The 72,089-nt window shown below is 41.3% G+C and overlaps 1 protein-coding gene across 2 annotated transcripts; it reads right to left on the bottom strand.

Moving 5' to 3' along the window:
* Positions 1-18,675: 18,675 nt before the first annotated feature.
* tsc22d3 (TSC22 domain family, member 3) lies at positions 18,676-52,332 on the bottom strand. 2 transcript variants are annotated; one of them, XM_061725449.1, is made up of 3 exons: positions 51,518-52,332; positions 21,185-21,236; positions 18,676-20,319 (listed from the first exon to the last, which is right to left on the bottom strand). In XM_061725449.1, the coding sequence occupies exons 1-3, from the start codon at positions 51,862-51,864 to the stop codon at positions 20,044-20,046; spliced, it is 675 nt and encodes a 224-aa protein (XP_061581433.1). In that variant the 5' UTR covers positions 51,865-52,332; the 3' UTR covers positions 18,676-20,043. The 2 variants fall into 2 exon arrangements, with proteins under 2 accessions (XP_061581433.1, XP_061581434.1); XM_061725450.1 differs by lacking the exon at positions 51,518-52,332 and adding an exon at positions 22,198-22,525.
* Positions 52,333-72,089: the final 19,757 nt, after the last annotated feature.

Here is a 72,089-nt window from a genome sequence, read left to right as displayed (position 1 = left end):
TTTGTGGGAACTGATTGTACAGACAAGATATACTGTGATAGTTTAGTCTCTCCCTTACCTTTGGACAGCTGTCCTGTCTGACCTGCACTTTTTCTACGTTAATCTAAGATCACCACGTGTTGACTCTTGCGTCATGTCACTTACGGAAAATGAAAATAAAGAGGTATGTGTGAAATAGTTGATATTATTTAACTCTGAGATATTGATTTGACTCCCTTCTTACATAATCAGAATTCCTTTGCAAGATTTTCAAGTGACACTCAATGGAGTAAAATAATGGGGGCGGGTGGATACACAACCCATGATCCGATAGTGCATGAAAAAAAAATCCCCAGTATTTTAGGTATTTGAAAGCATTTTGCTTCAGAATATAAGTAAATGTGAAAAAGACATACAGAATCAAAACAAAAACACACTGTCATGTTCAGAAGTTCGTACACCTCCTTATTTTTTTTTCTTTTCAGTATAATAACATATAACGTGTTCACCTTAGTATTAATAATGTGACAAAAATGAAGAAAAAAAGAATCTTGTTGGCAGTACTAAGTACCCCTATGATTCATGATTTTGTAGATTCAGCTTCATCAGCAGTAGTCACTGAAGTATTCATTCCCTGTATGAACATCGTTACGGATTACTGTCAGGTTGCATGAGCCAGTTTGATTCTTGATTCTTGAAGAATCTGCTAAACATCTGAGCTGTGCTTGACAGAGACTGAATGGTGACCAGCTCCTGTAGCTGCAAAACAACCCCTACTTATCACCCCTCCACCACCATGCCTGACATGAGGTGCATTTCTATTACACTTTTGAACAAAGTGTAATGGGGGAGGGGGGACTAAAAAAATAGGAGGAATTTCCAATGAGAGTGAATATTTTTACATTGCTCTGTATTTTCTAAAGAGAAATGATGGAGTCAGAGTTTTCACCTTCATCAGATGCAGCAAACAGATGTCCCAGTCAAACATCATCAGGGAGCTACACTCTTCAGTGATCTAGTTGTGCTTTGACAGCTGAGAGGAAATGGAGATCCTTCCTGTCCAAGTTTCAGGAACAGAAGTCTTTGTGGCCACAGAAGAGAAAGGGAGCATGTTAGTCTTGTCTGTGAGCCAGAGTACAGCCTTCCCTCAGGAAACTCCTTGAAAACGCAAAGTCAGAGCGAGAGAGCTGTGCGAGTCCCACTCCAGGGTTGACACAGCAGCAGGAAAAGCTTGAAGGTTTTCAACTCAGTTTATTTTCATCTTTGTGACATTCTGAGAAGCTATTGTTAATAGACAGCTCAGAGAGCAGGAAATGACAGCGATATGGAGCAGCTGAAACCTGATCACCATGATCACTGATGTCTCAGCCCTGAGGTGGATGCATGCTACAAACCTTACTTGTCTGCATTTACAATACATCACAATACATTTAGTAATGGCGTTAGGTATTATAAACTGATTACTCATTTACATCTTTAAATGAATTTGTTTTTTTCCCTTGTACCAGACTAGTGGGCCATTGGGACAAAGACATGTGGGCCCTGATAAATCCTTGACCCCGTTAACCTTGTCTGACTCAGCCATATAAAACTTGCTCCTCAGGGACCCGCCATTGTATTTTTCCATATGTTGTTTTCGCTACGCAGGAAAGTGCTTCCTGTGTTTTTACTGTCAAACCTGACTTTGTCTTGGCCTACTTTTTTTATTTATTTATTTTTTACATTTAACTGAAAGCCGGTAAGACTACAAAGACAAAGAGTATGCAGAAGTTTATCCTGGATTCCAGGCACACTTTCACAAGAGAAAATCTCTCTGGTGACGCCTCTATGAATGTCTTACCATGTCACATACTGAGACATGAGAAGGTATTGTTAATGTGATATAACTGAGACATTGATTTGAATACCTCCTCGCATCCTCAGAGAATATTAATGACCATAACATCACAATTTTCAGTAAAACTTTGAAATGATTTAAATATGAAAAGTGTGTTTTCATAAAGTGAAACTGTTGAATCTTTAGTTCTCCTTCACAATTTAGCAACACGGAACAAGCTCACGCCCTGTTCCAGGTTTCACTTATTCAGTTCATTTCCTTTAGGTCTTTAGCTCAGTTGCAACATGTTACAACGCGCCACGCCCATTCACCCTATCACAGCATGCACGGAAAATAAACAGACATCCTGAATGACTCTATTCCTGGAAATGTATCTTCATAGTGAGGATAATCATTATATTTGTAAAAATGACTTTAGATGTAATTTTGACAGTAGTTCTGGAAAATATAAACACAACCTTAAAAGTTTATTATTAAATGGAGAAAAGTTGACCACTGAACTCCATTTATGATATATGACCATGTTCTGAGTGTGACATTTTTAAATTTTTCTTTTGGTGTCATTAATCTCAGTGAGGTCAAGCTCAAGTTTCAAAAGTGGACATCGTTCATGTTTTTTTAAGCTGTTATTTTTCTGGCATTACACTTTTTGCACTATTACAGTCTTAAAAGAGATTCCTGCTTAAGGTTAAAAATATACATATATATCAAAGTTATATTAAACTTGGTGCTGGTGTATTTTGTGGGCCTAAGCAAAATAAACAAGACCTATGCGCACAATAGTGGTCATGCAGCCAAGCCTCCCAGTTGGGGAGTGTTGCGTGTGAAGACTGTTGAGTCTGTAAAACTAGGCCGTCTCTCCTCTGTCTGTCTGTCTGTCTCAGAGTTACGCAACACAGACAAGCTCACTTCTGATTGGCTGCGTGGGACTGTCTGATTTGAATACCCTGCCCCTGAAAGGGTTTCTCTCTGGTTAATCTGATTGAGCAGGCCTGCTTTGAATGACTGCTTTTTGTTTGTCCGAATACCCACGGGGCAAAATAGGACAGAGATTGGTAAAAGAAAGTGTTTCTGAATGCATATTTTTTTCCTTTTTGGCAGGAGAACACAAGAGGGAAAGTTCTAACGCAAAGGGAAATACTTTTGGGTGGAGGGACGCGACTGGGACATACTGAAAGAAGAAAAAAGGAGCCGAAACTTGAAGCTCCATCAACAAATCTGCTATGCACTCCCAAAGTGGGACATGTCAAAAATGGAAAGATGTCTTACATAAAAATCTGAATTCCCCATTAAACTGCAAAGAAGTGCATGAAAGAAAATACCTCCAATATTTGACCCTTTGATTCAACACGAGATATAGAATGGCTTGTGCTAAGCCTAACTGAGCCTTTAACGATATACCCATAAAAAAACAACATAATCTCTCTGATCTGAGTTTATACAAACAGGATTAGACTCGCACAGATGCAAACTTTGCACTGAAATTTCAAGCTCCATTTCCCTTTATGGTTGTAAACATGAAGCTCATCTCTTTCTCGATTGTTTTTTTAGGGCCCGAGCACTTATTATGGGCATGCCAAGTAGTGGCATGACCATATTGCAATCGTCCAGAATGGCCCAAAGGGCAATGCTGCTAGCATGCTAAAGTCGCAAAAGTCCCACTGCGCACCAGCGGGTGTACAGCATGACCCCGCACTGATGTGGAAAAAAAAAATCCCCAAAAAGTAAAACACGGCCGAAAAAATGAGGAAAAACATGAAAATGAAGGCGTAAATTAGTACCCAGAAAAGGTTTCCCTTTTCTTATTTTTATTATTATTATTATTATTATTCTTATTCCGCACTTTTTTTCGTCCGTTAATACGGCCCGAACCGCAACGTGCACCCATGCATGGCATACATCGTTGGATGCGTCTCCATCGTGATTCGATGGGCATTACTTTTCTCCGTAATAGGGGTTACCGTGGCAACGCTAGTTGCCAAAAAGCAAAAAAAAAGGCGAAAATTCCCACGCTTATTGCTCGGCCGAACTTTATCGTAGAGACATCGTTCAAACTTTCAAACACTCGGCCCGATAGTCACTAAAGGACCATAAAACTTCATCATGCTACTCATCACGGTTTTTGCGATATTTAACTTTCAATTTAAAAAAAAAATCTATTTTATTTTGGACGCTTGTTGCTAGGCAACGGTTTATCGTACAGACATCATTACAACATTGACAAACCCGGGACGCTTTGTACAGCAACATATTTTAGTCTCGTCATGCTTGCTATTACGGTTTTTGAGATATTCCACATTGTTCATTTTGATGCTAACGGAACTTCGGATGCTTGTTGCGCGGCAACGCGGTATCGCAGAGACTTTGTTCCAACGTTAAAAGACTCAGGTTGATGTGGACTACAACATACTGAGGTCTCATTACGCTCTCGTTTACAGCTTTTGAGATATTAAAGCCAAATTGTCCCATTCTATCCTATGGGGCTTGTTACCATGGCAACAAAAACCTATGCATTTGTATGGGAGAGCATGTGAATAAACAATCTGTTAATACTGCTCGGACCGCCATGTGCACCCATGCATGGCATATATCGTTGGATGCGTCTCCATCGTGCCTCGATGGGCATTACTTTTTTCAGTCAAAAGTGCTACCGTGGCAACGCTAGATGCCAAAAAGCCAAAAAAAAGGCGAAAATTCAGACGCTTATTGCTCGGCCGGACTTTATCGTAGAGACATAGTTCAAACTTTCAAACACTCGGCCCGATTGGCACTAACGGAGCCTAGAACCTCATTATGCCATTCTTTAAAGTTTTTGTGATATTGACCTTTCATTTTTTTTTTAATTTCCGTTTGACTTTGGACGCTTGTTGCTAGGCAACAGATTATCGTAGAGACATCATACAAATGTTCCCTGACTCGGCACGCTGTGACCTTCAACGTATTAAAATTTCATGAAGCTGTGATTTAAGGAAAGTTTAATGTAAAATCCATGCCAAATGGCCCCATTCATTCGGATGGGTTTTTTTAAACCATGGTGGAAAAAAAACCTATCCGTTAACGTAGCCTGAACCGGAACGTGCACCCATGCATGGCATACATCGTTGGATGCGTCTCCATCGTGCCTCGATGGGCATTGCTTTTCTCAGTCAAAAGCGTTACCGTGGGGTTGCTAGACGGCAAAAAGCGCGCCCCATTAATAGCTATTGGGAGCACAGGAATGAATGAAATACAACCGTAAACACCTCAAACTGACATAAAACCGCCCCGAACACAAACACTGCAGCCCCAAACCAGAGCAGCGAGAGGGCTCGAATGGGCGGTAGGGCATGCCCATATCAAAATTTCCAGAAATTTTCTAGTTTTTCTTATAATGGTTAATGTGGTATCAAGTAATGACAGAGAGACGAGGAATCAATAGAAATCCCTGTGACTCCCTCTGTCTCCCTGGTCCAGAGGTGAATTTCCATCTCAGATAAGTCTCAGGACTGGTCATGTGGGCATCTTCTTCATCTAAATACAGCCGTACCTGATAAAGTCTGAGGGCAGCGACCTGAAAGGAATCACTCTTTGCTCAAGCTGTTGGTGCAAATGAGGTTGTGCACAGATACCACCGTACATTACAGTATTTTCTTCATGCTGGGGGCCTAGGGGCTCACCTTGTGAGGTTTTCGTAACCATTACACTCATAATCTTTTTGGATCACAAGTCTGTCTTGTGATATCTTGTTATAGATCATGCGTCATAAATTCTTAGGGAATGCTGTGGTATTAATAGCATATAGGATACATGTTAATCACTTATTTTATTGGTAAAGTGGTGCATTGTTTTTAAATGAATGATATGATATAATAGCTTTAGGTATAGGTTATGCATTACAAAAAAAAAACAAGTAATAATAGTCTAATTTTGTCAGATCCACGGGTGCAAGAAAAGTGCTCTTAGCCCATCTGAGGTTGTCACTTAAAATAAAGTATAAACTTGATCATTTTGGTAGTTGTTTGTGTGCATTACTGTTGAAATTACTTTAATCGTTTCATCCACATGCTGAAATGGGACTTTTCAGCTCCATCAAGGTTAAGTAAAACTTCTGGTCTTAAAAGACTAAGCAATCATGCAGAAAAACAAACACGCGGGTTGACTGCACACAGACATCTAGAGCCAACGTGTTCCCTGCAAACAGGGGGTTCTCTCAGCCGGCAAAGATTGTATAACATTAAATGGTATATCAGCAGTCTCTCTGCGGAGGTTTTATGAGGTTACAGCTTTTCATGCAAATGCATTGATGTGTACTTGTTACAACAAAGTTAAACACCCCTGAGAAAAGCTATACATGATTTTGAGTGTTCTTATTCTTATACTTATGATTTTGAAGCATCAGATTTATATATGTTTTAAAAAACAAGCATCCTCAAACTCACTTGAATGACAATTCAGAATGACCAACTGACCCACAATGCATGTTCTTGGATTGTTGGAGCAAGCTGGAGAAAAAATACAAAAATGAAAATGGAAAACATGCAAAGGGAAAGACACCAGTTGAGATTTAAATCAGGAACTTTCTTGTTTTGAGGCAACTGGCTAACCACCAAACCCTGGTGCTGCCCACTCTATTCACTTTAATTCAGTTCTCCTTATTAGCACAAATAAATCACAGCAAAAGTCGTCTCGGGGCACTTTAAAAAGTAAACAAGTTTGGATAAAAGTCACATCAAATACTGTCTAATTCAGTCCAGTTCGGTACAATTAGACTCTGACTCTATCCAAATAAAATCAGTGTTGGTATAATCTAGTTGAAAACCAATTCATTCCAACCTAACTGAATTAAGTTCACGTTGTTACTCCATATTTGTTTTCTTATGAAGCCAGTTCTTAAAAATGAGCCTGGCTGAAGAAGCCAGCACATTCAGTCAGATCTACCATCAACTTACCTCTCACCCATCTCCTCCTCCTCTTCCCCTCCTGCTCTCAGCATCTGGGTTTTGACAGCTCCAAATATTAAGATAAAAGAAGAAGCTTTGTTTCCTGCATTATGACAATCTGTACAAGGCATTATGTAAAATCATCAGTCTGTATAATTCATTTGAACAGTTCTTTCCTGATGTTTTCCACTTTTAAAAAGGAAACTCATAAATATACATCACCATGTTCACGTCTCTCAGACCCTAAATTATCAGAGTTCCTTGTCAGTAAACGACATAAAAAAATACAATGGCAAGAAGGATTTAATGACAAAGGAGCAAAGCAATAGTAAATCCATTAGACAGATTTTAACTTGCCATGAACTATTAAATGATAAGATTTTAATCATAGAGGGGAAAAACTAGATATGCAATCAGATGGCAAGTTTAAAACTGTATGAAACTTTTTCCAGTAAAAGACTGTTTAACCAAAGCAAACTTGCAAAGACTGCAAAGATCAAACGATCCAAAACGGAACCTTTCTTTATCCTTTGAAGATGTAGATAAAGTTGGTTTTCAGCCCCTGGATAGTATACAGTGTACCATAAAGCAGTTAATGGTCATGTTTTACGTTAAAAAGAAAATAAAAACGTACAATCTAAAAGTAGGTCCACAGCATTACCGATTTCCATTCAGGGATTATTAAAGCATTACTGAATTGATTTGAGTTGAATCAAATTGAACTGAATCAAATAAAATTGACCTGAATTACCATGTGTGGTACTGCCGCTTGAGCAGAATCTGCACGCTATTTAAAAACAGTTCAGCCCATCCACAGGCTGGACGCACCACTCAGATCAAAAATATGCCAAATGCACACAGTTTACAATGCACCATTAAATATAAAACTTCAAAACTCTTTGGACCTGTTGTGCAGACAGAGCACTGATTAGCTGCACCATCACACCAGGAAACTCACCTGTTGAGATGCCACAGTTAGCCCGTGGATGCTAGGACAGTTTGCACAAACAAGCACAGCAAGAACAGAAAGGATAATGACCAATCTCAAGTGTTTCAGCACACCAGGATAATGCAACTGGAAGTTGGGTTAATCTTCCAGGTGTATGTGTGCAACTGGACTGAAACTGGTCTGTGCACGCCCTAGTTCATATGGTGGGAAAAAGAACACGGTCCTGTTGTAGACCTGTGGCCGTAGATTGGCTCAATGTCTACACTAGACCTCAGCTAAACATTTCAAATGACACATGGATTAGTGCGTGACACTGCTGTATATCAAATTAAATGCAGCATTTATGGAAACATCTTTTTATTTATGTAGAAGGTTAATGTCAGGGTCTTTCTCAAAGGAGACATGTAATGGTTAATACAGTTTTTTGAGGACACAGTGATATAGACCTGTGGCACACTTTAGTAAAAGAATATCACAGAACACAATTCATCTAAACAGTCTTGGTGGCAGGAAACACAAACTCCAGGTTGAAGTTAAGTTTCCCTGCAAATGCTTTTGTTTTTCTTCTTCTATTCATTGTTTTAACAACTGTTTGAGACGAGATCTAAAGACACCTGAGAAAATCTGTTGTGACTGAGGGTTTCACACAGTGACATTATGACACATTCACACGTGCAGCATTGACACATAATCTAAATCAGCTCGTCATGGTAACCATCTTCCTGTTATCTAAAGCTGTGAAAACTGTGCTGACAGAACGCTTGCACACAACGCTTGCTTTAAGATTGATGTTAGTTCTTAAAGAGAAAGCGTAAACCTCATCATACCGTGCGTATCCCACAAGCCACCAGCTTATCTTCAGTCCACCCATCCTTCTCTCAGGGTGTCAGTCAGGCAGCTGGGAATGTTTGTTGTTGATGTTTATCCCCTCTGCAAATAGACGGCCTCAATCTTGGAAGCTCAGTGTCACTTTATGACAAAAGATTTACAGATTTGTACAAGCTATACATTTGCACTTGTTTATGACACCTAAATTGTGCTAACAGCAGGTTTTGGGATGTAAAGTTATATGTATCTTTTGGACTGATGAAGAGTAACGTAATATCAAGTAGACAGAGGTGTGCAGTTGTTCCAGTTTTCCTTCATGTCTCGCATTGTGCATTTTTACTTTCTCTGAATTCATAGGTTGCCTTAACGGCATTACGCATTATCTACAATGGATTGTATCCAGAGCATTTCATTTAGCCATTTATTAATAGATCGACATAATCATGCTCATTCATTTCCTTTTATATTCAGGAATTAAATATGGTTCTCCCTGTAGAATGAAACAGCAATCATGAGACTGAATGTTACACGGTAGAACATGATGAGTGTAAGGGTTTCTGCTTGTCAGTCATCGTCTGGGGAGGCAGCTGTCCAAATGGTTAGCTCCCGTGATTAGTTTGAAGCGACACTTAACATAATGTGTATGAATAGCCGTTTAATATGCTCTGGGTCTTGTCTGGTATGGTAAATCCATGTTTCTATTGCTCGGGGCCTGTTCAGAGCCTCAGAGCTGTCTTTCAGACCAGGATTTTCCTGCACCTGGTTGGATTTCTCAATATCGACTGCCCCTTTGATCTGATCCATCGTGCAGGGGCTTCTCCATCCACAACGGTTCCTCCTTGTTATCCTTTTTGACACTGGCTTTCCTCTGTCTTAGATATTAACTTATCAGTTCACCTCTGAGGCATGAGTCCCACAGGGCCCCGACCTACAGTGCCGGGGTTTTGAAAAGGTTTTGCAGCAGTTGTAGTCAGTCCCCTGTTTTACGTGGAGAGTATTAAAAGCGCTGCCTCCTGGGCTGGATCCGTGAGATTACGAGTTTACCTGAAGACTTTGAGATCACATCAGTATTGCACAGTACTCTGCTTGTGTGAAGATATATATCCCACCATGTCTTTGTCTGTCTAGAATTATATATATATAAAGGATGAGTGGTAACGAATAGAATGTGCTCTGCGGCTTCAAAAATGAACCTCTCCTCATACGTGGTTGAAATGTCTTCTAAATCCTTCTGGATTGCTTACCCATGGCCTCCACGGGTTAAAGTTAACGTAACAATCATGAGTCGCAGCCTGTTCATAGGGTTTTTTTTTTTTTAAATCAAACAGATTTGTTATAATATTTTTGTGTCTGAGTTCCTGTCAGTGCAATCTGCTCTAAGACTCAACTGGTTGAGGAAGTGTCCCATGTACAGATACGTATGTCCTAATTAGGGCCCGAGCACTGACAGTGCGAAGGCCCTATTGTATCTGTAGGAATTTTTCTCGTTTTTGTTGTTTTTTTTCCGACAAAATGAGGACCTTTTTGCCCCCCTAAATGTGCCCCAAAAGTCACCAAATTTTGCATGCAAGTCAGGCCTGGCGAAAAATGTGATATTTCATGGTTTGCATTAATGGGCGTGGCCTAATGGTTCAACAGCGCCCCCTAGAAAACTTTGTGCTTCAAGCCCCACAATACGGTTTGACGTACATGCACAAAAATCGGTAGACACCTGTATCCTGTCACAACTTAAAGAAAAGTCTCTTGGCGCCATGGCCGAAACCGAACAGGAAGTTGGCCATTTTGAATTAATCGTGTAATTTTGGCGCAATTTATGCCATTTCTTCGGCCGCTTCTTCGCCCAAACCATAACGTGCACCCAGGTGTATTATACATTAAAATGTGCGTCTCCATCCTGCGACGATGTGCATTACTTTTCTCAGTCAAAAGCATTACCGTGGCGATGATAGACGCCAAAAAGCGCGCCCCCCCCTTCATCTGATCGGTCCGTTTTTGAAAGTTCCTACTTTCTGCCATAACTTTTGAATGGTTTGACGTAAAGACTCGTGGGTAGTGTCATCGGACTCGGTTTTGAGTCCTTGAACATAATTGGTGCAAATTAGCCCCGCCCCTTCATCTGATTGGTCGATATCTGATAGTTCCTACTTTCTGCCATAACTTTTGAATGGTTTGGTATAGATCAGTGGTCCTCACTCCTGGTCCTCGAGAGCCGCTGTCCTGCATGTTTTTGATGTTTCCCTGCTCCAGTAAACCCTGATACAGATGACTGTGTCACCAACAGAACTGTGCAGACCTGGAGGAAAGATTGGTGATGACCACTAATTAAAATCAGGTGTGTTGATGCAGGGAAACAAAAAACATGCAGGACAGCGGCTCTCGAGGACCAGAAGTGAGGACCACTGATATAGAGTCGTGGCTGGTGTGATCCACTAAATGTCCAGGCCTGAAGAATCTACGTGCAAGTCATACAAGCGCTTCCACTGCAGCACGCCTGAACGTGCACAAGGGTGCGAGGGCCCGTTCATCGCTGCTTGCAGCTTTAATTGTAGTTGATCCTGGATTGAGTCTCTGATTGAGTCTGGGTCCTTTGCCATCTGTCATCCCAGGGGTTTGGGTGTGAAGCTCAAGTCCTACAGGGTGTGGAATTCCTGTGAAATGGGGCCATTGTAGTGATGGGAGTGCTCTCAGAGAAGGTGCTATGGAGCAGTTCATAAGTGTCCCAGAAGCGACCGTCCACACTACTCCACTAAAGTCTATTGATTCTTGAAGTCAGAAATGAGAATGGTTTCGATAATCCAGTGAATTTCCAAAATAAAACACCACTATTGGGCTCTGACTCATAAAACAATGGTACATTAACATGTGGAGGATGTAAGTAAACTATTTAGAGGGTTTTAGAAGCAATTTGAACCATAAATGAGGAGATTTTCATATTAGAAATCAAACATCAAGTTTTATTTTACATCATTCATCCAATCCAGGTTCAGTGTAGGACGCAGCCCTTGGAAAAACTCCTGGTGAGATCTGAGACCTGAAAATCACTGCAAAACTGCTGCAGAACTAGGCCATTCCCATCAGGACTGAAGCTCCAGATGCTGCTTGAAATCCTCCATGGCTTGTGTGGAGATTACTGGCCTTGACATCAGTAATAAAGATAAAGTAGATGAAGAAAATAGGATCTTCAGCGTATGATTTCATATGTCAGGCTTTAAACGGTTATGGGTAAATGTTCTTTTTATGTTATAGAAGGCTTAAAACAAAAGCAAATTTTAACCGTGTTAGATAATGTTTTCTATCTAACATGTAATTCTTGACTCCTGCTGTTTCACAGCTGCTATTGGGATCAACTCGACTTTTTTTTTCTTTTTTAATCCACAGATCCTTTGAAGTTCTCAACTGTGAAGTGCAAAACTTAAAGGTAATAAGCATGAAATGTTTGGTCTTGTCAAGCAAGTAAATGTTTTAATTTTATCGTTTGTAAACATGTTACATAAGGCCAAGTCTGAAACTCATATTTGTTGGGAGCAAGAACGAGCCTGACGCGGCACAGAGTGAGACATGCAAGCTTAAGGGTGGCCTGACGTGTAATTAAAGAAAAACATAGGCCTGCAGTGTAGCTTCCAATACGGGAACATAAAGATTTGGCTCACAAACAATCCTTTCTGATCTGCAATAGCTCCCCAGCCCTGGGAACAGGTTAAACGGCTGTTAAGCAATCCTCATAAAGTTCACAACCCCAGAAAAACCGCAGGAAGGCAATAAAATATGAGAAAACATGCTGTTCTGCCATCCAACATTCGCTCACAGTAGGCAACTTCCCAACACCGAAACAAGTCAGGTGTGCTCGTACGGACGTCTCATACATCATATCCACACTTGTGCAACTTAATTCATTGTGCATGTTCTCCATCCTCTCAGGGAGGTCAGGACTGGACTGACTTTTAAAAAATATTTAGTTTTTTTAACAACAAATATTACTAGAATGATTACTAGAATAATTTCTAAGTATGTCTTCTGTTTAAAGGAAACACTAACAACTGCAGTCACACTGAATTATATCTTTGAAACACACGCACTGGGAACAGCACAAGCTGTCACCACTTAGGCACAACAGACCGACCGGATGAACATGGAAGTTTGATTTATTCCAGAATTGTTTGTGAGGAGCTGTCGGATTCAACACTGTCCACAATTCTGGCAACCCCAAGCGAGTTGCCTCCTGTTTGGTTTGGGAATACCGGCTTGCTATCGACTAATAAAAGACGTCAGCACAGAGACTGAAATGCAGCAAGTGACGTGTATTGTGCTCGACGTTGACATCCACACAGTAGCCCAGACTGATTTAGAGCCAAGATGACTTCAAGTGAGTCAGCTTGTTCTTTTTTCTGCACGTCCCTGGGGAATCACCAAGAACTTGGTCTGGAAACTGACGGGACACTTGAAGACTCAGTTATGCGAAGAGGAAAACAAAAAAAAGAAGGCAGTTACAGTTTGCATGACAGCACATATCCCATTTTATTTCCTTCATATGGTTGTTTTTATAACAAAGAAAATGTAAGACTCTGCCACAACAGTGACTTTCTCAAGCTGAACAATGGCTTATTGTGTTTCTTGGAGGCACAGACATTTATCTAAACATTAAGCAAATGTTCTCGAGACAGAACATATTATCCATTATGTATAAATTCTGTTATACCCCACCTCACTTGGCTAATGGGCGGGAATCCTGTTCAAGGCAAGGATGCTGTTTATTTCTTACAGATCAGAACAATGCCTGACTGATTTATTATTTTTTTGGCACCTCAACCATCCTCCTCCCCAGGCCTTCCCATCGTTTCCGCAGGCGACATTACACTTATTGTGGCAGTTAAAGAAGAACAGCTTTTAACAGCTAATAACATGTTACACTTATGTAACACTGTTACCCAACTGTGCCGTCTATATAACCCCGACACTTAATGGATCAAAGTCGTCATCCGTCATGCCTTTCCTGCCTTGACAAGTCAAAATGGTTATAATTCGTCTGCCCTGTCAAGAGAAGCATCTCAATGGAATGACTTACCATTAACAACCTTTATGAGCAGTTGTGTAAGCTCTGAAATGATTGAATTCAATGTCGGCTTTAAGATCCAGGTGTCTTACTTGTTCACGGTTGCGCTACTATAACATAGATGCTAATTTTTATTTTACTTATTTCGTTTTTCAATAGAAAAAGAGTTTGTTTTAATGTCATCATGCAAACATGAGCTTTTTACACAATTGGACATAACATAATATTGGACATCGTTCCAATGTGTTTCGTTCCCTTGATTCTGTTGTTTTCTATAAAACAGACTGATTAGTTTTTAATTGTACCTGACAGCTCGCTGACAGCTTTACAAACTCTCAGGAAGACACCGTGTTTCCCATATAAAGGGAGCATTTTGTACAGTACAGTCGGGACAGGAGAGTGACGTGACCCTGTTACGTAAAGATTTATGTCAGAATGGAGTATGCACATGAAACATGCTGAAACTCTGCTCTTTAAACCGCCCCCTCGTCTTCATAAGCTCAGGTCTTTTTCCTTGTTTTTTAAACGGTGTCACCCTGTCTATCCAATCAGTTGAGCAGATCAAGGATGAAAGTTGAATTTTTTTACTCACTAAACAAAAATTTTGCTCAGTTTTATTTGATTTAAGCGTTATTATTTATTTTTCACGAGAGTCAGTCAATTAGGTAACTTGGGCTCGCACTCAAAATGTTCCACACTACTCCATCAACGTGTTTTTAGGTTACACAACCCTCGCCTACATGTGCCACGTATTAGAGCCGTCTGGTGTCTGTGGGGGCTTTGAATTATGTGACTCTTCATCTCCCGTCCGCGTGAATACAAGCTTCTGACCAGGCAGCTTCTCCAAAAAGTCCCTCTGATCAGTACAAATACACGCCATGCTCCTGAAGACCTAAAATCCCTCCATCTGAACAGCAGTCCCAACAGACTCAGTGGGAAAATGTTTTCTAAGTTGACATGCCCAGTATTGTACAACAACAACAAATGATTCTGTTAGATGTTTAAAGGCAAAAGGAAAACGGGGTGAATGACTTTTAACATACAATAACATAAAATCAATTAAAATCAAGTGAATGTTATTATATCAACTTTATTGCAGACACAGGTCCATATAAAACATAATACAATATAAAACGTATAAAAAAATAAATACAAAAATATTAAATATGCATCGATAATACATACAAGCTATTGCTTGTAAAATATTCAATTTATAAAACATACAAGCTATTGCAGCTTCAATTATGTGGTTCTCTGATTTGTCCAATCGACACATAAAACCAAACATCAACTGTCTTAAGAGTGCCTCACAAGTTGGCACTCTGTTGGACACAAACAATTGACTGGCACTATGCCACCTAGGAACACGCAGCAGCAACCTAAGTGCATCATTGTATGCTACCTTGAGCCTCTGCATGCTCTTTTTCTTAAAGTTAGACCACAAGTGAGCAATTGTTGTATTATTGTACGCTTCTAAAATCAGAACATGTATGAACCAGGGGGAAGAGAGGGCAGATGATGGTTTGGATGTTTGCTGGCAGATCTCCGGAGAGTGTTTGGTGCAGGACAGAAGCAGAAGCAGCAGAAGCAGCACAAGTGCTTCCCTTTGGTCCCCCCGGAGAGTCCTCAGACTGAAGTCTCCGCCGTGTCGTCTTCATTACTGCTGTGGGGTTGTGATATTCGGGGCGGTCGTGGCTCTGTGGGAAGAGTTGATCATCTTCCAATCAGAAGGTGGGTGGACTGATCCACAGCCCTGCCGTGTACCAACGTGTCCTTGGGTAGGACACTGAACCCTCCGCTGCCTGCTGCGCTGGCTGGACGTGAACGGGTGAATAAGAAACATATTGTAAAATGATTTGTAGAAGCTCGGAAAGGCTGAAAAGGCCTGTAGACCATTAACGATTTGTTAGTGCTCCAGGTCGGGCTGTCCTCAAAGTCCTGTCCAGAAACCTGAAAGGCTGATATCAGATTCATTTCCACCAAAAGGTCCTCCACTTGCCCAAACAGACACGCACGCACACACACACACACGCACGCACGCACGCACGCACGCACGCACGCACGCACGCACGCACGCACGCACAAATAAATCATAGCCTAATGTGGGGTACTTTAGCATCATACTTTTACATGATGTACTTAATTCCATCTTTTCCTTTTGCATGTGTGTGTTACTGTACGTGCACTTTGCACTGATTTTGTTTCTATTTCTACTTGACATTTTGCTTCATTACTTTGCATTATTATTATTATATTATAATACTTTGCTTTATTTATAAAAACTGCAGCCTTTCTCTTTCAGTCTGTAGTAACACTATATCTACCTTTATTAACTTCTTTTGATTTTCACTTCAGTATCTTGTGCTTTTTGCTTGGAGTATGATTTATGTGCGTGTGTATAGTTTGAGTAGATATACCTTGTGATTCTTGACTCTTTGGACCTCTGGGTCGGTGCCAGGTAGATCTGCACCAGATGAACTGCTGAACACCTGTGCTTGATTAAAACATGCTTGGGCTCATCGCCACCATCATGCCTCAAGATCTCCATCACTTGTAACCTTTCAATCAAATGTCATGTGTGTAGCGTAAGAGGACATACGCAGCTGAGCCAAGGGTTAATCAGATCACTCATGGTTCCGGGCAGCGACCCTGTCTGTCTGCTAATCTGTCTGCTGGTGCGTCTGTCTGCGGTTACGTGCCTCGTTTGCATGTGTGACCGAAGATATTACTTTTAAATAGGTTAACTGGAAAGGAGCGTCATTCCCAGACGGCAAAAGAAACACCGCCTATGCCAACACAAACTTAAAATGCAGAACTAAAATGCAAAAACTATTTTTTTTTATTTTTTTTTTTACAGGAAACACTAGAAATTAGCCCCGAGTTAACAGGTGTAGGGTTTGTTTTCTCTCTGATGTCTGCATGACATCCACTTTGAAATAAGTTCCCAGAACCCAATCCGCGTTTGTGCCGCAGCAGAAGATATTACTGAAGTCATATTTTTAGATTATGTAACTTGTTGTGTCCTTGGAGCTAGTAAACAGTTTTCTCGTGTGGGAAGTTGCAGACTCATACTGCAAGACCATCTTTGACTAATCGCTGATGTTTTTGCTTGATCTATCTGGAAAAACCAGAACTTCACATTGCGTGAAATGTGCGTGACACTGCATAACGTTGTGACATGAGGGAGATTTGATCCATTTTTCTCGACTTCAATGTTGACATGTTGAATACGCCGACATTCAGAAAGCACGCAAGCTGTGTACGTCTGTATAAATAAACATCTGACCAAATTGTTCCCCGGCATGCAAACCCGACCGCAGAGTTTATCCCAAACATCATCCCAACATTTCCATCTGAAACAGATGTCTTCATTTGTGACTACATAACAAGACTAATCAAAAACTCCTTGCATGGTTGCCTGGTTTCAGGCCGTCTAAAGATTAATTCCACACCAAAGGTTGCTCACAGGCTTTTAATTTTTAACTGTACTTTTCAGGAGGTGATATAGAAGTAGCTTTGCTTTGACTCAGATTTTCTATTTTTTTTTTTTCGTTTCAAAATCACAGCGGAAGCTCAAATAAGGAAGTGAGCCTTTTCGCCATTAACAAATGAATGGAAAAGTGAGATGTGCTCCCCTCATATTCTTCTCATACATCCACACGAATCCACGTTGAAACAAGGGAAGCTAATTATGTGCGTTAACTCTTCGGTTAAATAAATTTGCAAGGAACTGGAATGTATTGTTGGACAGGAAATTAAATCATAGTAAAGAGACATATTTGTCTTCAGCTCTGTTTTCTTGAGTTATCGCTCTCATGAACCAACCCCTGGAAACTATTCATCTATCCGTTTCAAATAAAAAAGCCAACCAAGTGCTTCTGGAACATATTGTCTCTAAACCAGTCTGAAAATAGAACGACAGAGCAAGCAAAGTTGTAAATGAAGCCAAAGTCCTAATTGTCTTCAGGCTCTCTGTGTGCCTCTGCATTCTTTGGCCTGCTTGCTCTGCCGCTGGATCGACTTTTTTCCTTTGCGGCTGAAGCTGCATTATCCATCAGCCCCGGTGTGATTAAACCGCAGCTCCAACGCTCTGCTGTTGCTAACGCTGGAGCCTCTCTCCATTGACATGCAAAACGTGTTCTGGTATCAGGCTGGACAGGCCGACTATCTTGTGCAGAGAAGCCAATAAACACCTGTCCACTTCCTCTTTGCTACAATAAATAAATGTCCCCCTTGCTGTTAGTAGACTTCAAGGCAGCTATTGATCCAAACCATTAGAATAAGTTATTTTGACACAGACCAGCTAAAGGATGCAGACTTTGATCCCCGGGGGTGATTCTAAACCCGAGTCGCCTTGTTTTCATCCACTGATGAGGAGAAGCCACACATCGTATCTTGTTGCGAACAATCTGCACTGACTGGCGGCCAATTCGTCTGGAGGAACAAGCTCCCAGCTACAAAGTGTTTTTCCCTCTCTTTTTTTTCCCTCCTTCTTTCCATTCCCACAGCATTTAATCCCTCAGGCAACCCGGCTATTATTACCTCACTCTTACCCAACTCACATAAGTGGTTGTGCCGTTTTGATGATGAACATTTTAATTGAAGATTCTGAAGTAAGAATAGATGAGTGCGTTTTATTTTTGTTCTTTTATTTTTCCACACATCTGAGCTTTGGTTAAAAGTGTCTTTATGTGCGGCAGGAGCCTTGTGGCCAACTGCATCACTGGGCTTGAGTTTTACACATCACATGCTGCCCGTCAGATGGACCTTGTAAACACAAACAGTCCTGAAGCGCCATAGAAAAGACGCATTTGAAGATTGTGATCATTCAGTCCCAACTTCCAAGGATGAAATGATACGTCCGATTATAAAGAATGTGTTGTTTACTCTGACGAAAGGATGTTCAGCAGCTCCCATGCCATAACGACCTATTTTTAAATAAAACCTACCCCGAAGGAAAGGTTAATCGAACCAATCCGGTATACTTGAGAGCATTATATCATGCAGCCACGCTACAAGACTCGATTGTGTTAGTCTTGCCGTGATCGTGCAAAAATGCGGCACATCTTTGTGACATAACAGCAGTCAATGAGCAAACACCAACAACGTCATGTAATATGTAAACATAAGGTTTATTGCAAATGTGCAGTCGTATCCAAACACTAGTGACCAACAGTTTCAGGATACGTTAAAGCAACAATACCGTTATCTTTACAAAAACTTTAGCAGTAGCTATAAGCATGTCTTCTCCCTGTGAACTTTTTACACATGGTCCTGGTGTGCTCAGCTTTTGTTGCTGTACAAACACTTAAAAAAAACAAACAAAACAAACAGTCTTTGGTAGCAAGAAGACCACAACAACCAATCTCACTGTAGAAATGTGTTCCTCTCTTACATACAGGCACTGTTGTCATGCCATCGTTTTCAAGTTGGCATCTGAGCAAAGAAAGAGACCAGATAATGGTGCTAAAACAAAAAGAAAGAAAGAAAAAAAAAAAAGATACAGGAGTGCATCTGCAGCACATAATGCAGAATTGCTGGCATCTGCTTTTAAAGTCATCATCACCACCAGCTCAGGACGTTTCATCTGTATGTACAATGTAGCTAACTGGTGAATAAAACAGGCCTGGTTCGTTACAAAAATAGCTTCTTTTTTAAAGAACTCCTAGAGAAAGTGATTTTTGTTCAGAATCAAAACAAAAAAAACAGACTATATTGTAAAATTAATTTCCCCCCACAAGCAGCAAGCTCCACCTGCACTCCAAGATTACATTTGCCATGAGTTATTACAGTTTACTCATCAGTCCACTGCAGCAGGTCACCAGCTCTAATAGACTACACAGGATTAAGCTTGCCTCTCCTGCCTTTGCTTAACCTGTCGATTATTTTTGTTATGTTTTAAGTGTACATGAAGACAGTAGCAATACACTGTAGGTTACGGGTAGCGTCCTTGTTTGGTGGCTGAAATGTGCGGCGAGAAGTCTTTGAAACTTGTGAGATGGGACATATCCACATGAACGGGGCTGTTCTTGTTGAGAACCATCTCAGAAGGGTTTCCTCTGGGTCACGAGGGGACAAAGCTGCCCACGCTTTCCAAGTCAGCGCTTGCCGGGCCAGCCCATTCAACACCTCCTCAGCCCGTCTCTACAGAGAGAAGAGTGTTCGTCTGAAAGCAAGCACTTATTCGTCTCTAGCCTGCCCTCTCTATTCTTAAACACTTGTGTCTACAAAGAGAGACTACGACAAAGAGCTGGACGGTATCAGAGGATGGGCCTGACATGGCACCGGTCAGAGCATCTAGAGTTCTGGTTCGTGCTCAGTGTCAACAGTTCATTTGTGTCCCATCGATCATTTACAGCACCGATGCTTCGCCTTCGCCGCTTCGAAGGGGTCTCGGTGGCGATTTAATTACGCTAAAGTTCAAATGGAGGTCCATTGATGAAAAGAGACAGTGGCTCTGCCCGCCCCAAGGCAGAGCCACTTATACAGCAGAGCCTGTGTTGTGGATACTGGTCTGCTGGTGCTGCTGCTGCTGCTGGTCTGGGGTCACCTGGACGTTCTGATTATCCAGCGGTAACAGCGCATCCGTCGGGATGCGAGACTGGAACTTCTCCAGCTGCTCTGGACTGGCCAAGTTCTTGAGCAGGTAGTTCTCCCTCTCAAGCTGGTTGTTCTTCTCCGCCAGCTCTTTGATCTGCTCTTTGAGGATCTCCACCTCCTCGCGCACAGCATACATCAAGTGGTTCTTGACGAGATCCTGTCATCAGAAAAGAGAGATGGATCAGTGTAAACAGTGAGCTTAGAGTAAATGCTGAAACTTTCAATAATGATCTGGTTTAGTTTTTAGTTTTTTTTTTTTAATACAAAGTGGGTAGACATGCTTAATTTGCCAGCTAAATTGTCCATCTGCAACTTTATTTTGCCTGTTTACTCACAGATATCACATACTGTTAAGATGACATGTCATTAGGATGTTATTGGATGTTATAATAGTATTCCAGGGTTTATACAGCAATCCTTATGTTAAATTTAATACCAATTTAATACCTTTTTCACTACCTTCAGATTAAAAAAAAAAAACTGTCACAACATTAAGTGTTAATCACGGACCTTTTAACATTAATACAGATTTTGAACTATAGAACACTATACAGAACAGATTTATAGACTCATTGATGTTGACCAGATGTTTCACATTTATTTCACTTTGTGAATGACAATAAAATAGACTGCTTAAAATGTAAAAGGTAAAAAATAATACCAATTTAAAAAAAAAATAATACCTCTGACGGTGAATTTAACACTTTTGATGGCCTTAAATTTGGCAATTTTCATTTATCACTTTTTAAAACCCTGTGGAAACCCTGTATTCTGGTGAATTAAAAAGGCTTTTGCCTGTGCTACTTTCTAGTAGCAGGGACTTCCCACTGGTTTGGTACAAAGAAAGCCCTGCACGCTCAGGGTAAACTGCGTTTAGGGGAGGTCAAAGACCTATTAGCGCCTGATCAAGAGCTAATGCAATTAAATCACTTGGAATTGTTATCAACACAATGCTAAGATAAGTACTGTGGTTGTGATTAGGTGCTGCATGTATCAATCGGGTGTGTGCCATCTGAACTTACCATGGCCTGTTCTATCTTGTTGTCGATGGCCACTACGCTAGCACCAGAGGCACTGCAAGAGAGAAGACAAGGAGCCATAAATTCACAGCACATTACCACATCAACTGACTAAAAAACCCATTCACATTTTCTAAAGAAGTGTTAATAAACAAAAGGGCCTCCTTAAAGCCAGTGCTTAAAGGAAAATGAAACAGAAACTGTGCAAAACAGAAAGAAAACCTAGTTGTGAGCTGCTGTTATCTGGATTGCTCCATTTCCCTCTGTAAACTTTAACTGGATGCTGATTACTCTGCAGGCTAGATGGGTTTATTGAGTTTACAGTGTCACTAGAACATTGTATATGAGTGATGCACATATCCACTCAATGTTTGCAAGAAGAAGAAGTACAGCAGAGTGAAACAAAAGCTTTGGATACAAAATGGAATTGGACACATGAACTGACAACCAATGACCAAAGTGCCTTGCTCAGCTGAACCACTTTTTCTTTTCTTTTGAAGTTGTGTGAAATGAACAAACGGTAAAAACAGAACATTAGAAGGGGTAGGACTACAAAAGTTTTTTGAAACTTCATCCTACACCCTTTCAAACAGGAAATATTTATTTACATATAGATTTGTCTCTTTAATTTGCTTTGTTTTGCTTATGGTTTTCTTTGTTTTTCTTTGTTTTTTTTTCGGTATATACATTTTATGCATTCTGATTATTTTGTTTTTACCTGTTTGAATGAATAAATAAATAAATAAATAAATAAATGAAATGAAATGAAATGAAATGAAAGCTGAGTAGTTCCTCTGAACCATCTCTGACACTCAACCACCTGAAGCCTGATTTATGGTTCCCCGTTAAATCGACGCCGTAAGGTACGCGTAGGGTCTGCGTTGGTGTAACGTGGAACCATAAATCAGCCTTTAAACGTTCAGATCATGGGGCCCTTTAGGCTCAATTCAATGCAAAATTATTAACGAGAAAAAACGCTATACTGAAGTTTTAAGTAGCACGAAACGCAAAGTTACCTGTTGTCAAGTTTGACCGATACGACATCTCCCCCGACCAGCGAGGAGAAGAAAGAGATGGAGAAGTTGTGCAGCTGGTAGACGGCTACCTCCATTGGCGATTGAGCGAACATCTCCGTGCTCATATTGAGTACCAGACTCGTTTGAATTATACTTTTCGCCACGTTTGCGATTGGTTGGACACCGAAGTGTAGATCCAGATTTGTTTTTGTGTCTCTAAATAGCGATGCACTTCTCTCGCTGAAGGGCTGAGGGTAGTGCAGTGTCAGTGCGGCAGCTTCGCCGGTGTTTACTAGCGACTGTCTGCTGCTATTTCTGCCACAGGCTGCTTTTGTACGGCCGGCCGCCTGACGTCACAGGATGCGCGCGCATACATTAGTCAAATGAACCTGCCGGGCAAGAGGAGGCGGAGCTTGTGGGGCCTTCTGGTGCCGTCGGTAAATATTGCAACATTGTTTGGGGCGCTTCTTATTCTTCGTACCTTAACCAATTATTTTTAATTCAGAAAAGATTCTTGAGAATGATTTCATATTCTTCTCATCAAGCACTTTCTGCACCCTTATTTAGCTAATTTAAATTATTATCAATTTTCTCTATTAACAAGCTTCAAACATGCCTGTTTATGTTTAAGTTCATTCATTTCAAACAAGACATTCCAGGCACTTTTCATAATGTTTTTCTGTTATCATCAGATATTCATTCTTATTCAGTTAGAGGTGGGAAGAACCTGCAGTCACCAATCCTTTATCAAATTCCATGGCCCTCAACTCTGGAACTGTTTAGATAGATCTCTTAAGTTAGTGTCATCCTTAAAAATGTTTAGGACCAACTTGGTGGGGTATCTTTTATTTAGACAAAATTAACAGGCTATTCTTACTGAAATGAAATTGCCATTTCATGGATATTTTTGTTTGTGTACTTATTGTATTTTTCTTTGTTTCTTTTACCTTTTCTTTTTCCTTTCTATTCTTTTGCTATTGACTGATTTGTTTTGGTGATTTTGTATTGAGGGGGAGGATTTTTTATAAGCCCTTCGGGCTTCTTTTCCTCTCCTGCACAAATTATTTGTCCTTGTATGATAAAAAAAAAATATTGTGTTATCACTGTGCAAATAAAAAAAAAAAAAAAAAAGAAAAATTAATCTGCGAGCAACTTCATCTCCCATTTCTTTTTTTGCATAATTCTTGGTTGAAGAATAAAGTACGCTTTGTTATTTTTGTATGATTAAAGGGCGTATTCGCGGCATTATTTCAGAAATACATTGCTGTTTTGTGATTTTTTTAGGGGTGTCTTTCCTTGTTAAATACATGCATTATTTGTTGTACACATATAGTGTTTTTTTTAGTGACCTAAAACATATTCGTTTTCATGTTTATACACCATTACTGTGCGACAATAAGCAGTTAATTTGCAAAAAAAAAAAAACTGAGCAAAACGAATCCCTGCTTTTATTAGTTTATTAGAAATTAAGGTTGACAGAAATCGATGTTTTTCAAACGTTCATTGAACGCAGCATAGCACGTGACCCGCTTCTGAACTTGTGTCCTCTGCTGCAGCTTGAAAGAGCTGCAGCCTGATTTATGGTCCCGCGTTAAATCGACGGCGTAGGGTACGCGGCGACGCGCACCGTACGCTGCGCGTCTCCGCGTACCCCACGCCGTAGTTCTGCGTTGGTGTAACGCGGAACCATAAATCAGCCTTAACCCACATACCGAGATCCCCAGAAATGTACTGTACCAAACAGAACAAAACACGATGAACTTTTCTCACCGCAAGAAGTCAACGTAAACAAGACACTCGTGCTGCAAATGAAAACCCCATTTGGCCATGCAAAACGTCACACGTCACACTCTCCTCGAGTTTTTACTCAAAATGGGTTTCACGTGAATTATTTATTGGTTTTTGAGAATTCAACAAGTGATTTTTGGAAGCTAATTGGTTTAGATATGCTTGTTTGGCACACGTGTGTGCTACATTTCATTTCATTTCATTGAGCCTTGATAAACTGGGGCACACTCAAATGAAAAGTAACATTTAGTTCCGGTTGTAATTATTTATCCCTGAAGCGCATGTACTATTTAACGGAACAATCTGAGTCACACATACATACATTCATACATTGAACGTAAGTACTTTTCCATACAATGTTTTGGTAAATTTCCTATGTGATCTCTATCTCCATCTAGTGGTTAAAAAGTAGATAACAATACCTGATCACAACATTCAATACAGAAACAGCTTTTCCATGGGGTTTTTCCATTTAGCCTTTTCCTGTAAACTCTTGCCTGTTTACCATTTAGTGAAAAAAATCCTAATTAGATACATTGCAACATCAATCCATCTATTTCACAATGTCCATGTGCTGCAGTGCTGGAATTATACTGCACTTCACTAACTGTACTATCAAGGAACATTTTTGAGGAACAAAAACACTGATGTAGGTACACTGAGTTTTACTATCCACTCACTAAAAAAAGGATCAGTTTGGAAACAAAGCCCTGCTCTCGGATGTATGACCTCTTGCACTGCAGGTAGTGTTCTGAACCTGCTGCCGCATGTGATGCAACTCCTCGGAGTCTGCAGAGGAGTGAAATATACAGGTTGTGAACTGTAAAACAAACTGAGAAAGCTCACCTATTGTCAGCAGATTTTGCCCCATGGCAGTTTCTACCGAGCAGCATCTAAATCTGCTGTGTTGAGCAATGGTTTTTGTTTTTAACAGCTTTGATGCAAACAAATCTTATCAACATCGTGTTCTGTACTAGGTCGTTCTCTATGCAAATTTCCTTTAACTTCACACTGGACTGACAAGCGTTCTATAACGCTGATATATGAAAAATAACATTTCTGCTACCACTTTTTTTTTCTTAGTTTGGTTATGTAACAAAACAATTAGAGTGGAAGGCCAGCTCTCGGTGAGCCTGGTACAGTTAAGCAGAATGATTGAGTATTAGGTCTCATAGTGGTCGCATTCTCAGGTTTCATGCTGTGACAGTGTAACTGCCAGCTTTATTGCCCACCTCTTTTCCAGCCATGAAAAACAGGTGAATTACAGTCCCATTCTCCGGGCAAGAGTCACACACACTGGTTTTGGCCAAGCAGAAATGCATAAACAGAAAGGCCACATACTGGGGAGGGTTACGTGGTTCAAGTTAAACATACATAAAGAGCAGTTAGATAATGACTCAGATTCTAACTTTCCTTTTTAACCTATTTGATTCAGAGTGTGAGAGCTGCTCCATGACAAATATTGACTGAAATAGGTTGGGACGCTGCATAAACAGCTTCATTTAGTCTTGTATCAGCCTGAGTGTAAACAGTTTATGTGCTACACATGATACACTTGTCCTGCTTTCTCTAAAAAATACAAGTGGGGCTCATATTTCCAGGGAATGTTTAGTGACTGACCATGTTTGGCATGCATCAAGTGAGTGGTTCTGAAGCTCAGCTATGGGCCATTCTCCCCATCAGATAACCCCTTTCGAAGGGCCAAACATGTTATGCAATACTGTTCATCTGTAATAATAATTGCGATAATAGCTTCTGGGCCACATTCTGAGGTTTTGGCATACAAGGTTGAAGATGTGCACATCCAGCACGAGTAATGATGGTGAAATCCGTATTTAAAGCAAAACAAAGAGGAAAACAAAAGAATATTCTTTGGAGATTGTTTCTTTGTCAAACTCAGGTTTTTCTTCTTTGTCTCTCTAAATTAGGAATGCATGGTGTGCCAAAGACTTTGACCTGACAGCACACACGCCAGCCACAGGTCGTAGCCAGAGGCTATCTCACGGGAAGCCGTGATTGCGGGCAACAAGACTGGTTACAAACAGTGAATACTAAACTCTCTCCATGCGAGGAGTTACCCAGAGGCAGTCATTATCGCATCTCTTCCTGTCCCCTGAGCAGCGGGCATTCAAGAGATCGCACAGCCTTGATCTTTGTCATGAGATGTTTCAATGCGTTTTACAAGCTGTCAGTTTCTGCCCTGAGATCGCCTATAATATTCCTTGGTGGGATGTTTTTGTGCCAAACATGCAGAACATGTTGAGAATGGTGAAAGGACTGGTATGCAGTGTCATTGTTGCGTGCACAGTTTTCTAAATCCACCTTTAGTGAACAACTTGATCTATATTGGCAGTCTTCGCTAGAACTCGTCTACCGAGTGCACATCTGTCTCTGCCACATGTCACCGTCCCATCACACGCTAGACAACCTCTCTGACTATCCCCCCACTTACCGCCGATCTGGCCTCTTGAAGAGACTCGGTGAGTACGGGGGTGAGTAGCTCATCCGTCTTTCAGGAAAGCTGAAGTGCTGGTGGTGGCAACAGAATCTCTGAGATGGTTCAGCCAGGCGGAGAGCGCACACCGTCCTCGGAGAGGGTGGAAGAGCCCCGTAAGGGGCAGCTCCAGTGGGGCACGTCTGAGACTGTCCCATCCTGGCATCCAAATGAGGCGACTGCTTGAGAGGCAAGTGCCGCTTGGCTGTTTGCTCACTGTGCTGCTGTTTTGTTGTTGTTTTTTTTTCTTAATCTTGATAACTGTGTTCTCAGCGCACAAAGAGACAATTGAGCGCTGGAGATACCTCTGGGTGGGCAGCCAGGACTGAGTGCCATGCTCAGACTGTCACTTGCGTGATGTGATTCCCGTCCAGTGGAATACAATGGAAGTACAATGAAAATGACGCTTTCTTGAAATGGTGCCAGTTGTTTCACTTGTGCAATGTTGGGGTGTCTGTTTCAGCCAGACAAAGCAACAAAAAACTTTTTTTTTTTTGTGTAATTGCACCTGCTGGGAAAAATTGTCATTTCCCATCTCCTTATTAGTTTCATCAAAGTCTCTTTGCTCCACGATGTGAAGCAAACGCATCTGATCATCAGCCTTTCCCTGAAGTCAGTCAGACAGCTGTAAAGTCTTTCATTTGGTGACTTCTATAGAGCTGGTTACGGTTTGCATGTCAAAGCAAGCTGACACAGATAAATTAGCACAATTGTTCCACATGTCATATTTTTCATTGTGTAAGTGATGTTGAAAAATCCCTAAACTACATTCTGAGTTTGTCGTCTTCAGTAAGCCTCCTTTGTCGTCTTGTTTGGAGAGCTATAGCTGCTTCAAAAGGCCTAACAGCTTCAGTAAGCCACTCTTGACAAATGCACAAATGCACTCTTTTCCAGTTTGACAGTTGTGCACAAACATCTCACATCTCTCTCTCTCAGTTTTAATCCGGTCTGTTGGCAAGTGGAATGTTTTGACATTTGATATCAGATCCAGATTGTGATGCACAGACGCGTGGATTATAAAACAGTAATGTTAAACCTGTTTCTATATTCTCTCTGGGGCGTCACAGGAGTCTGTCCTGGATTTTCAGGGCCATCAGATAGAAAACTTATAAATCTGAGTCAACAGTGTGCTTTTAGGGGAATAGATTATTAACTGAAGATACCAAAACTGGAAACTGGTGACATCTGTCACATCAAATGTTAATTCATGCCCTTTTAACAGCATGCTGCAACGGCCAGCGCGGCCAGTAGTGTTTGTGCTAATATTTGCAGACATATAATGTACAGTACAGAGCAAAAGTTTGGACACACTTCCCCATTTGTTTGAATGAGAAGGTGTCCAAACCTTGCGTCTGTACTGTAGATGCATACCTATTTTTTTTAATGTCCGATGAAAAGAACGGAATCAGAGCGGCGTAACCGGAGACGCATTTTACGACAGCAGTGGTGAACTTTCATTATAAATGAACTCCGAACGCATGAATAAACATAAGCCTGAGTTTTACAACATGTGCAGTCACAGACAGAAACACTTTTGAGAGGGTGTACTCAACTGCAGAAAGGCTTTAATTATGATTTACACAGCAGGAAATGTCAAATCCTGTCTTCCCTTGTGTTTTTTTTTTGTTTTTTGTTTTTTAACTGTGTCTCTGTTCCTGCTTTTATCAACAACTTTTAATTTCATCTCCATTTCTGTGTGTGCATGCACGTCTTTGTGTCTGGATGCATCTTTGTACTTTTTGCACGCATACATTGGTAGGAATCTGTTGTTGGCATCCACGCCTGAACGCTCACCTTCACTTGCAGTGGCGTATGACCGATCGGTGTACTGTACAGAGTGTGCGTGCAGAACAGATACAAGATTGTACCCTGGTTTCATAAGTGAACTTTGGACCCCGTGTTTAACAATTAAGCTGTTTTTGTCTGATTAAACCCACCAAAGAAAACATATATTGCTAACTAATCCTAGCCTCCATTCATTACCACTGAAGGTACAAGGCTGGAACTGTGCTTGTGCCTTTGAAGGCCCACTTTAATGCCTTGCTTTCCGAAAATGACTACCTTAGATTTCACTTATAAGCAAATGGTATACATCTTCATTACCAGCACCAGTAGGGAGACAAGCTGTATTGTGGCAAACTGTTCTGTGCGCACTAGATTGGAGCTAACAAGCTCAGGGACTTTTGCAGCATCTGGCACTGGGCTGCAGCTCAGCAGAAGTCAGACGTTGTTAGGCCATAATGCAAAGCTTTACCTGGTGTTCTAATGGGCAGAACGCTCTGGTTAAATTTACTGTGAAAGCACTTAAGTGGAGCTGAGACCCAGAGGAACGTGTTAGCAGAGTGAATCCTTGTCAGGCAACATTCATAACCAAGCTCCTCATCTCCCCCATAAGAAATAACAACAGGTTCTAGTCTGCGGCTCATATTATCCCCGTCTGCATTTTGGCTCACATAAAACTACACTCGCACACAAAAGTGTCCTCTCTCAAACCTGTGGGATTAGACGACTGCAATTACTGTAAGCGATCTGTCTAATTGCTCCGTGGATGCTCTTTAAAAGGTCAGAGGCTGCGACTCGATGGGCTGCACGGTGTTAAATAGCGGTGAACTTTGTTACGAGCCGCGTGTAAGCCGTTTGAGAGCTTCGGTTGGATGGTTTAACACAGAGTTTTACAAGAGAGCGGGAAGTATTCATGGGAACAGTAAAAGAGTGGGCGCAGAACCTGGAGAGTTGAAACTTTGCAAGTTCTGATCACATCCCTGAAGAAAAGGTTCAGAGCCGACCGCCTGTGTATATTTGAGTGTATATATACCTCTGATGTCTGAGCTGCTGGCAACACATCTTGCATGCTTTCTGAGTTCTGATGACATCGGACTAATGAGTAGCCTACATACGTACAGTGTAGAATAACTGGGTGGGTACATGACACTGTAGCTCAGAGCTGGCAGGTGTTATTTATTTATTTGGAAATTTGGACACCAGTTGGAAATTTGGACATCTGTTGAACACCAGTAAGTAATTACTGTATTACTGTATGTTTATCTTTAGCAAGCCAGTCACTGGGATGGTTGGCAACAGAGGCGATGTAAGTAAATACATTTGCTAAATAGACACAACGTTCTCTAGCTGTATGGAGAAAATAAGCAAACTGTCTTCATTAACTTTTCAAGAGGCAAATTAAGAAGGTGTTGAAGAAACCGTAGAGTGGATGTCAACAAGTAGGAACGGATTTGTAATCGCAAATACTACAAGTAAATAGAAAATATCTTCTCATGTGCCCCTTCTCTAACTCATTCTTCCATCAAACTCTTTTTCTCCTCTCCATCTACCCACTTATTCATCTTTTTCCAGCCATGTATCTGACCGAGGTAGCAGCTGTGTGACCCCAGTTTCCAACAACTGGAACAACACCGGCCCTCGGTGAGCCGACTCCCTGGCGTGCGTTTGTGTGCTTGCTTGTGTTTTTGTTTGCCTGTGTGCGCGCCGATGCGTGCAGTGGGCCGCACGCTTGCCTATGTGCGCGGCCTGTTCATGCACGTCTGGCTTTGTCAGCACGATCTGGATTTAACTGGCTGACAGGCACCCTGCTAACGCTCGCTGTCGGTGTCATCCAAACACTGAATCGTTCCCACAGACTCCTGCAGGCTCCTCCGCTGAGCGTCCACGCTAATCCTTTGTCACCTGCGAGATGACTGTGGAACAGCGACTAAGTTCCCATGGATAATTTCACATAAGTCACTGGCGGTCATTGTGGAGGAAAAGTGCATTAAAAAGTTCAAAAGTCTCAGAAATGAGCACATTTTCCACATTTGATAAAGTAAACTATATCTCATGCGTGCACAAGTTAGGCTTTGTGACCCAATTCCATCATGGAATGAAATGTTTGACATTTGCAGTCCCCAATAATAATGTCCAAGCTTTATATGGTTTAATGACGACTAATAGAGCGTATAATTTCGTCAAAGCTGAGCTAGTCCGTAGCAGTAACTAGGTCTGGATTCTACTCTGAGGCCACTTTCATGAGCTGGAGTTGTGAAGTTACTGCCTGCACCATATTCTTATTGATGATTCGAAGACTGAAGACGTGTCCACTCAGAACCTGATACCAGCCATGATGTCACATAAACTATGTTCTGTAAAGTGTATAACATATCTCTGACATTTAAGCTGCACCATCAAACTCCTCACAAAGCCTTCAGCCTATGGAGGTGTCATCATGCCCGTACACAACATGTTATTGCTCTTCAACAGAACCACAGGAATGACTCAGATCTCACAAGATACTTTGAGCTGCCAATCAGGGAAAAAAAATATCACCCAAGACCATGAAATTCATTATTTACACCGTGTTTTAGATATCACACCTGCAAAAGCGGAAAAGGTTTTAGGAGTCATCGTCGGTATGACATCTAGACTTCTAGTCTCCATGCTATTTCTTAGTCATCTTAAATTAGTCATCTTTTTTCTTTCATCAGTTTACGAGCAATTTACTTTAATCACAAAGCTAAAATATTTTTAGAGGGTTTTATTACATAAATTTGGCTTTCGCCGAAGATGATGTGTGCATCGTGGTCAGATAGTTGGTCTTATCTGTCTGAAGGACATGGGGCCAGAGGTTTTATGGTTTGTTAAGATGCAACAATGAATACCTCAGCTGTGCTGCCACATCTTTGTACAGAGAAGTTTCCTCCAAACAAGGCATACTAGTTCAGTATGTTTTTTTTACTGTGTTAAATCTTATCATTTAAAATAACTCCTGAGTCCCGTGGAATCTGAGATGCAGCTTTGAGGCTTTTTAGAAAATCTCTGAGCATTGCATGGTCTGAAATTTAGGTGAAATTGCTGGGATGTCTCCTTGTGGTACTACTGACAACCAATTAATTTCTTCTTTTGAATGATCTTTTTCTCTGTGGAATAATCAATATCAAATTGTTTGGAAATGGTCTCACAACCTTTCCCAGATCCATGGCCATCAGCAGTTAATTATCTGATATTTTTGCCTTAACACACCTGAATATTTCAGACCAGCAAACACCTGCTTTGATAGAAGGGCTCAGACTTGCTGCTGGTGAAGGAACCCAATGAGTTTGATACTCTCTCAATTCCAGTAGAAACAATAGGGTCGTACCTAGTTTTCATCACTGCTATTGCGTGTTAGTTTTTATTAAATTAAGAATTACATTGTGTGTTATTTCATGCCCAGAGGTTATAATTTCCTTATTTTCATACCTGGTAAAGACCAGATAGTTAATTTAATATGTTCGGACATGTCACATCTTTGGTTACCCTTTTATTTCCAGCATTAAGAAACACTACTAATACGTTTGACTTTCTCCTGATGCTGTATTTATATGTAAATGTGTCCATAAATGTGTCCAGGCCATGAGGTTGCATTGAAATGCGTTGACTGTGAAAAGCCCATTTTGTTTCTCTCAAACGGCAGCCTGATATAACTCAAAGTGCAGCTGCGGAGTAGTGCGGTGGGGATGTCATGTCTGTTCAAGCACCTCGTATAATTCTGCCTTTCAAGTAACAGTAAGGATTAAAATCATTCAGCTTCTCTGTATGAAAAAAACCACAGGGGTAATTGGGCCGTGTAAGTCTCACAGAACACCACTTTGAATAACATGTAAACAGCGAGCAGAGCTGAGAGCTGAGAGAACATGGTGTACGCAGTATTTCCTCAGCCTGTCTGCGGGGTGAGGATCCCTACTGTCAGAGGACGGCCTGGGACCGGCGGGGACGGGGCCAGATGCGCTGCTCTTAAAAGAAACATGCTGCATTCAACTGGAAGAAAGCTGAAGACAGGAAAAGTGAAATGCATGGCCAGATACTGTATATCCCCTCCATCTGCAGGCTCTGAATCCTATTAATGCAGGCTTTCAACTGGCATGGAGTCCATTCTTTTCCTCTTTTTTTCTTCTATCACACCTGGACTATTCTGTGTTTGTTTGTCAGAGCCACGCATGTCATTTCTGTCTGTTAAGGTTTCTGCAACAAATAACCAGCTGACTTTCATGAAACCTGATTGAGAGATATGCCACGGCCAAAGGAACATCCGATCCTGTGGAGACCCATGTAGTTTCCTCTGAAGAGGAAAAAAGTCAACACTGGCCTTGACAGAGGTTAAGCTCGCCAAGTGGCTCCATAGTTGCCTTAGGGTGTGTTATGCAACAGGAAGAAACACAGAGTCAACTGTAAAGCCACAAACGTGACATTTACTTAAATAAGAATCATTTAGATGCCTCTTCGAGCTATGCAGTTCTCAACATCTTTTCCAGTAAGTAGTTCTGGTTCAGCTCACATGTCCTCTCAGGAAGGAAAGGAATTGCTAAATGTGATTTGAGTTTACCCTACCTTATGGCTGCAATTCAAATTCTCCTGCAACCTCAAATATTCCACTGTTTTTCCTTTTTGTCTGATATCATATCATTGAAATTATATTGTAACAATTGTGCACTATTTCAGAATGTGACTCAGTCAGGGGAAGGATCTGCATCAACTCTGCTGTTTGATCCAACTTGAGTGTCAACAATGTGACGTTAATCACCGTGAGGTGATGTATTCATATGTTGTTTGGGAGCTTGGAAGAATCTCAGCCTATTTTTCTTTTCTATTTTTTTCTGCTGTTGTTTTTAAACCTTTATCCCCTTATGTCCATTAATCATATTTTCGTGAATATGGAAAGTTTTGAACACCACAAGGAAAGTTCTGCAAAGTTGTCTCAAATCTTTGCGTCGTCTCCTAACTAATTAGGACTGCATGCTCCAGGTGCTACATCAGCGTAACCTCACATGCTCTTGATGTCACCTCTATCAGTTATCTGTGCTCCACTGAGTTGCTTTAACAACGCAGGAGCCGGCTTCATAACGAACACAAATGATTAAAATCATATGTCGTATTTGCTGGAGAGCGCACAAACAGTTGAAATACTTTGAATAACAGTTTTGAATAGATGCGACTTTGGTTTGGACCAAAAAAAAAAAAAAAGTTGCATTTTATGAGACTGAATGTACTCTGTGTTATCACTGTTTTTATTTGCACCAATTGATTTACAGCTTATGACTGTCTGAAGTGAAATGAAAAACACAGGAAATACTTCCACGTTAAGTGACTCTTGAACTTGGAATAGCACAGAGTTCACAGAACATATTGTCTTGGGATGTCGTTTTCTGGGTCTGGAAGCTGCATGGAAGAGAGAGTAAACACCTTCTGCTGTCCCCGTCACCGTAGGTACACGTGAACAATGTGAGCTGAATTGTTAAATTGGCCTGCTTCCACTGTGTACATGCGGGGTCCAAAGTTCACTTATGAAACCAGGGTACAATCTTGTATCTGTTCTGCACGCACACTCTGTACAGTACACCGATCGGTCATACGCCACTGCAAGTGAAGGTGAGCGTTCAGGCGTGGATGCCAACAACAGATTCCTACCAGTGCAAAAAGTACAAAGATGCATCCAGACACAAAGACGTGCATGCACGCACAGAAATGCAGATGAAATTAAAAGTTGTTGATAAAAGAAGGCACAGAGGCACAGTTAAAAAAAAACAACAAAACCCATAAAATCATACAGTACTACACGCTCTGTTTCTTTTTCTGTCCAGAAATGCAGATTTACATCAATGATTGACAGGCTACAACTCTACTGATATGAAGATCTTTACGAACTTGACAATATTGAACAAACGAACTGTTTTCACACCGAATGAAATAGTCTTTAGAAAGAAATGCCCCTGGAGATATGAGGATTAATGATGTTGAATAACGATGAACAGACAAAACGTATCTGGAAGAATCCTTTTCAAATGCCAGTTGATATAAAAAAAAATCATTCATAATAGGCACATGAAGGAAGAAGCACATGATGATGGCAAAGCTTTAGAAATGCTGCAACAAAAACTACTGGCTGACGTAGAAATTCTTATCAGATCTGGCCTCAAGGTGAAGAAATGTGCGTAAGAGACCATTATTGTTTCGAAGATGTGCAGATTCGCCCACGTAAGCAGCCTTTGGAAGCCAGAAAGCTGTCACTTTATCTTCAAACTGAAAACATAGAGATCAACTATTGATGCACAAGGTTCCCACCGGGGAACCAGTGGCTCCGCTTTATGCCTACGCAGCAAAGTGAGGGAACGATAGACAAATGCAATTTATTTCTCATTATTAATATACACTTTGCAGCTACTGAGTAGTGAGATGTTGAAAGGAGACAAAGCAGAGGAGATGTATAAGAAAAAGGGATACTGGGAGAGGCCAGTGAGGTCAAACGCTCCACAAAAACATATAGTTGTTCTTGGCTTCATCCCTCCAATAACATCAAGAGAAATGGGCCAGGTTTGGCTTTGAGTTATGGTGCACAATAAACAGATACGTGCCAGCGTGCTCGTGGCAGACAGACTTACTGTATATATTTATAAATAGTTTTATGCCTGCAGTCACACAGACCATCTATTATTTTGTCCACCCAGTCGCCCATTAAACACACACAAAAAAAGTTAAAATTATTTAATTGCGTTAACTTATTTGCTCAAAAAAAGGGAAATTAGCTCATGAATGGTAAACGAAACTAAGGTAAGTTTAGCTATTTTGAGGAACTTTGTTCAGATTTGCAGAACTGACACAAAATCATGTACTTGTAGAGTCTTGTTGTAATCTCTGACTGAAGCACAAACACGGACAGACTCAACCTCAGGCCAGGATCCTTGTTTTGTAACCTCGGCATGTATCATCTTTACTCGTTACCGTGCTCCGTCGTGGTAAACGCTCCACCTGCAGTCCAGCCACTCGGGAAAACAGAGCATCACCCGCAACATATCTGTCCACCGTCACAAAGCAAACCCTCCTCTAAAGACTCCTAAATATATTTTATTAGAGTCATATCATCACAGTTATCTTGCTTGTGACTTGTAACTTTTGCATCTTGTCTGCCACCTTGTGCACAATCATTTGTCCTGCATGCCGTCTCTGTGGATCTTTCTCACACCTCCTCTCCCCTTTTTTCTCGCCATCTTCACCGCTCACGTCCTCCTTTAAGACCTATTATTATTTATGTCCTTCCACACCACCTCTGAGCTGTAAATCCTCTCTGACTGACACCCTTCAAGAACGCCCAGCCCTGACTTTGTCTCGACATAATTATCCTGTCTCTGACCTGTCTCGTCATATTCCTTGATACCGTCTGGCACGCACTCGCCTATTTTTGGCACAGGTACTGCTTAAACGCCGTGACAGGACGAGGGCGTGCGAGACGCTTGCTGTGTTTATGCAACGGTTTACCTGTATATGGACTCGGGAACACCAGCCCTGGATATTAGTGTTTACTATTCAAGTGTACCTTGTCTGGGTTGTGTCCCTGACTAAAGGTGAACACACACTGAGGTTGCCCGGTCATGCCCTGCCTGCCATCCTGTTGTTACGAACATAAAAAAAAGGGAGAACACACCATCTATTCAGTTACCAAAAGCATGCAGAAACCTGTTATTTAAGCTGCATGAAAAAAAATATGAACATGCTGGGTTTTTTTTTTAAACACACCCATGGATTACAGGGAAGTGCTGCAAGATATGCATGTTTCCTCATATCAAACCACATTTTGAGCCCATATTTCCTGTGTTTGCTTACAAGAACACTTTGTGACTGTGGAGCCAAAGAGTGTAATATTTGATGCCCTTTCATCCCTGAGAGAAATGCGGAAGGCCACGGGGCACACGGACCGAGGAGAACCGGCGGGGAAATGACGGTGTGTCGTATCTGACTGTATCAAAGTCTGAATGGAGCGAGACCAAACACCAAAACAGGAAAACACAAAAAAATGAGGAAGAAAAAAGGAGAGGAGGAGAAGGAGGGAGGGACGAGAGGGGTTTCACAGCTGTTGTTAGGCAGTGCTTCCTCTGATAGCAGCCTTTGGCTGTACTCCCAGTTCTTTAGGTTAACTATCAAAGAACATGGTTACCTTGACGTATGAACAGGGTATGCTGGTGTATTTGCAAAAGGAGAATGAGATAAAGTCTGGAAATAACAAATACACAAAGTATTAACTTAATAATAAAAAAAAATTATTTCTTTTTTTGGGAACAGAGTTTGCACAATCAGCAAAAAAAGGAAACGTGAATAGCCACATCTCCTGCGGGCTGAAGGAAACAATGAAACGCATGATATCTTGTGATGTGCAACTTCTTAAAGGTCAAACTCTTTTATTTTCCGAGTGCACCTTTTGTTTCTTTGTTTGATGGCAGCTACATCTATTATATCAAGGACATTTAAAGATAGTACAGGAAGCATTCCAGATCAAAACCTCATCCACGTTTATGTGATGACACATAAATCTGAGCGTCTGCTCACGAGGATGCCGTGGACTAACTGTGCAGACATCTGCAAAACTTATTAGCCTCTTATTATGGGATCAAGATGATAAGAGGAATCTAAGTCTTTAATCTGTCCCACTGCACGTTTCAGGGTGTTTGTGTTAGCAGGTGCCACAGACCGTCTTATATCTGACTGTCGCAATATGTATTTATTATAATTAATAAAATATTATTTGATAGGATTTAACTGAAGTCAAAATGGATGTAAACATGCTGATGAGAAAAGGAGAGAATACAAGAAATGCCCCGAGAGAGGTGCTCAGAGATGCTGTTTTCAGTGAGATGGCCTAGATATCGGTGCCACTTAATATTGCAGGAAAGCTTCCCGTGGCACAAGTGCTGCCTTGTCTGAAGCCGATATCTTCTTCAAGAGAGCACATTTGAATATGAATAAGAGGAAGTATCTTGCTTGTCCTCCAGTTGTGTGTCTTTGTGCGGCCGTCCCAGAATTAGAGGGAGAGACTTTGTTTTTGATTAGGGTGTTTCTCTGAGTTTCCCACTGATATGAGCTACAACAGCATCCTCTCCCTCCAGAGGGCAAGGAAGTGGGGCCACAAACAAAGCAAGAACTAGAAACACACTAAAAAAAATTAAAAATGGATCAGATAACAGCGCACTCATTCAAACTGGTGACTCCACTGGCAAATCAAGGAATATGTGGGAAGGACTGGCAGTGTTTTGCCAACATTGTCACGGTGATCTCCGTCTGTTTGTTGTGTAACTTCTCAAGAGAACAAAACAGTTTTGGAAGCATTCGACCACTATGGCAAACTGGCAAATCCTTCACGATGTCAGAATTTCCAGCCCTCCAAAGTAGTGGCGGTGTCAGAGCTGATGGTGCAGTAGAAAATACAGTATTCTATTCACGCTCCACTTAAGAAGATTTGCATGAGATCACAACATACATTTGAACCGGCTACTTAAAACCTGTTAAAAGATTCAGAACTATGATGTACTTAACTGAGGAGGTTTATTTTTTCTGTGTTTTTTGATTCAGAATGTTTGGAGGTAGTCTGAAACCAGGACTCCTATGAACCACTACGTTACCGCCTCAGCTTTGACCGAGCTATGCCTCCCAATGGTGCATCTAAACTCAAACATGCCACTGCAGATGATGGAGGGATACAAATTTGCTCACTGAATCAAATTGAGACTACTGGACAGAAGGGTCAAGTTTATGATCGTTTACCTCCGATACACTTACAGATTATGAGTGTACTTAGTGAAGAAACGCACTGTGGATTCATTTTTGTGAAGAGCCAGCATCATACAACAAATGCAAAACCAGATTCAGTCTGAGCGAGTTTCAGTAAACACTAGATGACGTGTTTGTTTTGTCTGAAAGTTTGAAAGTGGTTTACATTAGTCAACATTTCACATGCTACACGATTCTTCACCAGTCTTGTTTTTCTGGTCTTTTCAAGCAGTGGCAGCTGTCATGTAAGTTTTATGCAGGCAAGTCTCTGCCTTCGCTGGTGAACTCTATTATGAGCCCCATGCGGTGAATCAATCTGTTTTATTTGCTGGTAACTGAAAATAACTAAGTTTCTCTGCATCTAATGAGGCATGGGTGTTCTCGACACCATGTTTTGCTCAGTCTCCTGACTCTAATAAAACTCCTACTCTGACAACTCCTCGAAATTACCCATCATCGCCAATATTTGATCAGAGCCAACAATGTCTCGGTGAGCCCCGCAAATCACATCCTTCATATGTTCACACATAGGTAGCAACTGCTTACTGGCTACTGCGTCAGACTCAAGTGGACACCTTTTTTGAAACTGTATAGAGAGCTGAGGATCATCTTTACCAAGGGCAGCTAGGATTAATAGATGCATGCAAGCGATTACAGTTGGGTTATAAAACTGTATTTTACGCCGTTGGTGCAGTTTACGGTGATCTGAGATCAGCCTATCCTCAGTGGACATGTTCTGAATATATCAGTTTCTCACAATTTTAAATCAATCAAGCTTTAATAGAACTTCACTCGGGAACTGAATAAAACATAACATTTGTCTGGATGTTGAGCTCGATCAGTTCACTTGTCAAAAAGTGGAAAGTCACTGGCATTTTTTATTTACTGTGATAACAATCCAAATGTTTACATGCAAGCCTGCCGTTTGCCTTAAATGTGCTTTAAATTAGCTTAGCTTGGATGGCTACCTTTTTATAATTCTTCTGTGAAAGTCAGTGTATTTGTTTTTTAATTTATCTATTGTTTTAATGCCTACAGTACACCGCACCAAACAGCTGCTCCAGGCTAAATCACCAGCAAACACCCGCTAAAGCTCGACACTCTGATATCTTGTCAACATTTAGCACAAAAAGCCTCTTCTGTGTTTGTGCCGTTCCCTCCCACGCCGTGAACGGGCATGTGAGAGCTGCTCACAGAGTGGCAAGGCTTAGATGAAGTTACACAAGCGCAGGGATGGTAGATCAGTGCGCTTTTGAAAGGCCGGAGCAAAGCAAGAGTGTGGAACTGACGGATGGAAATGGTGGAGATGGTGCAAGAGAAGAAAAAAAACAACTCAACTATAATTTCCTGTTGAATTCCTGCAAATGTGAATGACTTTAACAGCGTGAAAAGGGATTAATAACTGGGCAGGTTGGTGTGTTTTACACTGTGAGCAACAAATAAAACTCTATTTGAACTCCATTCATCACCTTCCTGTTTGGCTCAAGCTCCTTCACAACGAAGCACCTCCTCACTGACCCAAGCAAAGCCTCTTGACCCCCAACCAACTTCGATACCCACAACTCACAAGGACTGAAAGGTTGCGACCTCAAGTGTTACATAAATTCCTCTCATGCTTTTCCCTCAGAGGCTCCACTTCCCCTTTATGTGACGGTTTGCATTCAGGCTGGCGATAAACACGTCTTTGTCTGCACGGCGGCCCTCTGAGAGACGCTCGAGTCAGGGATGTAGATGACCGCCTGGATGGAATCTGTGTCCGTATGACACGTGTGGCGTACGTGTAAGAGGGAAATAATTGGGAAAAAGATGAAAAAGGGAAGAGATGAAGGAAAGGGGAGGAAAGAGTTTCAGCTTTCATCGGCGTCCTCCCACACAGTTCCACCCTGCCTTCACACCGGCCTCGCTGCAACCGAATCCCTCTGGGCCAGAAGTTTCGACATGTTCTCCAAGGAGTTGTGTCGCTCTTTCCCAGATTGTGTAAAGAGCACAGCATGCAAACATAAGGATGAATCTGTGACTCACTCATCTCCGCAGCACCATACTGGAGGGAGTGCAGGAGGAGATGTATGACGACGCCGGCTCTAACTGCCCCCGTTGATTGGATATTAGGATGGTGCGGTGGACACAGCCGCTACGGCCGCCCCTTTTAGACACAGTCGCACAAAGGCAGGAGTGAGGTCTTGGACAGGATGCATCTTGTTATTTTCGCTCATTTGTGTTGGCTGCTACCACTCCCTCCCTCTCTCCCTCTCTCGCTCTCTTGTTTTTTTCCCCTTTCACTGAGGAACAGCCAGAAACAATCACGGCCTCACTGAAACTTGGCGTCAACGTTCATATTTCTCCCTGCTCTCTCAGAGCCTCGTCTTTGCCAGAAAGGCATCTGAAGACCGAACCTTCCTCCTCCCCTGGCAGAACAGGTCCACCTCTTCATTCCACCAGGCTGTTCCCCACCCAAACTGGTTCTCGGTCCATCGTGCGTGTCCTTTTTCAGTCCAAAATTTTGTTTCAGGGGCTGCGACTCTTGACAGAATCATCCCTGTTGTGTCTGCCCGGCCGTGACTCCTGCATTGTCATCGCTGAATAAAGACACTGCACTCTAGGCTTTCCTGCATCACTTTTCTTTTTAATTTCCCTTTGTCCTTCCTCCAATTTCTCCCATTTTTCTCCTTCATAGAGCTGACTTTTCAGTGCTGCAGGAACACCTACGGCCGGGGAGATTTTGGAAATTTGGAAGCACTGGCAAAAAACAGGAAACCGTAGTCATTAAAACTAAGTCAGAGTTTGAGTCGGGGGGATTTGTTTGGCATGTTTTCTTCGAGCATGCAAACTGTAAACCTAATTCAAAGTGTCGGTTTTATTAAATTAAACATCTGCCAAGTTCTGTTTTTTTTTGTTTGTTTGTTTGTTCACAGACGAAAAAAAAAGCAACCTTTGAATGTGATAAAACAAATGCATTGCACCAGCTATGAGCTTGTTACACAATACGCTCTCCGCTCAGTTTCCCAGCTTCACAGCTTCACAGCTGGCTCAGGGGCACAGTGCAGCTTGTTTATTTGTTCTTCCCCTCTAAATGCTGTGAAATGGCTCAATTTAATGATGCAAGCGCATACGACAGTGCGACACACGTGTTCCAAGAAGTGAGGTGGGTGTTGCTGGAGTGATACATCAAATGTCAAAGACTTTGTAATGCATCCAGTTTGCATTACCCACATTACATGATTATTTAATTTCCTCCAAACAGCACTAATGCTTACTGGACGTGGTGGCGCGTAACTCAATTTGACAGAGACTAATTACCATTTTGCCCACTGCATGACAGGCGAGCCTTTGTTTGGGAAACTCTGAGCTCTTAAACTACACCTCCAACCCCGAGAGCATAAAAGTGTTTACCAACACAGAGGGTTAGTCAGAAAAGCCAAACATTGCATGTTACCGAGCTGCAGATGTCCACTAACTCGGAGAATATAACGTACGTAACTGCTGTTGTAACTTTCTTGTGCACATTCATGTTGCCTATTAGCTGAGGAGACTATCATTTTTGTTGTCTTATGTGTGTGTGTGTGTGTGTGTGTGTGTGTGTGTGTGTGTGTGTGTGTGTGTGTGTGTGTGTGTGTGTGTGTGTGTGTGTGTGTGTGTGTGTGTGTATGCGCCTAGGGTACATCATGTACCCAACCTGCGTGTGAATAGAGCTCAGGGAGGAGAAGATGGCTAATGATAGACCTGGCTCCGACCTGCTCCACAAAAGCGCTGTCTGGGTGTATTGTGTAGCTGACTATTGTGGTTAGGAAAGGAGTCAGGCACCGTGGAATAAAAACACTTGGGATTGTGAATGGCTCTGTCCAAAGAAAAGCGGATAAAGTAAGCATCATTATTAATCTTAAATGGAGTCCAGGGATGCTATTCTTTTTAAGGGATGCCCTCATGCACAAAAAGAAGAACACAGGCGTACTTGTATCAGGGTTTCAACAAACAAGCTTTTTTTATATAAATAAATTCACTTTGGACCGTAAACATAGAGTCCTCAAGTTTTCAGAAGCACAATTACCGGCTCCCCTCTTGATCCAGCGAGGGCTACAACGTGCACATGAGAGGCATTTTTATTTTTGCACAGTTGATCTACTGTTCCCCACTTTAGCCGGGCTTTGACTTGGCCCACGTTCATCTCACTCTCACTTCTGATGCAGAGTTATAAAAAGAGAGGAATTCCCGTGCTAATCAAGGCAGGGACATAGCGAACATTTTACTGGCCTCGGCAGCTTCCAGACTCCGAGGAGCACACGCCATGCAGACAGTCGTCATGTGTGCTCTGCCATCCCTTATATAAAAACAGTAAACAAGCAGTATCGCTGCCTACCATCTATTTTGATAATGTAATAATGACTGTGCTGACTGTTTATGGCTCTGTTAGTCACTCTTATGTGAAGCCCGGCTGCCTGTGGAGGGGTGTGTGCTGACAGGCGTCTCTATTATCTAATTAGGTGACTTAGTCATGGTCCAAAAAGATAAGGCGGGGAGCTGCAAGCCATGGTCACTCCACCCCACCACATCAACACCCCCTCTCGGTACACTCACTTAATTCCAGCGAGTGCCAACCAGGAACTGGGAAGACATGAGAAAACGGCCGATCAAAAAATAAGAGAAAACGGCAAGAGACATTTCAGAGACAGAGGAGAACTTCACAAAGATAGAACGCAAGAAAGGATTTGGTTGGTGGTCTCGATCCGCATCACCTGATGAGCTCCAGCTTACTGTAGACCTCCTAGTCAGAGAGCACGCCGAACCGAAACGGGACCAAAACTTCGGCATAAGATTATGGGGAGACTTTCCTTTCTGCAGGAGAAACACTGAGCGGGATCACAGATTCCTGCAAGCAACCACCTGTTTTGTCTTGCTATACTCTTTCACGGATTAAATCGCATCAAATAAGGCCTTTCCAAAATGAAAAACGCTTCCTTTTCGTAATGAAACATTTAGCGAGACTGATAAATACAGTCAACTACAACTACTAGTCCCATTAAGTACTTATGTTAATAAATAAGCAGGACCTCTGTATATTCAACACATGATTATCTTCCTATAGCTCTGTTTTTTTTTTCCTGTGGAAAACACTTCTGATGAATCACTTTGAAGTCATTCATTTAGTCATGTTTTTTTTACATGCAAGTAGGCATGAAATGTGAGATCCATCCTGCGATTTTCAGTGAACCCTTCTCCTATTTTCAAAATGTGGTTTAAGAGGCAAGGCTAACAAGCTTCAGTTTGAAAATGTCATATGCGGCCTTAACAATCTGTAATTTTTAGCCATTTATATTTTTTTTTGACTGCACCTTGGCAACCTTACAAAAGGACCTTTTCAATGGTTTTGTACAGTCTAGTAAATCATGACAATTTGATTGAGTGGTGGCGTCATTTTTTTACGAGTTCGCCCTTCATTTGGTTTTGGTCCACCAGGAAACTATGAAAATCAACTTCAAATGATCTCATCAACATAACAAAACAACATGAATTCATCGTAACTTTGCCAAACTGGAGAGGTGCACTTTCACTTGAATGATCAAAGGTAGAACGAACCTGTTAAGAAAAGATACTTAAAGAAGAAAATATGAAAAAATAGAGGGTGAAAATACTTTCAGCCAGAGGAAAATACGGAGTCAGAACACTGCTGCTTCGCCTTCAGATGAACCAGGACAGACTATGCAAGCCACGACATCATGCTTTTGGGTTTTTTTAAACTATATTTAATTTCTCTCAACGTAAATGTTTCACATTTAAAGCAGTTCGATCGGAAATTTGGAGTTAACCATCCAATAGGGAGTAGAAAATCCAAATAAAGGAAACTTGTATGTTAAAACATAATCACAGATCTGTCTCATATGCTAAAGTCAATTCATATATGTAAAAATAATCTTGTAAAAACAAACTGGTATCATTATGATATTTTCTTCTTTACAAATTATAGTAAATAAACAACTGCTGCCCGTCAAAGTCCACAAAACTCATATTGGAGCTGAAGGTTTGTCAATATCATTGATACCGATGGATGCTGTTTCTGCTGGGCATCACTATGCAAATATTGACTCTCGAAAAAGTTCCCCATGCAGTATACTTCAATCTACTGGAACCGCTCTTCACAAAACGGGAAGATCAATAGACCCAGGGCGATATGGAAGTCGATTTCCACGTGGATGTCATCGGCTCCTTCCTGTAACTCTTAAAGACTTTTTCTACACATTCTGATCTTGAGGATTTGAATCGGATAACGAACATGTGACAGTTATGGATTTCTAATCCAGCTCTGGTACATACTGCATCTGCACTTTGCCATTAAGGACAAAGGAGATTAGGATTCTGCTGTGTGATGTGTCAACAGCAGCATAATGCCGCGGGTCACCTCTGTCTTCTGGGTAGCAGATCAAGCTGGCCCTTTCACAGCAGCCTTGCGGGAACTGAACAGGAAGTCACTAAATGCAGTGTAGTTTGATTTGGGGCCGATGTGGCTTGGTGTGAAGAGTGATGTATATTGGGAGGACTGTCAAATTTATTCAAGCCACTGGTATTTTCTTTGCGTTTGTCTCAAAATAGATTTTAAGATGTTTCTGGGGGGAGAGGAGTTCTCTGGCATGGCTACGTTGGGCGTTCGTGACATATTTAATGCAAGCTGTTCAGAGTGTACCCCTAAAGACATCTGGGATAGCGTTTTGCAAACCTCTGAGACACTTAATAGGAAAAATACAGTATAAGTAATGGATGTATTGATGGAAATATAAATGATTTCCTCAATTTGAGTGATTTTATTGGATTTGAAAATAAAAAAAATACAAAATTCTGCATAATCCTCTCAGATTTTAGAGATCTACGATAGATACATCGCTAAAGCTTCTGCAATAATTCTTCAAGTTTTTGTAATTTCCTGTAAATTTTAGTTGGTCTGCTGAGCGATTCTGCAACATTAATCTACAGCACCAGCTCTGTTTGCCTTGCTGCTAGGGGCAACAGGACATCAGCGGTGTTGATTAAGAGAGGGCTGTATGGCGAAGGTTGCATGATGCCGCGGTTCAGGGCGTGCACGTAGATTTCTCTGTTGACACATACCGCTGCCTTTCTGCTGATGTGTATCATAACAATGGCATTCATTGTCTGTCTGTGTGTGTTCAGGCAGTAAATACTGTACGCGCAGAGCGAAGAGCGCCGTGTTCGTAATGATCACTGCAGACATCAGACTTTATAGGCCAGTGGTAGAACACACTGCAAAGTATTCATGCACAAACTAGGGCACACGCACACACACACACACACACACACACACACACACACACACACACACACGCACAAGCCATTCAAATGTGGTTTCAGGCACCTTCTGGCATCGAGCCAAGGACACCCTGTTCACATAGTCACAACACAAGCGGGCAGTAAGTGGTCCATTAAGAAGCCATGATTGTTCATCGCTCTTTAACCTGGACCGTCAGTGGAGAAGAGCGAGGTTGACTGAAATCTGCAAATCTGCAGCACAAACAGATCAAATCTACACTGGCATCTCAACATCCAGTCGTTTGTGGTGCTGTGTGGTGCTGTGACCCCCCCCCCCCTCCCAAAGAAAGTCTCTTTTCAACATACAAGTGGTAAAATCCTGTCATTCAGGAAATTCATAAAAAAACAATCATAAAGCGAATGGTTTTATGACTTTTTTAGTTCCACATCTCACAAAGGGAGGATGAGTGTGAAATGTACGTAGTGAAATGGTTTGACTGTACTTCAGTCTGCCTGTAACTTAGTTGCTGTACTTGGCGATAGCTGACGCTGTTTTGACTCTCCTCCAGCCTTGTGTGTGACAGCTTCATGTCTGGCAGCCTCCTGCCTGATGTAGCTGTCTCTCCCTGTCTGTCCTCCACTCCATGGCCTCGGCCTGTTAGGGTTGCTTCCTAAAGATTGCCCGGCCATGAAACTGTTTATTTTTTCCACCCTGAAATCATTCTACTTTGAGTGTTAAAGGCATGACTGCTTCAAGAGTTCAGAATTTCCTTCAACTTGTACAGAAAAAAAAAAAAAAACTTTTTCCCCAAGGTGACGGTATCGACCTTTTCGCACCACAGAGGAAGTATGACCAGACAGTGAGCGTGTATTAAAACATTTTTAATCAGCTGCACTGGATAGATTGTGGTTGAGGAGTAGATTTTGTGTTTTAGATGTGTAAATTGCTAAATGTTTCTTCTCTGGACCGCTGTCGAGACTGACATGGTGCCTGACTGGACCAGTCAGATCAAGTCTCACCACTTTCAGGTCTAGTCTATGTCCATCAGTGGGAGTTATATCCACCTGGAGTTAACATTTATTTTCCTCCAAACTACATTGTGTTCTCTACGTGCATAACTTTAGATGACATGGTTCTTTTTCAAGAATGTATTTGTGGTAGCAGAAAGGGATTTCAAATTTGAATTTTGACAGCAGAATGTGATTCCGATTTTTTATGCTTGTTGCAGCTTGTAAGAAAATTGAGTGGTTAGCGCTGAGCTTGCTCTTGTATCTTTTTCATTAAATAGTATCGATTGGGGACATTCTCACAGATCAATAAATGTAATACTCTGTAATAAATTCCTGGCTGATTTGCGTGTTATCTTTGGAACAGGTTGTGGTGAGGACATTAAGCAGACAGCATTTAATCACAGTGTCACATGCTGCGTGTTGCTGCCCAGCCCCTAAAAGGAATATTGTTATTAGTATCACAAGGCTCATAAGCAACCAGCCTGTTGTGTTGCTTAAATATCTGTCTAAACATAGATGTTTCTTTGTCTTTACTCACTGATCTTAAGATATTTTGCATAGATATAAAAAAAAATACTTAATTGAGCTCATTTATTGGTCTGCAAGGCAATCTACAGTATCCAATAAATGAGACTCAGAGGTGAAGCAGAGAGCACTCTGATCCCTGCTCCAAAAGTCTGCATCGCCCTCCATGCAAATCATTAGCCCTGAAAGCCTGAGCATGCAGAGGTGCACTGTATGCGGCTCCAGTGTCGCTGGAAAGAGATACGTTTTCAGGAGTGACCTATATGTAAATGAGCTAAATGTGTTGTCGTCTGGGTACACGCAGGATGAACTCTGTTGCACTGCTGAGTGCTGGACCACAATGACTTGATGAAACTTAAACTCGTCCAGTGTCGCAGGATGAGATAGAATCACTTCCTTTGTCCTCCGAACTTTAATCAATAGCTTTCAGAGATATGCTTTGTGTATTGGGAATGTGAAGAACTGGTAAACACACACTTGAATGGACTCTGTGGGCTTCTCGCAGCAAAGCCACTTGGTGGTTTATGTTTGGATCACGGACTAGAGCTGGAAAGCATGGCAGGACACAGCTGGAACCTGTCTCCACTGTGAGTGGGGGTCGGTTCTGTTCAGGGGTCAAGTAGGCCGAAGCCAGTGGTCATCTCAGGCCAAACGGAGAAAGGCTTCTCCTCGCAGTGAGGTCCAGGTTATCGAGGCAACAACACGGAAAACAGTTCTATCAGAACGAAAGCTTAGAGTCGGTCATGAGTTGTGACTCCGTTACTCCCTTTGTTTGAAATAGTTTATTATGAAAACCGCAAAGCTCATCCTCCAACCCCGTCTCTCAGATCGGACTGTCATTTATCAGCCTTTCCCAATCGAGCTGGCCAATTCTCTATCTTTCAACAGAGCTGGACGAGGAGATTAAAGTTATATTTCATCCTTGCATAAGTCATGCAAACTCTTGCTTCAACCAGTCCAGTAGCTCACTGTTGTTTTGAACTCTTCTTAGAAAATATTAGCACGCAGATTTAGAAGTTGAGAAAAAAACGCTTTAATGATATCATTCACACTCAAATATTTTGCACTGGTAGTGCTCCTGCTTTTGAGTTTTTCCTCTTTTTCTTTTTTTTCTGTCTCTGTTTTGACTGCTTCATGACAGGCTGAACACTCACAGACCTGGAAATGTCTGCGTCACGGCTGTATGCTCTTCACCTTCTTCTCTCCGGCGTGTGATGGTGTTTAGTGGCTGCTGAGTGAGTGTCTGTGGTGAGGGTTGGAGGCAGCATCTTTCTCATCACAGCCAACTGTTTCCCACTAACCTTCAAGGTAAATAAACACATGTGCTCTAAGTTCAGCCTGTTATCACCAGAGCCTTTCCCTCAGCAGTGCTTTCTGGATCAGGTTCAAACACTTAATAAGACTTGTGACTTTAAATTCTCCTCTCGGCACATTTCTGTGACCCTTGAATAATTTACATGGCAAGTTTTCTGGCTGCCACCACCAACACATACTGATATCTAACAATTCCAAAACATATCCCAGCGTGTTTCCACACGCTTTGCTGCATATTTAATCCTGATATGATAGCAGTTGGGAGGACTGACCACCCACCGTGAGTTCACAGTTGAAAAGTCCTACAGACTTTCATCAAAAGCCAGATTTTCTTCAAGTGAATACTAGAAAAAAGCGTCTGCAAACTTGGACTCAGCGAGGCGGCTCTCTTCCTTCAAATGACAGGATTAGACCGAGCACATGTGCGAATGAATGAGTGCATTTGTGTTTCTGCATGAAAAACCAAGAGGGGTACACATTTGAAATCATTGTTTTAATCCGTCGAGAAAGCTCGACTATAAAAGCCACATGATCCATGTCTGTGAAACCTCTGGAGAAGGGAAGGTTCAGGGACACAGTGTTCTTGCTGAAGACTCTGTTTGTCAGGCAAACAGCTGAGCTGGCACACACGCGTGCATGGTCACCATGGCCAATGGACTCTCAGCCATAGCCTGAAAAAAACATCAGAGCTTCTATCCCCATTTTCCTCTGCTCCAGAGGCGCGCCACTGCTGCCTGTAATTCAAGAATCTGTCCTTCGGGAAGATGCTTGAACATATTTCAGTGCTAGATTATTGTACTGGCTGCAGTTGGATCTGCGTTTATCTGCTGTTGTCATAATGACACAGTTAAACTACGATAAACGGATCAAGAATAGACTTCATTGAATTTTATGGCTGTAAACAACCTATGTTTGATTCAAACTACTGTACAGTTGGCATGTCTGTGCAGTCTGATATTGCAAATAATTTCTGTAATTACTATCATGGCCGGTCATCAAGGAGCTTTTACAGCACACAGCTACATAATGATGTTAAACCTTGATGAGACGCAATCACTGTCAGTAAATGGGTTGTACAATCTGTACTTATGCACTATAGATCATCACGGAAAGAGATAAGAATGGCATTATAGCTTATAGGAAAGTGAAGACGGGTTAAAATTTAACTCGTCTGGATTTTCCATGGAAGCTCCTGGACATGTTTGATAAAAGAAAAGCTGATAATGTCTTTTCCCCAGAGAACATTGCTGATATGATAACAACTACGAACAACTGGAACAATGATCATTAATTTTGCCGTGTTCATTCCAAGAAAACTTTTATCAAAATAAACATCGTAAATAATTCTTTAATCTGACTGGTGGGTGGAAAAAAAGGGGAGGAAAATCTGTTTTTTTCTGATATGGAATGTGCTCAAGATTCCTTAATGATAAAAAAAACATCAGAGAGAGAACATTCGTTGTCACCCTTTTATTGTATCATTTTCTGCATTTTTTCATGCTAGGTTTTGGTGTTTAGTTGCTTATCTAACATTTGGCCGCGACGTGAGTCAGAAATGATCCTCTCGATTAACACGGACACATTTATTGTGATGTTGATTAATGTTGTCTGACAGACTAATAAACATATGTTGCTCAGTATTTTAGACTTTGTTTTCCTGTGTGTTTTCCTTCAGTATTGAAATAGAAAACCAGGTTTAGGTTTTTTAAAAGTTAGGGCTTGAAAAATGAATCGCGTTAACATCAACAAGACAGGAAATAAATGGGAGTGAGGAACTCAATGATGTAAAGAAAACAAAAAAATAGTAAAAGTGGAGCTAAATGTGAAGTTTGATGTCATAAAGCCGTGTTTACTACACTGTGGACAAAATACAAGCATTTAATTGTCAAATATTCGTGTCCTATCTCATTGTGGCTGACATGCACGTTGCCATCCTCGAACACAAATCCCTTTTTGAGGGAGAGAGATGAAACGACTTCAAAGGCAGCATTTATGATGACAGCAGGTACAAGTCGTTTTAGCTCGGGCTGCTATTTCATCACCAATCTCAACATTTTATAGTCTGATACCCAGATAGACAACGTGTAGTTACATAAGTCTGAATCAGGTTCAGTAGTTCAACAACAGTCAAAACTGTTGCATCTGGAAAAATGGCGACTGTTGATCGGAGTCTGAGGTGACCTGACAGTCGCTGCCAGACTAACCAGCCGACACAAACTCTCCAAAAACGCTGTTATAAGAAACTAGACAAGATAGCTGTAATAGGCATGTCGCCATAAAAGAATCTGTTCATATCTCCACCCATCCATTTTCTGTGTAATCTTTTGAAACTTTTACTCAATTGCTTTTATTCTGTGATCATTGATTGTTTTGAAAGTTTTAGAAAACAACAAATGTGCCATGCAGCGAGTAATCACTCCAAAGTCATACCAGATTACTTGCTTTTTGCTTTTTTGTGACCTTTATTAAAAGCAGGTTGTGTTTTTATCCATCTTAATACCCAACGAATTATCCTGTTTTGATGCATTTTATACCCCACACAGAAAGACCCACCTGAGATTTAGGCCGCAAATCTTTTTTACTAACTGTGTCACCACGGCGATGCCTCAAAAGGTCCTTTTAATTGACTCATTTTAACATTTTTACAACAAACTCAAAGTACTCAAATGAACTATTGTGAAGTAATGCTCATATCAGCAAGAAGATTCTGAAAATATTTGGCTTTTACTTTCTGACCAATAAAACTAAATTGTCCAAAATTAAAACTTTTATAACTATATGCATTTATATGCAGTTGCATATGTTTATTTGTATGAACTTGTAAACATATGAGTGGCATGCATACAGCACTTTTGGCTTATCTTTCAAATCTTTATTCCAGTTTCTTTATGATTTAAGTAGATAGAAGTAAAGCATTAAAATAAGCTCTCATTTTATGAGACATCAACAAAGATAGGACCAAAGCTACCTGATAAATAGCCAGTTAATCCCAGTATTTGATCCACACTTCCTTGCGAAACACACAAGTTGCTTTTTCTTATCTCATTCCGGCAAAGTGAACACACCCATCCCGGTCTATATTTAATCCACAACTGTAAACACTCACTAAATGTTGGCTTTTCTCAACAAGTAAGAAAACAGTTTAGTCTTTATTTGGCTTATTCAAACCAAAAATGGTCCCTCTCGTTCTCATTTATTTGACACACGGATCAAGAAGTACAAGGATGAACTTTGTACTACAGATGTTTTCAGAAAGTTCAAGTTACTTTCAGTCCATATATACATTTCCTATTCTTATTTAAAAAAACAAACTCTTTGGATTCAGATGCTGACTCATGAGTCGTAGCGAGTAGTTGAGGTGGGAAAACATACCTGTGAAAGAAGAGCAGTATGGACAGCATGGTCTGGTCTATGTTGCTGTTGCTGTTGCAGATCCCCTCGTTGAGCAGGAAGCAGGGGTCCCTCACCACCGACTCCAGGGAGTCCTGCCTCATGATGTTGTTCAGCTTGTCAGTGTTCAGGTTCTGGTACATGAGCTGGTTGCGGAGCTGACGGAAGTGGCTGACGCTGGGGCTGGTGGGGCTCCCCGGCAGGCCCCCCGGAGGTCCGAGGCCCTGGGACGGGCTGCTGGACAGGGAGTCTTCACAGCCGTTGGCCAGGTCCAGGCAGCAGCTGCAGCAGTCCAGACCGATGGGCGAGCGGCAGTCATCGTCTGACATCTTGGAGGTCAGGTGAGGGAAGAGGACAGACAGACAGAGCAGGTGCAGGACTGTCGGTGAAGGATGATAGAGACTGAGAAAGTGAAAGACACAACTGTCAGAAAAAGGGTGTGTTCCTCAGCCCTGATGACTCGACAGGAAGCCTGGGAAAGTCTAATGTGTCATCCTGTCTCCAGTCCAGGGCCAAGGAGGGCTAAATGTCAGGTCGAGTCTCTCCCTCAGAGGTGCAGTCACGCTGGGCCACTCTGCCCGCCTCAGTCCCCTGAGTTTCCCCTCCTGTGGCTTCTTCTGCGTTTAGCCTTTTGTTCAGGGCAGACGCTGCTGCAATGTGTGGCTACAGTGGCAGCAGAAAGACTGATCACGCCACACACAAATACACACACTCCACTCGCACCGATTCAGCAGGAGTCCACTTGAAAGCAAAACCCAGAAGCTGCTTACTGCTTATCACTTTTTTTTCCCTGGGCTTTTTTTTCTATGGTTGGCGTGCCTAGAGACAGAGGGAGGGAGCAAAAAAGGGAGGGAGGGAGGCAGAGAGGGTGGGGAAACCCTTGCGATTGGTAAATAGCGTCGCTGGTTACAGGCACCCTTCCCTCCTCTTTTCTTCTACGGCTTAGCCCTGCACGCATTGTGGGCAGGGAAGGGTAACAGAGAGAGCTGAAGCCTCCCCAGCATGCTTGAAACATGTGCAGCTCTGTGAGCTCCACCCTGCCCTGCTGACAGCCCTGGGAGTGGCTGAGGGAGGAAGCTCACGCTAACTTCTGAGTACACTTCTCTTGTGCATATTTGTGACAAGTAGATATCAAATATGCCCACTTGACTTTGCATGCTTAACTGTCATGTTTTTTTGTTGAGTTGGTTTGGTTTGGTCCATTTTGTCTGCCCCACATTGACATTTTTATGACACGTGAAAACTTAATGATTCAAAGTATCGTACAGCTACCAATATTCGCTACAAACTGACAATGTGCAGGGAATCTGCATCATTTCTTGGCCCATATGGCGGAAAGATAATGTGCACATTTGCACGTTTGCAACTCCGTTTCTGTGTCAGTGAAAGTACGAGACTCTGTGTTCTCAACCAGCTTTGTAAACATAACCCTAATCTTATCAGGCCACCTCTGTGTTTGATAGCAGTTTAGTCGATTTTCCTTATATGTTCCAATTTGTTTTTTGTGGGGTGGGGGGGATTGTAGAAATGTGTGTGTTCATGTCCTAGACCTAGAGACAGGTGTTTCATAAGTCCTAATAGAAACCGGGACAGTGCGGTTACAGCCGTACAGATGGTCCCGGAGGACGGCACTCCTGACCTCAGCCGCGGACCAACAAGTGCAGTGCACGCTGTCAACAGATGGCCGTCCGCGCAGGAACACAACAATGAGATAATTATAAATGACATGTTTTACATGGAGGCATGCAGCTGTTTGGGCTGCAGCATAAAACACCCCACCATCAATTGTTGAGAATCAAAGGGATCAATTTAGCAGAGAAAATGACTGACTATTGCTTTATTGAGTGTGTAATGATATCCTCAGGCTGTGAGGCTGCTACGGTTGGGTGTAGCGCCGGCACCGCGGACCAAGTTGGGCTGAGACTGCCATCTATTGGTGAATTGTTGGTAGAGTCAGTTTCTAGTCAAAGTAAAAATTCACTCCTTAAACCTTTAACCAACACCATCCACATAGAAGACCACAAATAAACGAAAAATAATAATTACAAAAACATTCAGAGACCATTATCTAAACTAAAAATGGTGAAACCAGGGAGGAACAGCAGCACAAAGCTCGTAAGGATGACTCCAAGGCCAACAAGGTATTCAGCTGCTCATGTCCAGGACATTTCATTCACCTTTGTCCGAAAAAAAATCATCCTGGAGAAAACAAATTTAGAGGGTTTTCACAAATATGGAGAAAAACGATGAAAACTAATATATGAATGAGATTGACCAGTGTGGTTACATAGGGCTTTTGACATTAGCAGGTGTATATAGGTCCTGTGGCGAGGCTACATATAGTTTCTGGGATGCAGAGAGTGGAAGGGTAATTTTTCATGCCACAATGCCGCTGAAAATCTTTCACGCGTTCTCAAGAATGCTGAGATTTGACAACCGTGAGTCAAGACCAGCAAGGCGTGTGACGGAAAAACTGGCAGCCATCAGGAGAGGTCTGGGACAAGTGGGCTGAGCATCTGCCACACCTCTACAACCCTGGGCGCGACGTCACAGTAGACGAGCAGTTGGTTCCATTCAAGGGTCATTTTTTATTTCCATATATGCAATGTTTCTTAGCTGAAATAGGTTTTTTTTATTTTATTGTGATGTAACATCCTTGATTCATGCAGTTTTCTGTAACTCAGTGTTTTTAATTTCTCTCTTTCTGTAGCTGTCCTTTCTGGCCGTACATGCCAAGCAAGCCAGCAAAATATGGAATCAAAATATGGGTGGCAAGTTATGCAAAATCCAGCTATGCATGGAATATGCAGGTGTACGCAGGGAAGCTGCCAAGCGGAAAGAAGAGAAGAACCAGACTTCAGCCTTTTATTGTCATTATACAGGGCACAACGAAGTTATAGGCAGTACGGAGTGGTGTTTTCCTTCAAAAGCAAATTAAGTAAAAAAAGTAAAAAAGTCAAATAAGTATAAATAAAATAGAATAGTACAAAATAAAATAGAAAAGACTCTGCAAAATGAACGGCATATGTACAAAAATGTGCAACAGGCAAAAATGTGCAAACAGTGACCTCAAGTAGCAAAAAACCAGGGGTTGTTGCACTGAGGGGCACAATTTGCACATGACATTTTTTTCACCTCCTATGAACTCGGCCAGCAGCTCCTGAAAAGGAAAATGACCATGGTTGGCACTGTTTGGAAGAATAAGCCTGACCTCCCCCTGCACTGCTCGCAACAAGAGGCAGAGCGGTCTGCTCATCAAAGTTTGCCTTCACTCCCACCACCACTCTTGTTTCTCATGTTCCAAAAAAGGAACAAGAACGTGGCCGTGGGCAGCTCGCTGCACAAGAAATCAGGGATTGTGAGGACGGGAAGCCAGCCATCATCCACGACTATAACTGCAATAAACCTCAACAAGGTTATTGGAACGTACAGCTGCAGAACGATGACTGCACGCTGGCGACTGGTCATCTTCCTTAACATCATTGATGTGTCCTCATATAATGCCTTTGTGATATGGCAGGAGATCAACCCGACCTGGATGTCAGGGAAGAAACACAAGAGAAGGATGTTCCTTGGGCAGTTGGGAAAGGCCCTTGCCCCCCCCACCCCACCCCTTTTCACACACATTGTCCTACATGTGGTGAATAGAGCTGATGTTGAAAATTGTTCACAACATCAAGCAACATTTTGTTGTTTTGTTTGTGTCCATGAAGGGGCAGAGTCACACTTCCTCTGAAACAATGGACATAATGGTCAAGACAGCTGATCCCACTTAGACATTGCATTAACATGCTTCCTGAGAAATCTCATAACAAGTTGCCAGCGCATCGCACGTGTTCACAACAAAAAGGTGTACTGAACTGGGTCTTGAGTGATTTGATCTGACCTTCTTGTGTTATACGCAAATAAGCACGGACCTCACTATCAAACACCAAAGATGTTGCTATTTTTAAATTGCTTAAGACAGCAGCATGAAATAATTAAAGGTAACTTGCAGAAAAAGGTCATGAAAAGTCACCTCCATGTGAGGCTTCAGCCAAGCCATGTGCGTTTTAATTTAACTGGATGATTGTAACAACTAACGACAACATCAAAGGTAGACTACGATAAGACTGCAGTCAGGTGTGCACTCATTTTACTAGCGTGAGTAAACTCAAAGTCACGGCCGCTGTTCCTCACAGGAATACCTGCTGAACCTGCTTGGGAAATAGCAGATGTTTGTAAATTATTTATTTCTGCTTTTATCAAGAATCAGAGGCTTCATGCTATTAAATCGTATTGCCCGGAGGGTCACAAGTAAAGCTTCCCTGTGAGGAATTAAAAACATGGTGTATGATGCCCATCTGAAGAAAAATGAGCTGCCAGAGATCAGATAAATTACACCTCCGTAGGGAGATAAGGGATCTGAAACCACATCAGACGTTATTCACCTCAGCCAGTCAGGGTGTTTTCATGTCAGTGGTTCCTCGCCTGAGCAGCAGAAACAACAAGTCTAGTGTGTTTTGTCTATTTCTTTAATAAGTCGAATATCAAGACATGTCATGAGCCAAACCAGTCACCGATGCACTTGCTGAAGATTTTAATCTACAGATTTCTGCGCACTCACAGAAAAGTAACCTTGTATGAGAATAACCAACCCGGCCTACTTTTAGGATGGAGCTGTGCAGATCATTTGGATTCTTGAGCACAAGAATACAGCAGAACAATGCAGAAGCTACTTGGTGTGTTTTGATTTGCTGCAAAGAAGGCATTTTGTTTGTACCCATATGAATACATTGAGTTATTTTTTATTTATTTTTTATTAATTAGCATTTTCTTTTGATTTTGGGGGATGGTGCAGAGGTCTCAGAGAGGTAAATATCAAATATGTGTCATTATTTATTTAGTTTTTGACACACTGCCATCAGGGCCACATACAGTATGTCAGTCAGCTGGTCATTTTTGAGGGGATTAAAAAGTGTGAACTCAGCATTAACTTGTTCACCTCTATAATGCTGACTGTGTTCTTGGAAATGCACCAGCCAACTTTATGAATAAAGAAGTATGAATCATTCTGTGATATATGCATCAATATGGATAGTTTTATACCGACAAATAACTGAGAATGTCACATTTAGGTCAATAAAAACTTCTGGGGCACGAAGAGCTTCCTTATTAGAAGTCCAGGTCCCATGAGACATTGGAAAACCAATGTTACCCATTTGTCAATCAGAAAATGAGCAACCTCTGTATCTGTTTTCATCAACTCTGCAGTCCCACCAGTCCACCATCAGAAAGCCTAACTGATCTTTTTCTTTCCTCTATTCGGCTCTTTCTCCATCTCCTATTTTTAACAATTAAGTTGCAAAGGTCAGACTTGGGATGTTTTTCACTCGCACTACTGGTGTCTTAGTTTCTCTTTTATAAAGCTAAATACAAACAGAGAACAGAGAGCTGCTGCGGTGTACTGGCAACAATTATTCACTGAATCTGATATAAAATTTGCTACATTTGCATACATTTTTGGACTCCACGTTTTAGGACATGTTAAAACAGAATCTCAAGGGTGTCTTTGTACTGTAAGTTTGCCAGAGGTCCTTCAGAAAAGACCTGCTTCAACCAGCAACAACAGTTAAGTTGTGGCTTATTTAGAGCAAGATGATCTGGAAAATACAAACAAACAAACAAAAACATTGAAATAGTTTAAAGACAATACAAAAAGGGCAGCGCTGTTGTTCAAATCTGTGCAGAGGTATCATGACCTCCAGGCTTTTCTCCAGGCACTCCAGCTTCTTCCCACAGTCCAAAAGCATTCCTGGAAGATGTGAAATCAATTGAATTATGGTCAAAAAGGTTGATTTTTGGTTAAGTTGGACGATTGATGGTGGATCAATCATCAATCAATCATCCAGTTCTAATGCCAAACTGTAATCAATGTTGAATCAACATATTCTGTGTTTTTTTGTTTTTTTTTTACCAACATGAAAAATACACGTATAACAAGCACCTCCCACATATACACACAACAAAGGCAGGGCATTACAAGACAACAGGTGGTTTCAGGGTATGTACATAAAATACATACAGAGCGCTTATTATTTACATTTAAGCTGGTATTTGTTGCCAAATATCATAAAAATACATTTTCACTGAAATATTATTGAATGTAATGTGTGTGTGTGTGTGTGTGTGTGTGTGTGTGTGTGTGTGTGTGTGTGTGTGTGTGTGTGTGTGTGTGTGTGTGTTGATTTGATTTGTTTGGTTCTCAAAAAAATAAGAAGGGTCAAATGGAAATTCAGATAGAACATCAATGGAACGTATTCTGTTTGTCGCGTACCAGGCTTCAACATGGATTCAGTGTTTCAGCCTAACCATATTTCAACGTTGATTCACTCATATTTTGCTACCAAATATTTGGGAGATGAGTCTGGAGGGGATGGAGCAGAGACAGATAACGAATGGATGGACAATACAAGAAAATAAATATTATTTAGGGAGACAAGAGGCTTGAGGTCATAACCAAACACAATAATAATCCAATATCTCTCAGCGGTTAAGTTGTTTTTTGTTTTTTTAAGAAAGATCTTGCACTCCAGAGACGTCTCAACCTTGTGCTCTCAGTGGATTTTGAAATTAAAGTAGGAAGACGGGCTGGTTCAGGCTCGCTGTCTTTGGATCCCGTTCTTCGGCCGAGTTTATTTTGGGCGGCAATAAGTATCTAAGCATAGACTCTACCGGGAGCAGCGAGTTGTGTATAATATTGATCTTTGTACAGACACGCAGTCTCCCACAGTTGTCTGAATTAGGTTAGTTAAACTGTAACAGTGGATGTTCTGTTTTGTCAGTGGTACATTCCCATAACCTGTTCAAATATCAGCCAGAAGTTCAGCCAAAATCAGTAAAGACATGTTGGTCCAAGGTTTGATAGCACACATTTCATATGGCTTGTAATCATTCAAGGAAAGTCTACAACAAACCTGAAAAGAGACCAAAGTGCAGTTTAGTCCCAAGTCTGAAATTAACAATAAAGTCTTCAGTTAAACAAAAGTATTTTTAAACAAAAAACAATTTAGTATAATGAAAGAATTACGGTATATATTTTTGCACGGCCCCTAAATTAACTAATTTGTGTTTTCTTTGTTTGACAGTAATATTCACCACCATGTGATTGTATGATGTTTAAGAGGTCACAGGAATGGGTTTAGCCTGGCCATTAAAGTAACTTTAAAAAGTGCCAACTCAAACATGTGGCTGTTTATTTTATGTTGACATCGGAAAAGAGTGAGAAAAGTCTCTTTTGAAGTGCAGACTTTTCATTCGTTTCCCAGTAAAACTCATTCTTGTGTACGTGTGAAAGGCAGCGTGCTGTAATGGACTTCCCGTCGCGCTTTACCAGAAGTTGCCGAGGAAACACTTTCGGAAGGCTTTGTGCCTAAAGTCTTTCCTGACTTCACTAGTAAATAACTTTTTAAAGGGAACCCTGCATATTAAGACATGTAGTCCCTAATTAGCCACAATTGTTCTCTTATACTAAAATATGTTGTTAGAAACACATAAAATAATCTAATTGCTTTAAAAATCTACAATGTTTATTACATATTTTGACCTGCGGGAGGCGCCATGTTTTACCTGCGCAATGTATTCTGGGGGCGATGACGTACGACGGTGGCTCTGGGAAGATAAGCCCCATTAGTTTAACTGGGACAGGTATCTAAAACATAGTTGAGCAGCTCTCTCCCGGCCGTGGAGGCTGACGAGGGAGCCCATAAGACGTCTCGGTTCAGGCAAACTGGATCAAAGTTCTGTGATGCACGGGAGATCTGCAAAAATGATCAATGTTGTGCGCATCTTACCAGTGCATTAGACTCCTGCGTAGACGGCGTAGACGGCGTAGGCTACGCCGTAGCCTGCGTAGCCGGGGCTCTACAGCCCGCAGCGCTCCGCCACCCGCTATCCGCTCTCCGCTCTCCGCTCTCGCTGCCGCCGCCGGGATGGAGACGCCGGTGGGCAATATGCACGTTTGAGTGGGCATAGCCCCCCCCTCTCCCCCCTAAAACCGGCCTCGGTGCTGGGTGATGACAGACCCGACGCTGAGGGGACTGGCCCGGGACTTTGACGAAACGGGAGGCGCAGACTTCGCTTCAAATAGGCAAGAACATCTTTATTTAATTTAATGACGCCAGATCTGGCTGGGGTTTTTATTGTAGCATCGGTTATCTGCTGGTTGAAACGTGTGGTCTGTTAGTCTATCTGAGTTTTATGGTGTTTTTATAGTTCATGCTGTATGGGGCTGCACTTTTTTTTAATTTTATTTTTCTTTTTTGTAGGTGTGCCGTCACCTTAATGTTCAGCTGTGTTTTCATCTGTGTTTCTGGTGCGCCGTCACCTGTTTAGCTGTGTTTTCATCTGTTTCTGGGTGTCAGAACAGTGGACGGGGGTTAGCAGGAGCCACCGTGTGACGTACTACCCAGAACGTAAAAAACAATGGCGACCTACATGTTAAATTATATTTTCAAATTTTATAAAAACGAAGACATCAACAAGGTTTTTTATATCACATTGTTATAATTGATACCAACATTTATCTTTTAAGACCTACATGTCTTAATATGCAGGGTTCCTTTTAAAGCTTGATTTCCTTTTTTCCTTACCCTTTAAACCACCATAACTCCATGTGTCTGTCTGTGCTGTTTCTGTTTCAGAATCATGTTGAAAAAAGATAAATGATAAAAATACGATAAGAAAAAATGGCATTGGTCTGCATACTTATGTGTAACATGTTAAACAGAAACATCGAAAAACCCCTCCACTAAAAGTCCACTAAAGGCATTAAAAGCTTAGGAGCATATCTAGGAGAGGGAGGACTGCCAGAGGCAGAGCTGGAGAAAGTGGAGGCGAAGCTGTCTAAATGGAAATGGCTGCCGCCCCAGTTGGGGAAGACCTCTGACAGTCACTAATCGAGTCTCCTCGTCTCTCTGGCACAGACTTGTTCTGTTAGCGCCACCACCAGGTCTCGTAGAAGGGTGCAGAAGATCCTGGTGACCTTCTTTCTGGTCCGGTCATAACTGGTTGACAGCATCAGCTCTGCACCTCTTTTCAGCCAAAAGGAGGGCAAGGACTTGGACTCTCCGGTTACACACCACCAAGAGAGGGTTACACAACACCTGGGATCAAGGTTCATCCAACCGCCTCTATCTGAAAGATAAGGAAAGCTTATTTGAGGGATAATAATGTCCACATTTTGAACTGAGAACGCACCCTTTCTGAGAGAGTAAAGGATGCTGTCTTAGATGTGAAAACCAGCATTAAACGTAGTGGCTGGCCTCAAGTTTCACCCATCCAACATCTACAGTGCAGCTTTGAATCTTCTACCTGGGTGGTGTCACACCAGTCGTACCTTGATTTATGTCTCCAAAACCTTTGCAATGGACAAAAGCATCTGACGACCCACAGGAGTGACAAGAGGATACAGTACGACCAGAACAGTTTATAAACCCTAAACATCTTCAAGAACAGGAAAAAAGGAAGTTCAGTCAGGTTAATGCAAAGCTTTTGAGGGCTTCAGTGGAAATCCACAGTGGCATTAAAACATTAAGGGCCTGATTTACTAAGATCCTAAATAAAGAGTACTAAATTGCGTGTGCACTGAAAAAGTTTGCACGTGCTGTTGTTGTGTGTTTTGAGGGTGATCAACTAAGAATGCTTGCGCAATTGATAACAGGTGCAAACCGCAGTATTTAAATGAGGTGTTGCGTGTCTTACGGTTTGCCCCATGGAGAGTTTGTATGGAAAGCAGGATAGTCGCAAGCGCAAAATGAAATTTGACGAGTTGGAGTTAGAGATATTAGTGGAAGAGGCAAATAAACACCTTCATGAACTACAGCAAAGAAATTTAAACATTACCAAAAGAAACGTAATATGGGAGAAAATCTGCGATAGAATAAATGCAGTTGGTAAGACAAAAAGAACGGCAGATGAGGTTAAAAGAAGGTGGCAAGATATAAGGCGAAGAACTAAAGAAAAAGTGGCCTTTAATAAAACTTCGGCAAAGACTCTCTCTCTGCGTATTCTTTGATTTTGGCGATGTCGCCTCCTTGCCCCTGTTGTGCCGTATTCAGCACCCCTGCCGTGAAAAGCACCCCCTCGTCGACATATATTACCCACAGATCTCTTATTCACGAGTAAATGTCAAAAAGGACTAAATGCTCATGTTTAATTTACTACAAATGACAACGTACACACAATGACAAAAATTATATTCTCATTCCGTGTCACGTTCTGTTTAGCGTCCAGTTTTGTGTTAATGATTCATGTTTAAATGCGCTCATGGATTCCACAATAGTCATACTTTCCCACAATCACAGTCACAGATAACAAAAATCGGGTAAATGGTTATTGATGTCATTAATTAATAGCCTGCTTACTGTGTTGTCTTCCATAATATTTGTAAATATATATAATATAAACTCCTAAGTATGTGTTTGTGTGAGTGTGTATGAGGGGGTGCTTTTCACGGCAGGGGTGCTGAATCCGGCACAACACCACAATAACAGCAGCCGTCGGTGCGTAATGCTGGGAAGATTAGCACCTTCCTTTCGAACGTATTAAATACAGACGCAATCACAATCCCTGCAATTACTTTCGGGGCTTGGTAAATCTCATTGCGTGTGGTAAATGAACCTATTTGCATTTTCCCCTCCCAGTATTTAGCGCTTTCTGGCGGGTACGCCCCATATTGATTATTCATCAGGGCAAAAGTACTAAATGAACAGCGTGTGCTATTTTGCTCATTTGAGAGGCGCAGTCCTCTTTGCACGCTGTTAGTAGATCAGCTTGCACATTGGTTTGCGGGTGATGTCAAGTTTGCACACGTTTTTACGCACGCAAACCTTTAGTAAATCAGGCCCTAAGTCTCCTCGAATGCTGAGGATGTTTGCACCAAGGGAAAGACAGAAGCAGATTCTAATGAATTTTCTATTTGGAAAAATTAAACAACGAGCTGGAAACCATGACAAATCCCATGTTAGGTAAGGCCTGGACCGATGAGGTGTGGAGTTTCAAGTTTTGGTTGTATCCTGCTAGAAGTAGAGCATGTTTTTTTATTTCATCGCTGCACCAGTAATGTGGTCTCTTCTAAGGATCTCTGGGGGTCAGCCACGTTTAATACTTGTTGGGGGAAGATGGCTCATTAATTCCACATTTTAAATTCTCTTTATTAAAATAGTGTATGTGTGTGTGTGTGTGTGTGTTGGTGCATTTGTGGCAGGATTTGTAGTTCAGTGGTTTTATGAAATGCTTTACACTGATGAAGTCAATCTGTCATGCTGCTGGATTCTCTGGCAAACTTTGAGAGAAAGGAAAAAGGCTCTGGAATCAGCATTCCGCTCACAGCGCTTTGTACACGACTGTGAGAAGGTTCTGCATGGGGCTCAACCTTCAAGGAAGGAATCATGTTTCTGACATGGAAATGGAAATAGTTTTCTACAACCAAGCGGCCTCGAGTGCCTCTCAGCAATCCACCACACCGACAAAATAAATAACCTTAGTTACAGTTTTCCGTTGCAGTTCAAACAGGAAAAAATACTTCAGTTTCTTCCATTTTGGTTTTAGAACGGAAAAAATGAGAAGGCACCTCTGTCATTACAGCCGAAACCCTCCTGAGGATGAATTGTAAGATGATATATGTGGGTAAAGATAGTGTCAGTGAGTTATCAGACTCATCGGGCAGGTTCACTGCTCGGTTGAGTCGAGGAGCTGAAATCCTTCCACGCTGCGCTGACATGCGTTCAACAAGCCTGTTGACTAAACACAAGTCTGTCAGTGACATGCAGGTTGGTGGAAAACGTGCGTGAGAACGTGACGAGGCTGGCGCTAACTGGGTCATCGCTCAGCTCTTTGTACTGACATCTAAATGCAAGAGGAATCATATGCAAACTTGGAATGCAGCTGAAGATCTGTGAATTTGCTCCTCTGGGAATCAAAGAGGCGACCCGTTTTACAGGTGACAGCCAAACCCTCATAGGTCCAAGTGCTCACAACAGAATTTCATCAGACCACAGTAATATTAATATCAGTTTGTTTACATTATTAAATTTATCACAGGTCAGCACGGTGGCTTGGTGGTTAGCACTGTTGCCTCGCAGCAAGAAGGTCCCCGGTCCCCGGTTCGACTCCCAGGCCCGGCAGGGACCTTTCTGTGTGGAGTTTGCATGTTCTCCCCGTGCTTGCGTGGGTTTCCTCCGGTTACTCCGGCTTCCTCCCACAGTCCAAAAACATGCATAATAGGTAAATTGATAATTCTAAATTGCCCGTAGGTGTGAGTGTGACTGTGTCTGGTTGTCTGTTTAAATGTGGCCCTGCGATGGACTGGCCACCTGTCCAGGGTGAACCCCTGCCTCTCGCCTGAAAATGGGCTGTGATAAACTCCAGCAGACCCCCGTGACCCTGCAAAGGATAAAGCGGGTATAGATAATGGATGGATACAAATTTATCGCATAGATTATGATAAAACTGCTGGATTTTAGTACATTTCATCTACAGAATAAATGTTTGTGCACCATGCATGTGGTCCTGAGCTTTACTGTATGCTCCTCTTTTACTTAGTTGAAAGCATTGGATGCATTATTAATGGAGGTTCTTACATAAAAATATTGTTTTTATTGTCAACTGTACAAAAACACATGTCTCTTATGGTGTTGAATATGCACAACACAGCTGCAGTTACAGCAGGGCCAGCAATTAACCTTGTGAACACTAGATGGCAGTACTAGCAAACAGAAGATACCCTCTCTCTCAGAACCTACTTTCTATTTGTACATTTATTTATTTATATTGGATGCGGTATGCTGTTAACTGTAGATGGTATTCTCTTTGTTCAGCAAACCTATTCACAGGTTCACATTTTGATGCATTTTGAGTGAATTAGAAAGGTGAAAGATGTGAAAAATGTGTCAATATTGAAAATAGAAGAAAAAAGAAGCTAGATTTGGGTTTTACATGTTACGGCAACCTGAACAGCAAAGAATCAGTTTCTTGAGCAGATGCTTATATTTCATGTTAAAAAAAATGAAGGTTTCTTGTTTCTGCTCGTCAGCAAAGAGACATGTTTGCTATCCATGAGCATTTTTTTCAGCCCTGCTGCCTTCCACATGTGCGTTGATTCTCTGCTTCCTCCTGTGATTGGCCAAGACTTCAGAGCCAGACAGACTCAAATCTTCTCGTTGGCGTGTGAGATATGGCACATAATCTTAATCTTCTCTCAACCTGCGAGGATTAAATTTGCTGTTCAGCCATCTCTGAAAAAATGTCGCCCAGTTGTTAGGCTTGAACAGTAGGGAAGTAAAGCAGAGGGTCTTTACAGGCAATCCTGCTTCACAGGAGCACACAGAACCGAGCCCAAGTGGCGAGCATTAGTTAGCTGTGAAGGAGATTCAGGCCATGTGTTAAGCCAAGAAAGTAATTACCGTTTTCAGAAACGGGTTTCTGAACTCTTTTCCCTCTTGACTGCCAAAGCTCAGTCCCACACCCTTCGGCGTTCCTCTCCACTGTCCCACTTACTATCCCACTATGATTTGATGTTTTCACTTTCACTCTTTGTAAGATATTTCACCCTCAGTTTTGTCGTCATCATCAAAGAAACCTGTATTGACTCAACGACAGACCCGATCAGTGTCGGCCCTCAGCTTTGTTTTCTGACACGTTCCATCAGAAACCAGGGCTGTACTCATCACTTGCCTCTGCTCTAGGGGTTAAACTTCAAAACGCCCCGCTCTGGCGCTCCAACGTTGATGAAAAATTCAGAGGAATTGCAGAGATGAAGCCTCAAGTCAAACAAAGAAGTGAACATCCTTCAATGATTACTTTTGACAAGTCTCCATCTGGAAAAAAAAAAATCTTCCATATTCATCTACGTTTTCTTGGAATCGCCTGCAGAAACCATCGAGCTCAACGTGAGTGTGAGCCAAATATGTCAGAGGAGTTTTTCAAAAAACAACATTTCTGTGCAAATCCATGATACAGAGGAAATGTTGAATATTTATATTCAGATCTTAGCATCAGTAAAATGTGATATAATAATGTATTTGTTGAGGGAAAAAGTAGTAAAAGAGCGTGTGTGTATATATATATATATATATATATATATATATATATATATATATATATATATATATTGATTGACAGCACTAATATATATATATATATATATATATATATATATATATATATATATATATATATATATATATATATATATATATATATATATATATATATATATATATATATATTAGTGCTGTCAATCAATATATTGCTTAAAGCGACACTACGTAACTTTTCCACCTTAATATCATATTTCCAGAGTCATTGTGATGGTACATCAACTTCCAACAGGTTTAATGACACCTCTGTCATGGTCTGAGGGGGTCAGTATCGCCTTCACTGGCACTATGTAACTTTGAGGAGCATGGTAGGAACCCTGCCACACTAAAAAACTACAAATCGTTACGACTTTGACTGCTTTACGGCATACGTCACTTCCCCCTCCTTCCCGATTCGCAGTCGAGACGCAAATGGGCGGGGCGTGGAGCTCCGCTCCGCAGAAGCTGGTAACCCTTTGCTGCGTTGTGGCTGCAGCAGCTCCACATAACAGACGTGGGGAAAAGATCCTAATGGTTTAACTTTTCACCGGTTTCCTGCTCGGAGGCAGAACCACGCAGGCCAAGTATCTGATATAACAGAGTAAAAGAGTGAAAGAGTCGTCGGCTCGGTTTGGATCGCCGCTGTAACGACCAAACACACAGTAAAGCCTGATTTATGGTTCTGCGTTAGATCGACGCAGACCTACGGCGTAGGGTACGTGGCGACGCGCAACGTACAGTGCGTGTCGCCGCGTACCCTACGCCGTAGGCTCTGCGTCGATTTAACGCAGAACCATAAACAGCCTTAAACCACAAACACTCACACAGACCGGGTCGGATCAAAACACGGGTTTTATTCCCCACATCGCCAGCTAAACCCAGTTGCTGGCCAGCTCTCTGCGGTGCAATTAAACCCAATCTTCAGATAAAACTAGTTTGTTGAGGAAAAAATATTAACTCTTATTTGTAGCTGCAGAGGAAAAAAATAATCTCACGAGGAAAAAAAAATATTGCTCACGCCTCTTCAACATAATATAGCAGTCAAAAAAAAAGAGAAGTAAGAGGGATACAAAACATGTACTGTATGTTGTATTATACAAATTTATTGAAACACATGGGTCTTCAGTAGGGATATGGATCCAGACCGTTAATAATCATTATTTTCTCCACATACTGCTCCCTGGCTTCCTTGTTTAAGGTATCCCGGTAAATTCCAGTTCCTTTCCAGGAGTTTAACATCTTTTTTTTGCGTTCCTTCTGTTCACTTGGTGAAACAGAAAAGCGTCCCGTGTTCTCTCATCAAAACAAATGCAGCGACGGGACAGGATTTTTCCGGCAGTACGCGCTGGTGCTCATGGGAAACGTAGTGTTCTTTCTGGTAAAACACTACCGATTTTGTCCACAAGATGCCGCCAAACTCAGAAAAGCTGAAAGTTACGTTGTGCTGCTTTAAAAAGATGAGATTAATTAGATCTGTAATTATTTTAATCTAATTAATCTCTTTTTTAATCTCACCTAAAAAATTGCTGAGAAAAGCCCTCCAGCTACAATGGGAGCCTACCAGAATCTGCTAAACACGCCCACACACAGTAACAGCCAATCAATGTCCACTTCAAGGTGGGACTCACCATTGTTTTCCACCCCTAACAACTCAAGCACAACAAGCCCTCGGCACAAATACAAATGTCAAAATAAAGGCAACTTGCAAACAGATAAAGTAAAGTTAGAGATTAAAAAATAGATTAAGCGATTAAAAAACATAACGCACTGAATATTCCTGTAATTAATTAATCGATTTTAACGTGCCAATTTGACACCCATAATATACATACACACACACACATATATATATATATATATATATATATATATATATATATATATATATATATATATATATATATATATATATATATATATATATATATATATATATATATATATATGTAAAGAGAGAGAATAGTGGTTATTAATAGTAAATGAATTCCCATGATTCCCTGAAGTCAGTCTTGATGGTGCTGCCACTTCAATTTTAATGTTTCGTCCTACCTGTATCTGTCTTCAGCTCAAATTCAAATTAATTTGCATTCAGCAAGCCATTGATTTTTGTGGCAGCATAATAGATTTTACTTCATCAGTCTCTTTGGGAAATAATTATTTTATGCATGGTCTTCTGCGTTTTAAAAATAAAAAACAATTAACATATTATGGTCTCTCTTCAAATGATGCGTTCGTGTGTCAAAAGTAGAAAAACATCTGCTCCAAATAATTCGCTAAATTGCAGCATGTGTGGGAAGAAAGCCTGATCTTGTTTTAGGCGTTTCACGGTCACCTTAACAGCAATCTGTCTCATTTAAATCTGAATGTAATTCTGAGAGATTTGTTAATACACAAGAAAATACAGCGAGGCGAAGCACGGTAAAAGGACTGTAAGTGGTCCTGAAAATGAAATTTGAGGCGTAATTTAATGTGAAAATGGGTTAACCAAATCAACAGTGACACATTCACATAATCACTAGGCTGTGCATGTGCACCCACTACAGTCGTGTGCAGAAATATTTCACAAAATGGAGCAAATTTTATATTAGTAATCAATAAAATATTGATTATCTTTAACGGTGTCATGAGTATTAAAGAGCTGCAGATGAAAGTATGCAATAAAATCGTTACATGAGTCTCACCGCCTGAAGAGTTTAGTCGCAATCTTTGCACATTTCTTTCTGTAGCTTCTGCGTACAAATATTGGGTCTCATACATGAAATCTTCATGAATATGTGACTCAATTTGCACATAAATAATCTCCTTAGGAAAAACCTACTTTGGACTCATAGAGGCCACATTGCACTCAGATTCTAACTACATGTGCATCTTCATGAATGCCAAGTCTCCGCCCAGGGACCAGCATATAGAAGGAAACATTTTCATTTTTGACCGAAACCGAGCAAAAGAATATGCAATTTGACATGTCTCACAGAGGTCAAGACTAAACTCCAAAGGTAAACCTATATTTGTTATATTGTCTCTTATACCACTCTGCCTTGGACTTCCCAACACTTTCTGCTCATATTACATGAATCAGGCCCAATTCATGAATGTGATGAGGATTCAAATGCTTCATTATGGATAAAAAACATTTGAGTTCCATCATCTAGGTTCTGACCCACTTTCAGCTAGACCTAGAGATTTCATGATTTTGCTTTTACATGCGACCACAATGGATTGGATGCATGTGGGAATTACAGCTGTTTTAACAATGGGCTCAAAAGCATTTGCAACAATTGCCTGATACAGAAGTCCTGCAACTGATATCAGGCATTGAGTTGGAATTCGTCAGGTCTGTGAAGTCCAAAGAGATCTGACTGCAAAGAAAGGAGGCCAAAGTCAGGCTGAAAAACAGCAACAACAAAAACCTTAGGTGTGGCAAAAGTCAATGCATTAGTTAAATATTGACAGTCAGAATCTACTATCAAGAGGTGCCTTCATGAATATAGTGAATATTGAGGGAAGAACAGGAAAGCTAGATTAGACTTCCTCAGAAAACAACATGAGTTGGAGTTAAAGGAAAGAACCCTGCAGAGAGGAAAACATGACTGTGAAGCGCTGCTCCACATTTGTGGAGATTCATAGAGCACAAATAAGGTATAATTTAGATGTTTGTCAGTTAAATGATTATACTTAAGCAATAACTGTGGCAATAATATAAAAGAGATAGTTTTCAGGTGGGATGATGTTTAGACTGTATGATGGCGGGGTTATATTTTTAGACATACATTGGAAAGGATTAGATCCTTTCTAACCAAGAAAAGAAGTTCATCCAAATCCACTCCCACTCTTTAATCTTTGACAGCTTTTTAACTGGAAATGACAGTAGCACTCTCTGTGATTGACCAGACTTGGTGGACTGTGTTTAAGGGGCTTTGGTCCTCGGTGTCCTGGAGATCAGCATCGATCGGCCCTTTGTGTCTTTTAAAGTCCACGTCCTTTTGCTTAATTACAGCATGGACCAGCCTTTCAGTCTCATTTATTTTCCCCATGAGCGATTGAAGGGACAATAAATGAATAATAATTTAGAAAGCTGTCTGGATGGGGCTGAATAGGCTGTTTGTGCATCTCAAAGCTGCTTTCACGACTCCTGATGAAAGCGTGTGTGTTTGCTCCTGAGGCTTATTGTGGCACTCACTATTTGTTGGCCAAATCAGTGGATGTGTGTCCCTGGAGGCTGGCTGAGGGTAAACACACCAGGTCATCACAGGTCAGCTGTATTTTCAGATAATTACATTTATAAGTAATGAAAGCATAAAGTACTTGGGGCAACTGGTTGAGAGCCTCGCAGTAGAGACAGTAGCACGACAGCTGTGGGGCCACATTCTGCAAAAGCTGGAATTTAGGCTGTGCGAGAAAAAAACAAGAAGGATCACTTGACAAGACAGCTTTGCAGTGATCGGGCCTTTTCCCTGGGTCTTAGTTAAATCAAGGAGTTATTCCAAGTATCTGCGCTTACTTCCTGTGTTAGACAAACATCTGGACAAGCTCTGCTGCGGGGGATCAAGAGTTCATGCAGCTGCACATGTACACTGAATTTTCTAAAGTAATCTTCAGATTTGTTGTTTCTTATGAATTGTGATTTAAATGAGGAGGAGAAGGAAGATCCCTATAGCTGTTTCAACTGAAATAAGATTTTGTATAATTTATCTAAGTGCAATATACTTCTGTATACTGTGTTTTATGTCTAAGGGAGGTGACGTCAAGCAGATTATCGGCAGTAAAAATATCCTGTTAGGTTTCTGCAGGGCATGATATTCTCTTGCTACCTTATCAGTAACTGTTAAATCAGCTGTCAGAAAACATGGCTGTGCTTTGATTGTAAAAATACTATAGAAAAGCAGACAACCGAGGCCATGCCATCATGTTTTAGTGATTCAAACTAGTAGAAAGGAAGGAGAAATACGTCTTGGATATGGCTAATCAAAGATCAGAAAACAAAATATGGACTCCAGATTGCACAGATTGTGGCAAAAAACAAAAAAAGATACAAACAGTACCCGAGTTGATGCCCCCACACTGGCCACCTACTGCGTTTAGGATTAGTTGTAAGAATTGATTTATTTCTTTGAAGGCCTGTCAACAAAACATATTTTTTTCCACAACATACCTCGAGTCTACTTACTAACCAGGGGACCAACTGAATCTTCTGAAGAGAGAAATTACTAGCACATGTCATGTGCTCAGAGCTGGTATTTAAGTATGCACCCAAATATATCTCACCTTCCTGCGTTATATTCAAGTAAACATTCATTTTTTCCATTTTCACTTGCAAACACTAAATCCTAAACAAGCTGCTGGAGTTAATAGATGTAGCTAACTTGTGGAACAGAAAAATAATTTGCTAGAAATAACAAGACGAAAAAGATCACCCACCAACTTTATTTTTGTATAAACTGTATTTGATGAAGAATATGTGCAACATGAATTAGAGGGTGTAGAATACAAGGAAAGATCACAAACAAGAATAAGGTATTGAATGACACACGCACAAAATCATGAGCCATCTCTTAAACCTGTGGATTTAGTTCATTGGGCAGCCCCTTAATCCATTCCAGGACACATTTGTGTTCAAGTTACAAAGAGAGTGTGGACACAATTGTCCCAGACCACCTTCAAAGGCATTGTCACTGATTGAATCTGAATCCTTCCTGGAATGTGATCAGATTTTACAGTAGTAGGGTTTCTAAATGCATTTTAATGCCAGATGTGAGTTACTGTATATGAAAAGCCTGGTTCATGATTTTACACAAGTTTTACTCATCATCTTTAAGCCTTTTAATGTTTTCTTTTTAATATTAACTTTAATGTCTTATTAGCAAACATCTTTATAATAAAATTGCTATTTTCTGCCAAAATGTTTAATTTTATATAACACCAGACATGAAAATGTACATATAACAGCTAATAGAGGGAGAGGAAACACACTGTATATTCCCTTGAGTAAGATGGCACATAAACTTCAAAAAGGCAAAAAGGGAAAGGAAGAGCTGTCTTCATATATTCACAGAGGTATTTATTGGTGTGCATATGTTGATCTTTGAGCTTGATGTCACCATGTGAACATGGTGGCAGCTTGGTGCTCATTATCTCCTTAGTAAAACATTCAAGTACCATAGGCACCTTGAGAGGTGCAGGGTTAAAAAAAAAAAAATTACTGAGTTGTCTGGCATGATGTTTGAATCTAAATGAACTAAATGCATTATGTAGCATGTTTTCCAAATTTTGAACCTTCAGACTTCTTTCAGTTGACATAAACATATCTGACATATTTAGTTATACAGTCGAAAGCAGATTTTTTAGACTTATTAAAAATGTTCACATTTATATTGTTATGCATTTAATGTGTTATGCATTTAACAACAACAACAAAAAAAAGGAGATTGAACATATTT

This window comes from Cololabis saira, chromosome 7, assembly GCF_033807715.1.
Source record: "Cololabis saira isolate AMF1-May2022 chromosome 7, fColSai1.1, whole genome shotgun sequence".
NCBI classification, from domain to species: domain Eukaryota; kingdom Metazoa; phylum Chordata; class Actinopteri; order Beloniformes; family Belonidae; genus Cololabis; species Cololabis saira.
The sequence above is the reverse complement of the archived record's forward strand: the minus strand, read 5'-3'. Positions and strand labels throughout refer to the sequence as shown.

Coding starts and splice junctions, on each gene's coding strand:
- tsc22d3 (XM_061725449.1), bottom strand. CDS start 51,864: ATGTCAGACGATGACTGCCGCTCGCCCATCGGTCTGGACTGCTGCAGC. Junction 21,237..51,517: donor ATACTGCTCTTCTTTCACAG/GTATGTTTTCCC, acceptor TCTCTCTTGCAG/TGCCTCTGGTGCTAGCGTAG. Junction 20,320..21,184: donor ACAAGATAGAACAGGCCATG/GTAAGTTCAGAT, acceptor TTCTGATGACAG/GATCTCGTCAAGAACCACTT.